General features: G+C 41.9%; 3 protein-coding genes across 7 annotated transcripts in view; 1 reads left to right on the forward strand and 2 right to left on the reverse strand.

Annotated features, from left to right (window-relative positions):
• Positions 1 to 11,049: 11,049 nt before the first annotated feature.
• FAM132A (family with sequence similarity 132, member A) lies at positions 11,050 to 37,782 on the reverse strand. Of its 2 annotated transcripts, none has more exons than XM_010577394.1 (10): positions 37,554 to 37,782; positions 36,692 to 36,952; positions 35,684 to 36,561; positions 25,928 to 26,047; positions 24,645 to 24,756; positions 24,154 to 24,383; positions 19,467 to 19,575; positions 18,124 to 18,214; positions 13,766 to 13,844; positions 11,050 to 13,157 (listed from the first exon to the last, which is right to left on the reverse strand). In XM_010577394.1, the coding sequence occupies exons 3-10, from the start codon at positions 35,852 to 35,854 to the stop codon at positions 13,059 to 13,061; spliced, it is 1,011 nt and encodes a 336-aa protein (XP_010575696.1). In that variant the 5' UTR covers positions 35,855 to 36,561; positions 36,692 to 36,952; positions 37,554 to 37,782; the 3' UTR covers positions 11,050 to 13,058. The 2 variants fall into 2 exon arrangements, with proteins under 2 accessions (XP_010575696.1, XP_010575697.1); XM_010577395.1 differs by having other exon boundaries at positions 24,202 to 24,383; positions 35,684 to 36,564.
• Positions 37,783 to 40,811: 3,029 nt separating this feature from the next.
• Positions 40,812 to 50,361, reverse strand: UBE2J2 (ubiquitin-conjugating enzyme E2, J2). Of its 4 annotated transcripts, XR_774999.1 has the most exons (8): positions 50,168 to 50,361; positions 48,231 to 48,361; positions 47,967 to 48,007; positions 47,019 to 47,121; positions 46,767 to 46,905; positions 46,192 to 46,272; positions 42,297 to 44,254; positions 40,812 to 41,753 (listed from the first exon to the last, which is right to left on the reverse strand). XR_774999.1 is itself a non-coding variant. In XM_010577391.1 (7 exons), exons 2-7 carry the CDS (start codon positions 48,359 to 48,361, stop codon positions 43,970 to 43,972), a joined length of 780 nt encoding a protein of 259 aa, XP_010575693.1. In that variant the 5' UTR covers positions 50,168 to 50,361; the 3' UTR covers positions 40,812 to 43,969. The 4 variants fall into 4 exon arrangements, 3 of the variants coding, with proteins under 3 accessions (XP_010575693.1, XP_010575694.1, XP_010575695.1); XM_010577391.1 differs by having other exon boundaries at positions 40,812 to 44,254; XM_010577392.1 differs by lacking the exon at positions 50,168 to 50,361 and adding an exon at positions 49,907 to 50,156 and having other exon boundaries at positions 40,812 to 44,254.
• Positions 50,362 to 69,317: 18,956 nt separating this feature from the next.
• Positions 69,318 to 71,340, forward strand: part of SCNN1D (sodium channel, non-voltage-gated 1, delta subunit) — a 9,985-nt gene continuing 7,962 nt past the window's right edge. Inside the window, exons 1-2 of the mRNA XM_010577540.1 lie at positions 69,318 to 69,634; positions 70,483 to 70,735. Of these exons, the coding sequence (XP_010575842.1) occupies positions 69,318 to 69,634; positions 70,483 to 70,735 (570 nt within the window). The remainder of the gene's footprint in view (positions 69,635 to 70,482; positions 70,736 to 71,340) is intronic.

Raw genomic sequence — 71,340 nt, forward strand, 5'->3', positions numbered from 1 at the left:
TACACTCAAATCCAGATCCAGTCTCTGTCCCAGCCTTCCTTTTTACTCCAAGAAGCCTTAGTTCCCAAGGCAGTTGAGATATTAAAGTATATAACAGGAAGCACTCAGCACTTTGAGGATCAGGGGTTTGTCTAGAATAAAAAAAATTTAAAATAAACCCAATCCTTCCCTATAGGATGCAAGGCACGTTTGGATGAAAATGTTACATGGAAGTATAGAAGCCAGACACGATGTTATCTTTTTCCACACAGTTTGTATGTAGATACAGTGATAAGAGACAACAGTCACTCACAGCTTTCCGAGGAGTGATTTCCTGGTTTCTTGGTGAAATAACATCGTGCCTCTGATGTCTGAATGTAATATATTCTAACTAAACCTGGCAGCAATGTGAAGGTCTCAGATATATCCAAGTTCCCACAGATTTTATGAAAAAAAGCATCCAGGTAAAAGCAGGCAATCTATGAATATCCTCAGAAAAAGTAACCAGCCATCTAGAAAGAAGTTAAACGGTCCGCCTGAAATCATCAAACAAACAGAGCTGACCTCAGGCATCCTACCTCCCACAATTACTAATTGGATGAGACTGAATTTTTATGCAGGGAAGCAGGGGAGGCAGTTACTGAAACTCCTAGTCAAAACTGGAGCCCACACAGCATGGAACAAAGCCACATACCCAAAAAAAGCCGTTCTAACATAGTTCGACCAAGGCCGTAGCAAAAACCCCAGCATGAAAATAGCTATGCCAGGTCGGAACGAGCTCTCTGTGACCCCCACGAGTGACCAAAAGCAGATGTCGAGAACAAGGCCAGCGTATAGCAACTTCCACTCAGCTCACAACAGGAGGGACAGGACACAACGGCTCCTTTTTGTCACTTAATTAACCAAAAATGCGAACCGGTGGCTCCTCAGCAGTATGGAGCCCGCGACACGAGACAAGGGAGGCTCAATGTGAGCAGCGCAGGCTCCGTGCCACGCGTTGCTGTTTCGTTAGGGTCGTTAAACTGTTTCGTTAGGGTCATTAAACTGTGGCAGCGGTCGCTGGGCAAGGCTGCTAGCAGTACGAGGACACGGGAAGCGGGAACCTGGCTGCAGCTGGAAACAGTCATTTTTTCCATTCCCCCACGCCTCCTTTTTTTTGGTCCCGATACAACTACGCTGTGTCTTTAGCGAATGCTCCCGCTGAGTTTTCGGAGTCAAAACAGCACATTCCTTATGACCCCAAATGCCTGTGTGATTCCACTGGGCATGAGAGGAGAGGGGGAAGGAAGAGCAAGCCTTGAGGTTAGCTAGGCCAGCTGGAAGGAGGAAGGTGGTCTCAGTGGTCCAGTGGAGACAGAGCTAGTTTGGAAACTGCCCCTTCTGGAGATGAGCATCGCAGCGGTTCCAAGCCCTCAGGGCTGGAAACAGGATCCTCAGCCCAGCTTCTGCTGCACGCAGCAGCCCCGTAGCGGCCGAGTCTTATTGTACAGCAGGAGAGAGGGGCGAGGAAAGGCGGCGGATCCGCAGGCATCCCTGGGGAATGAGGAGCCTCGACTGTCCGTGACCAGCCAGCGTGATGGTTTGGAGCGCTGCCGCTGATCGGCGGGGCGAAGAGCGGGGACGGACTTCGGATGGCACCTTGTTTTCTCCTAGCTAGAGTTCGTCAGGCTTTAAACAGTAATTCTTAACTCTTACTATTTGTACTCCGAGCAACGCAAGCTAACATTAAAACACAGACATTTGGATAGCTTTAACGGCATTAATGATGGCTTGGAAAATGAGGCAGGTGGAAGCATGGGAGGAGGACTGGGTTCTTGGGCAGGTAGCAAGAATTTCAAGAGAAGACCTAGCGGGCACGCGTGTACGCACCTATACCTGACCGTGCCATCACCAGCAACGTAAAAGCCAGTTCCCACAAACCTGCCGAGGCTGTGAAAAACTTTCCGCTTCCTTCCCTTCTTGTCCAGCCCTGAGACAGTCACTGCGGCTGGTGAAGGGGAGCGTTACCTGGCACAGTTGCAAATAGTGTTCCTCTCCCCCTCATCCACTTTCTGCCTCCCCTCTTATCAGATCCTCTTCACTGTGAGTTTTAAGCTAATGGCTTCCCCAGGTATAGCCCAGAATGGTATTATCAGGGAAGATCCCTATCACTCTCTAATATACCCTCAGGCTCCAGCTCCTATTTGTTTAAAACAGGGGGGAAAGCAAGAAGAATGTAACCCATTGAGCCCTAGCAAGGCAAGGGGCAATGGCTGGAGATCCAGTACTGAGATGTCTAGCACCACTGTCTGATATCCTCTCCCTCTTTCCCTGGCATTTTTCTTTAAAGGAAAGAGTAAATACGTAAGTCCAGACCAATTCCACAGATACCAGATCTGCAGGAGTCAGACCAAACTAGTTTTCTCCCTTGCCCACTGCTCTTGGCTACCCAGTATGATCCGGCTGCTGCCAATGGCTTCATGGCAGTGATCTTTTTTGAAAAGGGGGCATTTTTCCTGGTACAGAGATCCATGGGGACAGGAATTAATGCCTTCTGAGAACTCTGTACGGCCCCTGTCCACTTGTGGTGTGAAGAAGTCTATTAGAACACCTGACAGGTACACAGCCTCACAAGATCATCGCTGCGATGACAAGATGTGCAGGGACGCGGAGGCGCTTGCTAACTGATACGTGTATGTTATTGCAAGATGAATAGCCTCCAGATAAGTAACCTGATACATTTTATTATTACAAAATGGGATTTTTACGTGCAGAATTTGGATGTCACACATACTTCAGTTTCTTTTCCTGACCATGAAAGTTATGTGGTTAATTGATAAAAAAGAAGTTACTTTTAACACAGCAGAGAATATTAACCCCCTCCTTGCCCCAGGCACTCAAAAGCTCTGACAAACTGAAGTGGAAAATAAACTCTTCTCCAATCACTTAGCAGGTCTGCAATGGGAGGAAATAAGGAGCTCTGCACACCCCTCAGATTGCATTAGTCAGACACCGCAGCATTTTTTAAATAGTCTGTCATTAATCATGACAACACAAGAGAGTGAGAACGAGATCAAAGAGGTAGAAGTCTGAAATTCCAGTTTCAGATTCCCTGCAGTTAAAGGTAATGACAAGGTTAGGAACCAGCAACAAGTGATCACTAAGTGTTTTAATCTAGCTGGGCATCCACTGCTGTAGGAACCAGAACTTCTGTATGGCCCCCTAATTTTACCGGTTTAGCCCAGGTGAAGATCTAATTGCATGGATTTATCCAAACCACAGAAAACAACATAGCAAAACTGGAACCTTCAAAGGGATGATATTTCCAGTAGCTCCTGCCTGTGGTTGAAACTGGAAATATCATCTTCTGAGGTCAGCATTTCCTCACCTCTGACTGCAGAATACCTCTGGCAATGCAAAGGCAGCAGCATAAGCATGTGTGTGTGTTACCCAGAAAGGTTTCAGAGAAGACACTTCCCCCAGTCCCAAGGAAATTTCCATTTAGTTCTCATCAGGAGGTTTCAGGAAGGCTGACGACTCTTCCCCTGAGTGGAAGACAGACATGATCCTTCAGTGCAGAAGCCCTGAATTCCTTTAATACCCCATCCTTCTTCTCAGCAATAGGAAGAAATTAATGCTCTCACAACCTGGGGCAAAGTTAACAGGAGTTATTCACGCCTGTAAAATGCTAGCACTCTTCACAAAGACAACGTTCTTAGTGGTCAGCAGAGATACCAGGTGATCCCTAAGGTCAACTTAAGAGAGGTCTAGAACTGAAGCACTTGTTAACCTTGTGTGAGCCTACCACTGGCTGCTGTAACCCACCAAAGACCCTTTCCTGAACAGCTGAACTGGGTAAGACACAGCAAGAATGAGGGAACTTGCCCCAGGTCAACACGCAGGTCAATGGGAGTGCTGGAAACAGAACCCAGGTTTTCCATTCTCTTGCTCCAAGACATATTTGCTCCCTCAGGCAAGTATGTGTCTTCTCAGGATACAACAGCCATAGTCTCAAACAGTTCTAACGAGCATCCAGGCTTCAACCCTAAGGCCAACAACACAGCTACCCATGTGAGCTGCCTTGCTCCTCACTGTCCAGCCTCTTGTAAAAACATCCCCACAATCTCTATCACTTCATAAAACTTTAAAACCAAAACCTGGTTGGAGATATTTATACTGTTTGAGATCATTTCCCCCAGACTGACTGTCATTCCTGTATTATAGATTACTGGCAACTCCCAGCACCCTTTGCTGGGAAAAAGAGGGTTTGATAATCACAACAGCCCTTGAGAACTTCGCTTGAAACAAAAACAAAACAAAAACAAACAAACCAACCCCAACTTCATCATTCCGTAAAGTTTTATTAGATTCCAAGTGTAACACGCACACAGAGCAAATATTGAGTACTCTGTCATAACAGACACCTGAGATAACTTTAAGGACAGTTTTCAGCCACTTCAAATTAGCTCAGCTTTTTTTCTTGCAAATAGAGCTACACTGAAGAGTATTCTCCCACCTACTGAAACTTGGTTTCCTGTCCATGCAAGCATCCCAGCTAATTAGTATTGCAGCTAGTAGTGCCAATAACTTTGTACCTAACTTTAAACCTAGTTTGTGCTTAAGGAAACAAGCTGCCTTTGTCTACCTGCAGGAGCTGCAGGTTAGTAAGCCCAATGGAGGGATGCTCTGCTCCCGCTCTTAGCAGCGTATCTCAGTTAAGAGATCCCCTACATTTTGCCTAAAGAAAAAGACTAGGAAAGGTTGTCAGGCATTTATAAATAAGCCACAAGTGGCTGCGTGAGAGACAACAGGAATACCCAGAATGCAGCCTTGCTCCTTTTCTACCCTGAGTTCTGAGCACTTTGTTTTTCTGCCCCCCCGCCCCATTGACGCAGCACTGATCCAGCTCCCCACGCCAGCCTGTCCTTAACACCTCTTCTCACCTTCGGGAAAACAAGCTCTGAAAAAGCTTATGGTGAAGAGGAGCATTCCTTAAATAGGGCAAGACAACAAACTCTTATCCAATTTCCTCCTGCCAGATAGAGCTCCAAATGCCATTGTATCTTCACCCCATCAACTAGGGCCACTTTCGCGAGAAAGCATCATGGTTGAGCCTCCTTTCCAGAGAGCTGTGAAAACTGTATCTGTTCTTCCAGTGCTCTGCAAGCTAGCCACAGCTAGAGGGAGAGCAAACAGCAGGCAGAAAAAGAAATAAACACTGAAACCAGTGAAAAGACAAACATGCAAACAATGTTTATGCCAAACAAACAGCGAACACCACACTTTCTTTGCCAAAAAAACCCAAGCTGCAGTAAAGAACCAAAGCACAGAGTGGATGTAACAAAAAGAGGCAAGCGCCTCAAATGAGATTTAAGATCCTAACTTTAAAATCCACAAAGCCTGTAGGAAGATTTTATGGAAACGCACAGTGCTGTTTTCCATGTGATGCTGTTTCTCTCTTGTTTTTCATCAGAGTACATCAAGTCTTTCTCAAAAGTCCTAACAGTAGAGAAAACATTTCCGAGCACGCTAGCACTGCATGTGGGGACACCTGAGCTGTCTTGAAACTCAGCACAAGAAGGGGACATTCTGCAGAGACAGCCACACAAAAGCAACTATCTAAATCTAGAGCCTGCACTGGTCAATCCTCACCAAGCTGTCGCTGCAATGCCGAGCTATGCACTCCCATTCAATCCTGCACCATTTTCGAGCTGGTGTTTCCCTCTTTATCTCCATACGGATCGATTAACTGATCGTACAACCACGAAAAAAGCACAACAGACATCTTGCAACTGTTTTTTTCCATCCCCACCCCCTCCAAGCAGATTTATTTGTCTAGGCAATTACAGAACCATGGATCTGTGCAGAGAAGTTTAACTATATGTACGAGAAAGCCGTTTATTTCATGGTTATGGTATGGTTGTAATGCATGTCTGCTTCAGCCCTGGTGTGGGCCGAATGGGGATATAGCTGTCTCGGGCTGTAAGAGCCTAAGACCACCCAGCGGGTCTAAATTGTCCCCGGAATATTTCTGTAAACCCTTCCTCTGTCACCAGGGAGAGCAGGTTGGGGTGTCTTCAGACAACGGGCATCTGCCAGCATCTGCAGGGAACCGAGACAGAGCACTCGGCAAGCTGTGGGGCTTTATGGGCAGTTTGGGGTGGTTTAGAGTGAAGGCACAGGGCAGCCAGGTGGGCTATGGTCACTGTTCCCTATTAATTCCAGTCCTTTCCTCAAATAAGGGTGCCAAGCTCCCCGCCAGCACACATCCCAACCCCCCAGCCCTGTACTCCTGCCCACCTTTCGCCTTCTCATCTAGACGTTCAAAGCCCATCGGCATACAGGGCAGCAGGCCTGCCCACAGCCTACCTACGGCAAGGCAAGTGTCTCTACACCAATCTCACTTTAAAGAAAAATCAGTCCCCTTAAAGCACAGCACGGGAACACCCTGCCCACAATTAGCACCGAGCCCCTGGCACGAAGGAGTCTAGGGAGAAGCAGGGCCAGGATGTAGCCCAGGGTCTTGTGTCTTGAGTGGACTCCTCCTAACGGAGTCTATGCTGGAGACAAACCCAGCTCAGGTGCCTCAACACTGGGGTTCAGATTTGGAATTTCAGTCTAAGACATAATAAAAGGCCGCGTGTTTGATCCCTGCACACCAAGCCCCTGGAGGATGCAACAAAGCCAGCCCCAACCCAAACCGAAGTTACACTAATAGTTAGGGCAGTTATTCTGGAATATCATGGTGTCAGCAACAAAAGCACACGATCGTTACCCTAGCTGGCAGCCCATCTTTCCCATCTTGTATTTCAGGATAAAGGGAGCTAAAACATTTCCACTGTTAAGAATGTGAGATCATAAAGCATAGTCTAGCAGCTCTTCTAGACATTTCAAACTTTCCAAAGAGCCATAAGGAAGGTGGCATTTCCAGTTCTTATGGCCAACCTGTCTATTCTCAGGACTACTTGGGAGCCCAGAGGCTATTTTAAATCAGAACTGCTTGCCACAGAGGAAATAAAAACACTATACCCTTTGTAAGCCTGGAGATAGAGGTCATCTAAGTAGTAACAAAGAAATACCTTCCCCCCCCCAAACATCAAACAAACAGTAGAATGACATGACTAACCAGGAGATCCAACTCCTCCACTCCACAGGGATCCAATACCTGATCATCAACACTATTATTATAAATGCCTATCTATCCCTTCACCACTGGTTATTTATTAGGGGAATACTGAGCCCTAGAAGCTCTGCAGGAAATTCGCTATCCTGCAGGAAATTTGGTACACCTGAATCCCTAATGGCATGGCCTTTTAGTCTTCATTGATACCAGCCTAACCTGAGCATTAAATAAAGTTGCTGAGTGAGAATCAACTCTGTAATCAATGAGAGTTTGATACTTTCTTTCCATATGAGATATGGACTTATATAGATATGAGTCAGGATGCAAAGCAATAAAGACTCAAGGTCTTCTGGGTACTTACTTCTATTTTTACAGGGTCACCAGCTCCCTGACTTTCCGTGGAACCTTAACAGATCCAGCTCTTTGGAGGCTGCTGTTAGGGCTTTCTCCATCGCAGTAGTTACAGTGCCAAAGTATGTGGTATTAATTTCTAAATATCATATAGTATTATTGCCTATATAGGGCTAATTCCACTCTGCTTTTTTTACTACAGTCACCGATTCAGAATGGTTTTCAAATTACCCTTGAGTTTTCTTTGAAGACTAAGCATTTAACTAACATTCTGTTGCTCACTTCTATTTGCAGGCTTCTGTCAGAGAAGAGGATTGGAACGGGGCTCTCTTTCTGTTTGATTTCATCATGGTCCTCAGGGCTGATTTATAACCTGCGCCTATTTATAACAAGAGTTTTATACGACAAACTAATCATCTTGCTTGACGGTTAATAGCCCGCCATTCAAGGGGAGTTTACATGTGCTGGGCTCTCTTCTATCGAGTGAGGAAAGGCAGGCAATCTGCTGCTAATCCAACATAAATACCCCTGGAGTCAGTCTGGAGTGTGGCATCGAAATCATTTACAAAACGTGAAATTTGAATAGAACTTAAAACCTCATAACCTGTCAGTTCCTAGCCAGGGAAAATATTCACAGAGTGCCTGCAACTGGATTCTCAGTGCCTGGAAGATTGCTTTTATTTGTCTGAAGCAGTTAGCAGAGAGAGCAAGGGTGCAGACTGGACAACCCTGGCATTCTGGAGGTAGTTTTGCTCAGCTCCTAACTCATACACAGCCTGCCCAAGGGCTACTTCAAAGCGTTATGTGAATTAAACAGAAAAAATTCACTGCAGATTCCACATGTGAAGGGCTGATCCAGCACTGCACTGTGCCCTTCTGAGCCAGCTAGCATGGTGGTAAACGGGAGAGTAGCGAAAAGGAGCAGGATCAGGCCACCCAGCCACCTTTTGTCAATATAGCTCATAGGACAAAATTTACAGTGGCCGTGCCAGCAGAAACATACCTGAAGGGCAATTCTGGAATTAAGCTCTGAACTGGAGCAAATACCTATACTCTGGGATGAATCACCAGCATTTTCACCACATTTCCCCCCAGCCTCAGTGAGCTCTCCATCAGGCTCATAAACCACAGTTATCAGCATATTTTGTGAGGGCACCCAACACAGAAGGAGCTAAAAAACCACATTAGCAACACTACCTAGCCTAGGCCTTTGAGACAAGGGCAGAGGCATGTTCCAGAAGCACAAAGCTATAATATTTACCATCTTGTTAAGCAAGTAACTTCAGCTTGAAGCTGAAAACTTATAGCTGGACTGTGTTTAGAATAAGGAATTATGAGTGAAGATAATCACTTGTATAGACATTGAAATTAGCAGTCAGTGCTCATCCTAGGATGATTGTTCCTGAAATATAAGCTAAGCAGCAAAACAGTCTGTTTACATCGCAGCCTGTGTAAGAGGGAAGTGTAGCAACCAGAGCAATGCAGTATACAACGAGAATATTGAGCTCAGAGAGTCAGGTGGGACTTGAGCATCAAGTTTAGTGTCAGTATGTTAAAAACAAGAAGGTCTTAGGTCAGAAAAATTTGTGAGAGCTCTCAAAACCCTGAAGAGTGGGAACACATCTCCCTCATTTGAGAGAGATCTGCACAGAGCATTTATCCTAATAAAACCATGCTGATTTGCCTTAGTTTTCTCTGAATCTGAACTGTATACACAGCAAAAAGCTTGATGGAGATTGTTGCAAAGATTGAGTGAGGATTTTGCAGAGGAAGGAGCTGGGAGGAAGATGAGTGAGCAAAGGGCTTGGTGAAGACAGCAAAGTTTTAGTAAATATTAACTGATCCGTGTGCGGTGTCACAATAACCTTTTTGAAAGTGTTCTTGAACTATATGTAATACCTGGATAAAGTGATGGCTGCAAGTCCAAGTTATTAATGTTTGCAGCTTTTTGAAGGTGATTCTGTGGCAAACATTTCTGTGAAGAACTCAAAGATGAGGTTAAGAAACTTGTTTCACTAAGAAGAGATGCACTTTTCCTCACCTCCAGTTTCCCTGAAACCCTAAACTTCTTAGAAATTTTAAAGAAAAAAAAATGCAGCAACTTTGTGTTTCCCATTCTGCTAGGACCTCAGTAGTGAGGTGCCCCCATCATATCCTCCTGCCTCAGCTTGTACAGACAGTGCACTGAGCATGCCAGAAAGACCCAGAAAAAAACCCAAAAAATGGCCGTTTAATTCGTGCCTCTTTTAGACTTCTCCCCTTGCGTGCCACAAATAGCCGTTGCCACTGGGTGGGATTAACACACTTGGCCTTTAAACCATAGGCTCAAGCACATGGGTTTTATTTTGTTATAAACAACTTCTTCATACTGAACTCAGTCCTCCTGAGTTCTTAAATTTTCTTGGACTGTAAATTTTACGACTACAGAGGAGCATTGAAACTTTGCTTCGCACACCATTAATCTCCTCACTCTCCAAACAGCACAGAAGCCTTGCAGAGTATTTGTCTCAGCCACCAGCCCAGCCAGGAGGCTTGTGTCCATATTAGTCATGAGTTTTGTACACTTGCACCTCAACACTGGAGGCCCAGTCTCAGCTTGCTTCTTGGCTGTTTCAACCCATTCTGCCCCATTTTACTGCTGGACGGACAATCTCATGCTTGCACTGACTGCTGGCTGAAGCCCCAGGGTACAAGAGAACTGCAGCCTAGTAGCATTCAGAGCTAAAAGACTATTTAAAAAAAAAAAAAAATTTTTGGCTAAAAGACCTTGGTGATGCACAGGAAATCTCCTTAAGGGACAACCCTCTATCCTGAGGATAAAACCCCACAAGCTTTCCAGTGGTGACAGCGAACTCAGGACAAATCAAGAGACACAATGTCCATTTCCTCTGCTAATTTGGCTGCTTTCCCCAACGCCGAGTCTGACACAAGCTTTCTCTGCTGGCTAGAGCAGAAAGGCAATGCGGCTTCCAGACAGACACCAGAGATAGAGGTTTACTTCTCTCCCTGACGCTGTCCACGGGCAAATCACTCCTTCTGCCAAGGGAGATTTAAGTCTTCGCTGTTTAGGCTGCGTGCTCCTCAGGGCTGCCTGACTACGCATTTAGACAGCTTCCAGCACACGGGGGAAACAGCTGTCAGGACAGCACTCGTATAAATAAGGGAGAACAGGTATAAAGGCAGAACAATTCATCTCCCACTAAGAAGATCATGAGAATAAAACACAGCAAAGAAGGGAAAAAAGTCACAAATCCCAAAACAAAGTCTGACAAACATTTTTAGTTCTACAACAAAATAAATATTTAAACTCTGATTTACCAAGAACAGTGAGGCTTGGTTCAAAAAACCTACAGATATAACAACATATGCTGAATGTCACAACACTTTGATTATGTTGCTGTAAGTCATGCATGAAACAGCCCAATTTATTACAAATATTCACACAGTACAAAGTACAGTATAGTAATACATGCTGGGATATAGGCCACTTGCCCTGACTACACTTACTCCATCAAAACCCAGTGTAAACAGCCAATCTTTATTGATAGGGTTTAGTGATATTCATGTGTGTTATATGCTTTCTGAAGCCCCAGAAATTACTACTGTTGCTACTTGCTGTGCCTTTCAAGAGCTGTGGACTCCTCTCTGCCAGTGGAGCAGCCAGTTTATGCTTAAAAGTTACATTCTCCCCAAAGGGTACTACAAGAAAATCCATAGGAATTCTGGCATGTATTGTGGAGCAAGAATGAATGTATAAACATTGATAGCTGCTATATTTTAGACAGACACAAAGGTCCAGTTAGAACATTGACTAGAAAGTGGAATTTACCTGTGTTTACTTGTATAACAGCACTACTTGATTATTCCCTGTACCCTCTCCTTCCTCCTCCAATAGGTATCACTTTAATATGTTCTTCACAAAGGAAAAAATACCATTTAGTACCCTTAAAGTTTTGTCTTAAGGTATTTATAATGGAGATGAAAAAAAAACAGTTTCAGCCATGCTTGTTTTACAGCTGATTTTTCCACAGCTCTTGAAATAAGACATCTTTGCATACCACCAACCTCAACAGCAGTGTTACTGGAGCTTGTCGAAACAGCATGTATTGATCAGACCCAGCAACGGATGACATTTTTTTCATGCCTTCTGCTGTCCCCAGCAGTCTCTGTTTTCATTGCACGAAGATAGTGTAGTTGATCAAAAATTGCAACCCTATACAAACGATATCTTCTGTTCACCGCAAACATTCAAGAACAAGTATCTGGACTTCATTTTGGGCCTTGCTACCATCTATTCATGACACTGTTATACAACCACTTCCTTAGCTAAGTTGAATCAATAAAAGGGCCAAGTGTCTGTTGAAAGGGAAGGATACAGAGGCACATTAAATGAGTGAGGGGTTTTTTTTTTAATCACAAGGATGTTACCACATCTTGGGTAACACCTTAACCCCGTGAAATGTCAACACCCTTTTAGTTTGTTAAAACAAGTTTATAGCCTGGAGCTATATGCAAAGCTGCTTTGGGGGCTCAATCTCGTATGCTTACATTTGCAAACAGATTTGTAGAAATCCAGAAAACGTTCACTGGACGGTCTTTGACAGCACTTTCAAGCTCCAGGTAGAGCTCAGAGAGACTCCCTATGACCCTGGCTGCCTGATGGAAGTAAGCCTTGCCCCATGTTTTATCTCACTGTGTCACTGCAGTTCAACAAGCACCAAATAGGTGACATATCTGATCCGAGGCTGCTATCCTCACTGTCTTTGCCAGGCTTTTGACAACCAGTGTAATGCATTTGACCCATTTACAAATGATTATACAGCACCTGAGGGGATGCTGTTTATGTGATGCAGTCCAAACCCACATGTATATCTTACTAAAACATAAGAACACAAGTAAGGGAGTTCATGCTAGAACTGGTGCCGTTGGCCTTACCTTTTCATAAAAACAAAACTGCACAAGCAGCGAGGTATTCAGCTTCATCAATAAGATCAAGGAAATACTTAGATATAAAGAACCACAATTAAAGAGTTCAGACCTTGGATTCCCATCTGTGAAGCAGGCATTGTCTGAGAATTCAACATACTTCTTGTCAAATATATCCAATTTTGAACATGAGAGAGGGCCTATACCATTTACAATTGTATGAAAAAAGCAGTTTTGCTGGCAAATCCTTGTCTCCTTCCTCCACAACACATAGAATATAGTCACTATTTTACTTTCCCTCTCATTCCTTCATTTACAAACTCAAACACCCCACAATCAATCCCAAAAGACATGCTGATTACAAGTGCTATTGTGAAATAAAGTTATAATGTAACAAATTCCAAATCTCAGTGTATTGTTCAGTGAGCATCTGGTGAAGCACAAATTAAATATTACAGTTTGTTTCTGAATTATAAAAGTATACTTTTTATGACGAATGAACTGCTGTGGACCTTGAAAAGCAGTAGCCTCTGAAAGCAAGCTGAAGTATCTGTGAAAGGAAAAGCTCTTTGCTTGTTTAAGAAGATGCCAACAGTTACAGGAAGCCATCTTCAAGAGTCAAAGTAAAGGTTTCTTCAGGCAAATATACACTGCAAGGCTCTAATTCATATCCTTCCCTGCTACACTGCTGCAGATGATGTTACGCGCCCATTAACATGCCCATGAAATCTGATCCATTCTGAATGGTGATGGGAGCTCCAGCACTGTTGTCCACAAATATGGAGGTGTACTGGCCAGCCTGCACAGAGAAGAAGAGAGAAAGGAAAATATCTGACACTTCATCCCAGCGTAAAAGGAAGAAAAAAAAGCATTTCCCTACCATGAACTAAGCACAGAAGCCTCCTGCCATTTTCTCTGCCTCCTGGGAACAGGATCTGACCAAACATTTTTACTGCAGCCCTACAGCTTTGACTCGGTGGAAGAAATTTTCTGTAGTGAAACTGTGTTACAGGTTTATCACTTAACTAGATCCTTACCGCACTAGCATCTTTTTGGGTGACTAGTTAAGTAACCACCTGTGCTTCAGATTCCGTTCTATGAAATGGGAAACACAATTGCCATCTTGACAATGCAAGGCAAGGTTTGAGAAAGAAAAATATTGACTGTCATTTCTTACAGGGAAGGTTACTTCTGTGGCTTAAGATCAGAACAAGTCTGGCTTTTGTTCCTGTTCCTGCCACAGATCCTCTCTAGTCACTCCAGGTAAGGCATTTAACTTCACTAACCTTAGAAAGAAGGTTAATAAAAACTTCCCCACCTCCTGGTGAGAATTCAGCCTTGCCAGTAAATAACTCTGCAGCCTGCCAAGCCAACTAGTACAGTGATTCCCAGTCTGCATGGGCTTACCTGCAGCTGCAGTAAGCCATGTACATAGATAGTGAAGATTTTGCTGTTACTTTCCAGACCAGCAATGACTTCCAAAGACCTAAACAGTAGCAAAAGAAAAATAAACAGGTTAAACAGCTGAGGCAGTCACAACAGTTGTTGTGGAATGACAATAGCCTCGTGATCTCCCTGGAAATAGGACCTGGTGGTTCTAGTGCCCATCTGTACTAAACAGGTGGCCTGTTGACTTGATCCTGGCAGTTATCAGCTGCCTTGAAAAGAGAACAGTAGAACCTTGTCCTCACTGTAGCGTCTAATGGAAGACTTACAGAGCATACAGGATTGTGAACGCAAAACTCAGCTGGAGACAGGAACTGGGATCCACCTTCTCTCACAGAAGCCTTTCTCAAGGTCCTGTAGTCTGTATCCCTCACCCTTGAACAGGTGCTAAACATGTCCTTTAGATTTATCTACACACCAGTTATCCCAGTTTGTTGACCACCACAATAGTTTATACTCTTGTTATTCTGCAAAGAGCTAGCTATATGCATTCTGTCAATAACAGTTCATTCATTTTCAAGGCATGAAAGGCTTATTTCACCTTAACAATATATGTAGTCAGCCTATGCAATAAAGTACATATTCTGCAGCTGAAAGCTGTTTGGGGAGGACATTTGGATCAGGGATCACAAAAAACAAACAAACAAACAAATAAATTTTTAAAAATTGTGCTTCAGTTAAAATTCAAGGAAGAGCTCCCAATCACCCCTTGAGTACTGTTCTTTCCTAATATCATGTTTTAATAGGCATCATATTCCTTGCAGTAGCAAGGCGTAGGACAGCTGCTCTCTTTGGCATCCTCTGTTTACAAAACTCTAACTCAGCTCCTTTGTACACGATTCAGGGTGGAAGGAGGTGCCTGAGACATCAACAATCAGAACCACCCATGTAAGCTCAGTTCCAACGCAATACGAAAGCACAGAGTTCCATGCCTGGCTGGTTCTTCCGAAATCTGCCTAACCAGTGGTAGCAGATCTAGTTGTTTTCCCAAGAAAACCAACCCCTTTCCTCCCTTTTTTCCATGAAGTGGTGGTAACGAAACCTAGCAAGTGCAAACGTGCTGTTTCCAGCCCCCTTGCAAGGAAATAATATGCATAAAAGGTAGGGCCAATTTGGCCCAGAGAGAGCAAGCCACTTGGCACCACCTTGATTGAAGAGCTCAGTCTGTGTGTGTCATATCCTGCCAAAAGCCTAACTTGGGTGGGAACTTCCCACCGTTAATCTCTTCTACTCCAACTGTCTCCTTGCCTCTGAGTTTCCATCTCTCTCAGCCGAAAGCCCTCAGGGTTCTTTCAGCTCCCTCAAATGAATGACTGTGTACGCTGACATCCCCAGGAAATTCCACAAGCACGGGTAGCTGCTCAGCCTGTGCCAGCAGAATGTCTGTCCAGACAGGTTCCCATCCCTCCACCCAGCTTTCCTTCCATGCCACAGACCAGCCATGCTCTCACCCACCATACGAGAGAGAGGTGTCTCTCACAGAGTGCTGATTCTGCTTTACTCCCACTGCTGTCCAACTTGCTCAACTCAGGACAGCCTTGCAGGATAACCAGTCATAAATTGCGACCCTGGACAACTGATGAAAACTCCGAGTCAGACATCAGAGAGCTTTATGTAAACTTCTGTCTAAGAAAAAAAAGTTTTTACTGTTACCGTTCTTTGGAGAATGTAGTTATAAATTCTTCAGGTGGCAAGCTAATCTCAGAACATCCCAATAAACCTGCCTGGGCTGTATGTGACAAAGAGGTTGTTCACACATCCCAGCCAGAACCAGAACAGTTTTCTAGGAGCTTTCAGCTAAAAAGACCTGCAATGAGGAAGGCACAGTAGTTTCCATGGTCCACAGGGAAGCTTCCTATTCAGATAACTCTTGTGCTTGCATTCACCAGAACAAGGAAGCAAGACTAAAATCACGTTGAAAGCAATCAGAGACTGACATGCATTCTTTAGTAATATTACTGTAAGGTCGACTGAATGGACAGCAAAGGAAAGAGAGAGACACAGACAGACACTGTCCTTGGAGACAGAAGTGAGCATTCCAGAAGAAAAACACTTTGTTCTCTCTCGGAGGCCTTAATCAAATCAGTTGGGAGCTTGTGGAATCATTAGGAAGAAAAACTCACCACTGTCAGGTTCATTTATTTTGCAAAATGGTTTAAATGGAATTTGGATTTTCTGTATGATTCTGTAACTGAAGACAATGTAGAGTGCAGATCAGGAGGGGAGAACACCTTTTCACTCTTAGAGATCTGCAGGATCAATTTCACTTTTAAATCCTTTTAGGTGGCTTCATAAATCTCACCCACTCATTCACTCTAATCTTTGTTGAAATATCATCAGGTCAACACCACCAACTGGCAATATTTTTCCACATCCCAACGGGCAATATCTTTCCACATCCCAAAAGCATGTAGAAAAACATTCTGTGGAACTTGCAGTCACTGTTCATGGGGAATCCAAGGGCTAGAGGCATGAGTCCTGTTTTGATGAAATTGCTAAGATAAGAGGATATTGTTGTAGGTGGGAAAAAAAAAAAAGCGCTAATGCTGAAGAAAGAAAAACCCGATTACTTGAATCTGACTGGTCTTTGCTGTGCAGACTAAAGGACAGGAATAGGGATCTGCACTGTGCAAAGGCAATTTGTGAGAGCTACTCGTAAAGAGGACAGTAACTTTCTGTCCCACTCATACCTGTTCCATCCCTGTGATTAAAGGCCTGGGCTGTCCCAAAATCGCTCATTGTCAACACACATCCCAGATTTCAAGATTGGGCTGAGGTCCATTCTTAGCATGATCTAAAGGAATTCTCACAAGTGCCAGAAATGAAATGTCCCATTAAGTTCTGCAGCTTACCAGAATACAAGGTGTCCCTTCAAGGAGCAAGAAGCTACACCTCCCCCCTTCTTCTGCTGACATTGTGACTGCAGCCAGTCTGTCACTGCCTCACTTTAAGTGCTGCAATCACAAAAGACTGTTATAAAACAGTCTACAAGGCCAAGGAGGTGCCAGTTGCTCCAGTCAGCAAGCTCCCTGACTTCCCATCAGGTCAGTGGGCACACAGCTCCCTCTTACCCTAATTACTAATGTGTACTCAGATACCAATGAAGTCTTTTCCACAGGCCAATGAGACCTAAGAGAGGTTTATTTATTACATGAGGCTTCATGTCAAATTCACCTGCCAATAAAGCCTCTGAATTGAAATGCCTCTGGAGAGGTCAGTCCTATTTGCAGCACTCTGACTCATGGAGCAGGGAAGGTGAGGGCTGAAGCATCCAGTCCAGCAGGAAATTTATGGTTTTCTGGGTTTTAAGTTGCACCTGTGAAGTCGTTTTATGGATATATTTCAGTGGTGCTATTGCAAGGGTGTTGCTACAGCTGAACTGGAATTGATGCAGACAGGGCAGAGCAAATCTGCACAGCCCTGTACAGGTATTTTTGAAGGGCCAAGCCACAAGCACAGACCAAGACCACTCTGTGCAAGCAGCGTTGCCCTCTGCTGGGTGCAATTCAGCCCAGCCCAGGGGCTTCCCAGCCTCTTCCTCCAAGCAAAGCTTGCCAAACTCCCAAGCAAGCTGTCCTTCTCTGAGATACAGGGCACCTATATGCTGCAGCTGAAAGGATGACAGAAGCACAGCAAACGAGCAGCCAACTGTATGCTGATGCCGTGGCCCATTGCATAAGGAGCAACACCCAAGGTTGCCATGGCCTAACAAAAGTGTTTCTTCAGCAGAGTTTGGCTAATGGATCCCAGAAGAGGAAAATTCAGCATGGTTAGCCAAGCAAGCTCCACAAGGCAGCTGAGAGAAGGTATCATATACCTGTATACAAGCCCTGCACTTTCTGCCTCAGAACTCATTCACCTCTATTTTCCACCTATTTGTTCTCGTTATTACTCCAACACTTCCACAGCAACATGAGTGAGATGCTGTGATCCATTCAGGATGCAGCTGAAATTATAAAAATTGAGCTAGCAACCTCTGGCACAAAACTAAAGTGTTTCTCTCGTTCTGTATGTTTGTGATTAAGCTGAGCATTCAGCACATTTAGCTACATTCAGTTTCAGCCAACTTCATTCACAATTCTCTCAACATATGCAATATTTAGCTCTTTAGAGTAATTAGCACTGAAAGGTTAAAAATCAGAAAAAAAAAAAACCCAACACATAAAACCTAAGGGCCAGATGGAATCACTCTCTTCAGAAAAGTTCTATGAGCATTTATCATATAAAATTCACTGTTGGTGAACCTGATTTCTACAGTTGGTTGAAACATGGGTCCATCTGAGAAAAATAATTGCCAAGACAGCATTGCAGTAACTCACGTGTATCGGTGGCACAGAGATTCAATGCAGATCAACACTCGGACGTTATCTCTGGCTCGGAGTTGGACTTTACTCTTCAACTCACTGTGGTCTGGGGAAAGCAGTGGAAGAAATATAAGCACTTTCATGACATAGCAGACCACCGGCTGCTGGTGTTTGGATTAACAGAGACACCAGTAACCTTGTGACTTCTGTATTGGGTTTGTACGGCAAGGTTTTGGTAGCGGGAGCCTACAGGGGTGGCTTCTGTGAGAAGCTGCTAGAAGCTTCCCCCATGTCCGACAGAGCCAATGGCAGCCGGCTCCAAGATGGACCTGCCACTGGCCAAGTCCGAGCCCATCAGTGACGGTGGTAGCACCTCTGGGATAACAGATTTAAGAAGGGGAAAAAAACCTGCACAACTGCAGCCAAAGAGAGGAGCAGTTCATGAAGAACTGCAGCCCGTGGGAAGGACTCATTTTGGAGAAGTTCGTGGAGAACTGTCTCCCGTGGGAGGGACCCCATGCTGGAGCAGGGGAAGAGTGTGAGGGGTCCTTCCCTTTAGGAGGAAGGAGCAGCAGAGACAAGGTGTGATGAACTGACTCCAACCCCCATTCCCCATCCCCCTGTGCCACTGAGGGGAGGAGGCAGAGAAAATTGAAGTAAAGTTAAGCCTGGGAAGAAGGGAGTGGTCGGGGGAAGGTGTTTTAAGATTTAGGTTTTATTTCTCATTATCCTACTCTGATTTGATTGGCAATAAATTAAATTAATTTTTCCCCAAGTCGAGTCTGTTTTGCCCATGACGGTAACTGGTGAGAGTGATCTCTCCCTGTCCTTATCTTGACCCACGAGTGTTTTGTTATATTTTCTCTCCCCTGTCCAGCTGAGATAAGGGAGCGATAGAGCAGCTTTGGTAGGCACCTGGCATCCAGCCAGGGTCCATCCACCAGAACTTCTTAGGAAAGCACCCTTCTGGTGTTGGATTTTAAAATACTTCATCACTGAATGATTAAAACCATTGAATAAATGCACTGGCGACAAAACACAGTCAAAACTGACTTGATGCAGTGCTACATCATCACGTGCATTTCTTCTAAAGTCTTTTATGGAAGCCATAACTTCCACACGTGAATACATTTGGTCCCTAAACTCATCCTCCATAAGGAGTGTTGATTTGTTTGGTTTGCATGCAGCAGCCTGCTACAGCTATCAGTCTGTGAAAGTACCCAGCTCTAAGGACAGGGCTTACTGCAAAGGGCTGCCATTACACATGCTTCAAATCAAACAGGACCCAGAGAGTTCGCCGGGACTCCTTCCTGCACCTCTCGAGCAGTACAGAAAAGGTTTCTGGGGACAACACTCACCAATGTGGACATTGGCTGAAAACTGGTAGATGCCAGACACAGGTGCTGTGAAACGTCCTGTTGCCAGATTTAATCCTGTCCCCCGGAGAAAAGCTCCTTTGGCCAGAGGCTGTAAGATAAGAAAAGCAGACCCTGAACAAGTCCCCAGCACTCTCAACAATTACTTCTGCCCAGAACAAAGAACAAGCCTATGTGCATGAGAACAAAGCTGAAAAAATTTGCAAGGCTACTGCCTTATCTCCCCGGAACACACCTTCCAGATGGGCTCTCTCTCAGCATTTGATGCCCACTAAAGGCAAAATGATCAGTATGAGACATGAAGATGCCCTTTTTGTTCACTGCCAAACTCTTCTAACTCATCTTGACTCAGACTGTGCTTACTGCATCCCTATGCTCTGCTGGTCCTAGTGGCCTCTAGCCTCCACTGATCTTCTGATACACAAGATCTCCCTTTATTTGAGTCAAGAGGTCCCTGCCACTCCCAAAGACTTCCTAGATGAGGCAAAGCAGTGTCCCCAGGCTTAAAAACCTGGAACCTTATACACTGTTTTTGTGATACAAGTGCAGAAGAAACACTCATATGGGTCTCCAGAGGTTTTCTACCCACTTTAGGTCTAAGTCAGACAGCTTTGATGCTGTTAAAGAACAACTGCTTGGATTCTTACAGATTCCATATTTAGTTTCATTTTGTTCTAGCCTTGGATTCTACAGAATCGGCAAAAACTTACTAAAATAGCATGCAGCTTCTCCTCATGGCAAGGAAGCAGTCTTAAATCGAACTCGCAGCAGATTATCTGACTCAGACTAAAATAAACTCTGCGAGAAATGTTTATTGTTTATTTTGGCCTGCCTCATATGAATTTGGCTAGAGCTGGGAAGAAGCAGGAGTGGCTTCAATGGGCCAAGAAAGCACATTAGTCAGACTCTGCTTCCACCGCAAGGGCATTCTGTGCAACGTGAGCGCCTTGCCATGAATGCTGTCCTGAGAGATTTGCATTGGTCTTATGGGAGAAGAGCTGTTCAAATCTGGCTCTGTAAAGGCATGCACACTGTATGCACACTATATCCCTAAAACATGCACAAATGCATAATTGAGTGATCTCAACAACGCAACATTTGAGTATGCTTTCCGGTACTAGATAGTGAAAGGAGCCTGAGACACAGTGAACAAATTTGTAGCAGTGTTGCCACAGGTGCTATTACACTAAAAAAAAAAAAACAACCAAAAAACAGTAGAGGAACACCTTTGCTCAAGTACCAGAAGGAAGTTAATTGCCTCCCCATTCTGGTTCATCACAGCCAGAAATTGACAGCTTTCACAATCCTGGGTAGGAATAATTCATTCAGCTTTCTCTTTAAAAGGAAGTAAGGTTGCAAATGTTTGGGTCTGGTGGTGTTTGTTTAGAGAGTTACTATGTGGCAGGAGGAGTGAAATGACTAACCTGCCTTTATGCAGCAAATCCCAGGCAAGGCTCACAAAACTGTAATTCCCAGTCCTTATTTACCAAGATAGAGCTGTAGTCTTAAATTTCACAGAACTTTACTAGAAATGTTTTATGTATGCATATGGTGGTGAAAATACATCCACGTGCAACAGCAGTGGCATTTCTCATAAGATTACATATGTATAATGGAAAAACAGTAATAATGAACTGGAGAACAACTATGTTTCATACAATGATTTCTAGGTCTACATTTATCAATGCGCACTGATGTGTGCCTATGTGCACATATATACACACAAAAGGAGCTCTATTTTCTTTATGTATACACACATGGACAATATAATGGCTAACCTAACAACAAAGACTACAGAAGGATTGATTCCGTTCTTATGCTATCACTACGCCATCATTTTCGGTAATGCTATTTTTGATTTACCTCACTGAAAGAGCATTCAAGCCCTGTATGTGCAAAACTGTACTGCATAGTTAATTCATTCCTTTCTTGTTACAGCTATTAGCAGAATCAGCAACATAATTCCAAAACCACTGGCTGAGCATGGAAGGCAATTTTAGGCACCAGTAAATTATCACTGATAAAACATTCCTGTTTCTTCATGCCCTCTGTGGCTTTGTCATTCTTTTGCTCATAGAAATAGACAATGCAGGGAGAGGTTCTCTGGGCAAAATATTCCATTAAACCCCATGCCAATTAGAGCTCCCTGCTGCATTTGCTGCCTCACAGCAGCATACTCACCTAGCTGCTTCAAACACTGCAGGGATTTATATCTGAGAAACTAACTACTTGGACACAGCTATTTCAGTAGGCAGACAAAAAGCAAACAAGCAAGTTGGTGTCCAGCCGTTCTGTACAAACCAAGGTCAGCCTGTCTTCCTTAGTTCATCTCCTATCCCCACATCTCCCTCATACACGCCAGTTTACTTCCAGATGGAAAATAGGAAACATGTACAGAGAGTTGAGATGTGAACTGCCAGTTTAGCTTTTCAGTCATAAACACTACAGAAAGCAATGCATTGACATCTATTATTAAAGAAAAGGATAACCCAGCCTGCACAGCAACAACACACAGGGGATGCACCAATCTCCTGAAGCAGCAATAAAATTCAACTGCCAAAGGTAGCCATTTAGCTTGACCTCAAGGCACTAGAGACACCAGGACTCCTTCTGGGATCTTTCACCATGAAAAGCACATAGGCCACCTTAGCCTTAAGTGATCTGATTCCAGTGACGTTCCTGGGCCCCAGATAAATCCCACTTCCATGGCCTGTCAGAGGCTGCAGTTACTTCAATTCTTGCTGTGTAACGTACCTTTCTGAAAGCTTTTGCAAGAGGCAATCGTCAGAAACCTCAAAGCGTGAGATGCAGGAGGAAGCGGTGTGGGGAAAGGAGTATCACATGTTTCATTCCAGATACTAAGGAAATTATGAGACCAAGAGGAAGAGGAGGAGGGAATGTTCTCGGAGGAAATTTAGCATGGAAGGATGAGAAAACCATCATGCTCTCTCAATACTCAAGGTCAGAGTGACTTAGACACCATACTCAAATGACAGGCCGTTTCTCAGCACAGGTTCTTTCCACTATCTCAGAATGCTTTGGGTGAGGTCCAAATCCAGGAATTAGAGTCAGTCCCTATCATCTCACTCAGAAGTATCAAACTGTTGGCTTCTTCACGCTACTAAACTGACAAAATGGAGGGAGGGGAATTCTCTCTCTCCCCCCCCTTGGACTGTTTAAAGACAACGTTTTCATCTTTGCAAGAGCATCCACTGTCACTCTCCCTGCTAAATTCCCCTATATCAGAGCACAAGCTAAAACCAGACACTTCTTGTCCCAAAGCTGAAATGAAAGGCTGGCATCCAGAGGCCTGCCAGCCCTCCCACATCAGCTTCAGGGCCAGAAGCAATTAGAAAGAAGCTAGGCATATGATAACAAAGCATGGGAAGCATCAGCCTACGCACTGATTACTGAGATGTCTTTATTCACATTTTCCCTCCTAATTAATGAGGCAGCAGATCTCTCTAGCCCTGCCTGCACTTCAAGTACAATCTTGCCTCTGTGCCAGCACCCACAGTGCTGTCAAACCAGGCTTCCACAACTGTATTTGGGAAAGGTCCAGGAAAATACCCTGTTTAGAACATAACCACTGCCTCTAGTCCTGCAGTTGTGAAAAGTCCTAGCAGCAAAACTACTCCATAGGAAAGGATCTGCTGGACAGGATTCTTCAGAAATGGGAAGAAAGCTCAGCACCTTGCTACACGGACAGTGTTAGCAAACCCTGCTGACGGAAAGCCATATTCCCTGTTCGCACTCCTCAAACTCTTCTTGTCACAACACAAAAGCAACCATGTATCTGAAGGCCTTGTGCTTTGTGACTCCAAAGTCTAAAACAAGTCTCCTCAATTACAGGTAACTGCTTGGTTTTAGCTCTTACTTTGCCTAACATTTACACTTCAAATTCAGATCCTATTTGCAACTGGTTCAGGGACGGTTAGTAGAAGTTTTAATATCAAATTCAACAGCTTGCTTGTAACCATGCTTATAATGCCCTACAACATCCCATGATGGTGCGCTTGTCATTATAACATGACTACAATGAAATTATATAGGTAACTTTCATTAGTCTTCTATAAAACATATGATTATGTAAAGAATTTGAGCATCAGGACTGGCCCATCTAACAAAATGACAGCTCTTATTTGGGCTCACAAATCTATAAGCAATGGCTTCTGTCTGCCTCTGACATTTTTCTACATCTGAAGGTTACTCTGGAATTAAACAGGGCGTGCACTGAAAAAAAAGAACAGAACCTTCAGACTAACGCCGAACATGGACAAGTCTTTCTCCATCATTAAATGAAATTAAAAGACTGACTGTTGTTTGGACCTGCGAGACAGCCCTCTCTTGCACAGACCTGTTAGAACTTCAGTAAGAACTGTAATGAGATTCAGCTGGGATGCAAGAGAAGAAGAAAGTCTGCCTCTTGGGTTTGTCAGGAAGGAGAAGACTCAAAGCTAAATGTCCATCTTACTGCAGTGGAGCTTCAGTGCTGAAATCACCATATGAGATCCTACTTCTGTCAATCACAAAAAAGGTAGTGCTATATTCATAGCATCCAAGCCTGAGACGAGCTTCGGGGATTAGTCTGCCCTTTCAGGAAACACCTTTATCTGCAGAGCCACCTAACAGCTTTGCAGACTAGGGGAACTATAGCTGATCTACGCACAATGGCTGTTGTGGAGTTGCACAGGTTCAGTCTGTAATCCCTTCTCACCGACTGGAAGTTCTGAAGTTCTACCAGGGTCTTCTTATCTACAATGACTTGTCCTTTTAGCTTGCAATGGAATGCCTCCTCCACACGTCTGTGATGCGAAACTTCCTCCAAGGAGAGCAGGAGTGGAGGCAGCTGGCTAGGATGGGCTGAAATAGCCAGGGATGCTCGACGTTCAATGGCTTCTGAGAAGAAAAGAAAAAGTATAGGAAAATAAAGGCTTAGTTTAAGAGCCTGGTCTATGAAGCCATTAGTTGTGCGATAAGACTTCTGCACTTAATTCTTCAACTTGAACTAAACGGCACTGGGGAAACATTTTTTCAAATTTTTGATTGCCAGATAGGGGAATGCTTTAAGGTAAATGTTTGCAAAACCAGTTCTTTATTTGCCACAGTGCTTACCAAAAGAAGCAGATCACAAAAGCACAAAGCTCTTACAGTCTTTACCTTTTAATATCTCCTTAAACTCCTGCAGAAGGACTTCCCGGGTGACTTCAGCACCAGGTGCTCCTGGAGGTCCCTGGGGACCAGGAGGTCCTGGGGGGCCAACAAGGCCACGCTAAGGAAGTAACCAAAGAAAAACACGTGAATTAGAACCAGGCAATTGCACTGGCAGACTAAAAATTCTCTCAGCCATGAGCTAGTTCTACAGGGCCGTCAGCCACGTGAGCGGCCCCCTCCGCTATCGGTTCAGCTACAGGCCTGATGCAGTAAATCTTAAACTGACTCTCCAGCCAGCTGTGAATTCCAGCACTTGGAATTTACTCATGCCTTTATGTGGGAGGATAAACTTTGCTCAGGTAAACACTAACTGGTTCTTCAAGTACATATACACAGTGTGAAGCACAACAGGCACAAGACTAAGTTTGCTGCTTCTGTATCTTCTCATATCACCAAAGTATCATACTAGCCTTTAAGCTTCTTATTCTGCCTATTCACTAACCAGAATAGCCATCTAGCCACACTTTACATTATTAATATATATTGCTCAGACATAATGATCACACACATGAATGTTTGGTGCAACAGTAGAACTCTCGGAAAAAAAAATGCAACAGTTCATTCAAAATACGTGTAAAGGTTAGCTACGCACACATTAGAGCTTTAAACTAATAGGATGAACATGCAACAGTGTTATCAATGCTATTTTGATGTGTATTGTTCCCAGGGAGTTCCTGTTGCCTCAACTAAACTGCAGTAAACCTGCATGGAAGCACTCCTGTCTATCAGCTCACTGAGAAATAAAAGGAAATCATTAAAAGCATTCAAGACTGTCTAAGCAGCAGATTATAAGTGCACACATGATCAAGCATCACTCAGCAGATGATCAGTAATTCATTAATTCAAAATGAATGACTTGTCCACACCTTGATTAATATATCCTTTGAGATACTTGGACTTTATCTAGTGGAAGAAAAAAAAAATGTTAATTTTATTTCTACTGAGCAGAAAAAAAACCCAAAAAGGCTCGGTCCAAGAAACAGCTGGTGTAAACAAAAATGAATGTTGACAGTGGAATTCACATACCTTATCTTACAAAGCATATAGCACTTATTGTCTCAAATGTCTCCAAATTACTTTGAGAAATTAAACACAAACAAATGAAAACGCAGCACACTCTAGGGTGGGAAGGCAAAAGCCGGAGCATTCAAAACACCTTGCGTATCAGCAGTAGGAAGGGAAGCCACTGTGCACATTTATTAGCTGATGGCAATCTAGCAGTAACCTACTAATTTCTTGTCTTTCCCTTTGCATCTCCTTTTGGAAGTATTGCCATCATCTGGGCGGTGAACAAAGGAGATCCAGGTCCGCCGTGGATCTGTGATTCGAGGATCTGGAGATTCTAGGATCTAAAGAGAAACAAGAACAAAGACTGATATCACTGTTATCTCTTTGGCCACTGCATGGATTCAGAGAATGCAAAGTTTCCAGACCAGACTGTTTTGTGCTGCCTAAACCGCATCCTTGATCCAAACGTACTGTATTTGGGAGGACATTGAAGGTGGGATAAAATGGGATTCAAGCAATTCAGTTTGGATTATCCAGTACCATGCCACTTTTTTTCATCATTTACAGGACCATTGCAAATGCAGGCTAGTACTTCGGTCTGAGTTCTGACACAGTGTATGAAAGACACCAGCCTTTCAGAGAGTCCCATTAGAGTGGGATTTTTATTTTGTAAGTTACAGGCTAACCTGCCATCAGAAATGTCCCAAAAGCCACAAGATGATGCCCTTAATTTCAAAATGCCTTCTCATAACTTAATATGCTATCACCTGCAGGGCCTCCCAGCTCCCTTTGCTTAAGAAATCAGTAAAGCCAAGAGCTGGGAGCCAGTGTACCTCAGAGACCTTTCTCAAGCTGCTGAGCCTCTCAGCCCTCCGACAGCCCTAATATGTGCCACAGAAAATCTGCCCAGATGCCAGCGATTTTTCACCACTGCCATCTGACATTTATCAGTTGGATCAATCAAGCAATACAGGGAGATTAAAACGTACAGAAAACCTTGAAATGCTCCATAACTTTCAAATCACATGCTGTAGAGTGACAAATGTGCACACAGAAAAAAAAGCCAATACACAACAAAAAACAAAGTCCACGTCTGATCACAGAAAAGAGTCCATTGGCAAATTTAACTACCTTGCCCATTCCTATGTTCTGCAAGTATATTGTAGCCTTAGAGAAATTATCTAGAGAAGCTTTAACATTGCAGTGGCTCATTCTGGATCCCTTCTAAACAAAGTTTGGATAGAAGAGAGGATCTGTCTTTACGAATTTGAGTCCACTTCCTATTGGACTCCCTCGTTCCCACTACTCACCTCCCAGAAACAAACAGAAGTAAGGGATCAAATAGCCATACCTGTTGGTTTTTCTCCTAGGCTAGGAATGAACTTCTAACTTCAAATTTAAAAAAGGCACCAGAAATCATTGGTTAGCAATACTCTGCCATGCTTGTCAAGAGCAATTAACTGTTGACTATGGAGGTTCCAATCTGTTGACACATCCACCTCCCAAATGTCTATCACAGTGAGGATAAAAGCACCAGTCCTCCCAAAGTTTCATGAACCACGCTTAAGTATTCAGAGCCATTAATGGAAAAGCCAGGGAGGAAAAACTGCAATGAACACTTACAATCTTCAAAACAAACAAACAAAACCCCCACCCTATGCCTATTGTAAACTTTTGGAATTCATTCAATAAACCTGTTTTCTCCTGGTGAGACAGAACAGGTACAGATCAGAATTCCAGCAGGAAAGCAACACAAGGCAGTAGTGGGTTGAATGACATTTGAAACGATTCCTCGACCATTACAAGTTTAGGTAAATCAATATTGATCTATCACCATTCAGGAGGAAGAAAACAAGACGGGTGTGGAAAAAGCATAGAAGCAAAGTCAGTCAACAGTGCATTTTTCAGATCTAAAAGTGTTTGCCCCTGGGTATTAAGCTCCTACTAGTCTGACAGCACTAGACAGTTCTGCCATAACTCAGACACTATAGCTTTACACTCAGTGGCCTTAACTGTAACAGTGACCTTCCAAGGTGCTTCCAATGCAGCCAAGTGAGCAAACGCATCTACATTTGCTCATTATGTGCCTCACTTGGCTCCCTAAAGCACTTGCCACTTCTCAGAGAACCATATTGAGTTTTAATAACATTTCTAATACCACTCATAAGCATAGATTCCCTTTCATCAAATAGTCTGCAGAAGCACGTAGAAAACAATTAACCTTTAGAATGCAGGTAGAGCTGAGGTCCCAATAACTGCAATATATGTCACTGTCTGAGAGCAACAGGAGTTGGACAGAGGATGGCAAATTTTAGCTAGAAATATCAGGGTAAGCCCATTTTGAGGAGAAAAGAACACAGTCTGTGTGATCTGCTATGAAAAATCCATGCAGCATAAATTGTTTCAAAATGAAATCTTAGAAGTCTGCTGGGGTTCCAGCTTGAGGTTATACAGAACGTCAGTGCTTCTAAACTGGTGCAGAGCCTGGAAAGCTCTCTCTCTAGCACGCACCCAGGCACATGGGTGTAGTACAAGGCGCTTGTCCATAGATTTCTGAGCTGATGTGATCACAACTATGTATTTCAAACAGCTTGGGTCAACAAATGATTTACAAACTGGCAGAATACGAGCAGGTCCCCAGAGAACAGATGTGTTGTGAGCTGAGCAAGGGTATTTGTTAAACATACATCTCAAACTCTGTGAAGCCAACTCTATCTTCTCTATTCAGCAAATAATCTTAGGTGATTTACTGCTCAGACACAACCCACAGAAAGATCTACTCCTATTGAATTGCTCTATTCAGGCGGTCCACTTATCCTCCCCTCCAGACAGATGGCTGCAGAGTAGCTGGCGTCTGTGCTGTAAGCCAAAGCAAGGATATCCCGAGACATTTTGCCATATCGTTCATGCATTCTACCGTAATTAATCGGAGCCAGGGTTATGGTTATGCACACTCCCCTGATGCTCAAATTTAGCAAACAAGAGCAAGGCAAACTATTCATATCATCTAGTTCATTATTTCTGTACCAAAATCAGTCTTGAACAGACTTTTAATGTTTATAATCACATTTACATTCAGTCATAAATTGCATGTTTAGTCAAGGGGTTCTAGTAGGTTGTTTTAGCTAAATTATTATTTGTCTTGTTTACTTACTGCACCTAGGACTTAAATAGCTTTCTGAAATTCCATTGGAAAGTAATGTAAATGGAACACTATAGGAAATTCCAGGTATTGTGAGATTAGCCACTTCGCTAAACCATTATCATCTTCCTACAGACTGCTTGACTGCAGGTTTTTGCGAAGCATAAGAAAAGAAGTCAAAGACAGGCCAAGAAGGTCCTTTGGTGCAAACCTCTCCATCTATTGTAACATGTAAACATCAAGTCCAGAGGCAAATGTTCACAGTTTGCAAAAGTCCTTAGAACAGCACACGAAGTGCAGCTTATTTCTGCAACAAACGTGAAACATGTTTATCCAAGTTTCATGGAGATTTAATGGTTTCTGATGGGAGAAGCTAGTTCTTTCTGAGCCCACCTCATCTGAAAACAGATGGGAGCAGCATCACCACCCATGAGGTCACACCTGCAGAGGACTGTGTTTATGAGCATTTAAGGTTACAAAGCTCATAAATATAAAGCAGGTAAAAGCCTACCCATGCTTTGCCCAAAGGAAGCAGATGTCTTTTTGTCCCAGTGACTGACAGGTCTGTGGTAAAGCTGCAGTGCAGTTCACACAACAGGAGGAAACAACTTATCAATAGAAGCACCCAACTCAGGCAGGATGGAGTGTTCCCTCAGTGCTGTAATGGAAGCCAGCAAAAGAACAGCTGGGTTGCAGAGAAAAGGAAAATAAAATCAGTTCATCCTTCAAAAAGGGCTGGCTCATGTGGCAGGAACTCAGAAGTGCAGTCTTCAGGACACAGCAAACGCAAGACCAGAGTCTTAGGAACTGGGATGCAGCATTTGTTGTAGGTGTGGAAGAGACTATTCAAATATTCCTGGTTTCCACCAGGCTGCAAGACAGGCATAAACTCCCCTCCACTGCAAAAATGAGGAAACAGGCCAGCTAGGAGCAGAAGCCAGCAATCATGGGCAGACTCTGACCATTAACTGTGAAGACTGTGAAGACAAACAGATGTCCTCAGCCTTTCTGGAGCTCCAGCTGTGAAGAAACAGGCCAGAGCAGACTTCTTGTCAGGGAGAAAAAAGAAATCCAGATGGCACATCCCAGAAAAATAAATTAAAAACTCCCAAAGTTTAAAAAAAAAAATAAATAAAACCCCCCATACCTCTCCAGTGGCTTGCTTAAATTACAAATCCCTCTACAAGACAGTCATGGCACTCCCCAATTTCTCCAGCACAAGAATGATTGACAGTTAAAATGAATGTTCCATCCTTGTGGTATTATTATTTAATTACTATGGCATGCATGAGCAATCCCAGCAATAAGCATGCAAGCCTCTATTTTTCTTGGCAGCAGCAGCCTCCAGCAGCCAGAGAGACCTTGCAGCCAACTCAGGTATCAGTCAGGACTGAGAACAGCCTTGGAAACACAGCAAAGGGGACTTGCTCTGCAAACAGCACCCCAGGAGGGACAAGGCTAACCTACAGGAGTCGGGAGGAATCCTCATGTTAACTACAGTGAAATCAGGCTTACTCCTTAATGCTTGAAACAGTACCTCCAAAATCAACAGAAGCCTTGCCAGCGATTTTTAATGAACTTTCAATCAGGCCGTTTAACATCACTTTGGAATCTGAATACAATGGCACCTATCACTTCAGAACCAGTTTATGACTCTGATGAGAAATTAGCCCGCTCTCTCCCTAACTTCCCTCACAATCAAAGACAAGTTGAGCTGTAATTTAGACTGCTGTACACAAGCAGAACCTGCGGTCCTTTCTGGCTCTGACTCCCAGAACAGCACGCACTGCCCAGAGACACACACAGTCTCTGGCCGAGATTCAGCCAGCATAGAAGAAACTACTAGCAGAAATCTACAGTCAAGTAGCAGAGTTTAGATCCTGAGAAATTTCTGAACTGTATTTGAACTTTCCTGAAATTCAAGGATACTGGGATCCAGTCTGCATCTCTGCTAAAAACCAAAGTGAAATGGACAAAAGTAGTTTCAGAGTCTGGATGAATAAGAGGAAAAAGTCAACACTACCTGTAAGCAAGGCTGTACACCTACAAGCATCTTGAAGTGTTCTCAAGCACATCTAAGCATTTCTCAGGGTGGGACAGGATAGAAAGAAGACATGAAAAGTTTACAATTTTTTGAGAGGACAGCGTCCTTTCCACCTGCAGGTAGTCGGAGATGTGTGTCCAAGAACATACACCTAAGCATTCCAGTCCACAGTCTTTATGCCTGAAGTTACTGCCCTGCAAGTTTTGCTCAGTTATCTATGTATTTGTCCATCTGTGATGGAATTGTATTTAAGAATTCTTTGCTCTAATTGTTAAGCAGTTGCCAGGCACAAAATGGACCTGACTAAGCATTTCAATCATATTAATCCACAAATTTCTATGTTGTTGCACCTGATTTACATCAGCAAGAGTATTGTCAGCTTCAATATGAAATAAGGAGCAAATTATTTATTTCAGTAGTATATTTTACTTGGAACAGGTTAAAAAGCAACAGACTACTTTTTGTTTTCATGAAAAATCCTATGTCAGCTGCTAATAACTTATGGTTATACACACTGTTGGTTATTAATGAGATGTAAAACCAAGGCCCTGACCACTTGTGGTTTTTACAGATCTCTGAAGAATTCTCCCTACAGCAGAAGTGTTAGGTTTGGTATCTTAGCCAAATCTGAAATGGAATTTGTACCTAAACTCCCACTATGTTTTGTGACTGAAAAATTATACTTCAGTCTTCTAAATGGCCATGAGAAAAAGACATGATGTTTGTTAGCTGTACTGCAATGTTAATCAGTGCCACCCCTGGGTGTACCAGCAGAGTTCTGTCTTTAGGGACGGCACAAAAAAGTAAGGAACTGAACAGCACCAATAGAACAGGTGTAGCACAGTCCATTTGGCGCACAAAACCACATCTGATGTGGGACTACTTACTTTAAAAATGAGCTTTAAGAAATCTTACAAACAGCTCTGAGAAATGAGAGCAAGCACTGAATTATTTGATATGCAGAGTCAGATGTATGAATCCAACATTATTTTACATGGGCCACGAGGAACTGCAAGGAGGCATGTTATTTGTTATAGCCCTTCTTGTTCATAATATGCCAGAGCAAGACTGACAATGATGACAGGTACAAAACATGAAAGATAACATCTTCTGCTACAGATAGGTCACAGTCCAGTCTCTCCCATAGTTTTAACACTTGTCAGGCCCAAAAATACTTTTCTCAATTACACATGCAATCGTACACTCCAGGCTGACTGAAATCTCTTTACAGAGGAGGAATGCAATTTGCGCGATGCCATTGAACCAGCTGCTGTTTTCAATTGGAAGCAAAAGGCCCCAAAGAAATAATTCAGAGAGATTTAAGTCATAAACCAGGTAGACCTAGCCCTAGATATTTGACAGAGACAGAAGGATCACAAAGGATATAAAATTTCAAGGACTCCTTGGCTACGTAGTGTGTAACTAAATTGAAAACATTACACTATTACTTGCAGAAATTCCACTGAAGGTAAAATCCTGTTGACCTCAAATCATCCCTAAAATTTCACTGGCATGCTGAGTCAATAATTTTCCCCAGGTTAGGATGCTGCCTTTGACTTGCTTAGCTGAACTACCCCTAAAAGCAGTTCACAGAACAGCTGGAGTTGGGAGGGACATCCACAGATTGCCTAGTTCAACACCCCCTGCTCTAAGCAGGTGAACTGGAGCAGGTTACTCTGGACCATGTGCAGTCAGGTTTTGACTGTCTCCAGGGATGGAGACTCCACAGCCTTCCTGTCCAGCCTTTTCCAGTGTTTGACTATCCTCACAGTAAAGAAGGGTTTTTTCTTATGTTTAAGTGGAATTTCCTGTATTTCAACTTGTACCCACTGCCTCTTGTCCTTTCACTGGGCACTAAGAGTCTGACTCCATCTTTATTCCCTCTGCTCAGGTATCCAATGGTAACTCCTGATTAGCGTCAACCCTATATAATCACTGGACAATCTACTGCTGCTGAACCCCTGTTAGTATAGTATCACAACTTGCAAGACAAGATCTGTGCCTGGAAAGGGGAAGGCAAGCCTCGCAATTGGCAGCTGCAGGTAGTCAGCCACACACAGTCAAAGTGAGAAGGTCCAGTAGATGAAAACCTCTGTATCCATCCGTCATGTTCTGCTCTCTCTCAGTCCGTCTGTGTCAGAGAAGAAAACTCTTGTGTGCTTGGCAAGCACATCACATTGACAGCAACTCAGCAAAGATAAGACTGAAGAAAAACTTAAAAAAAAAAAAAATCAACAAAACCCAACACACTATTTCCTTGGAAATATCAGGTTTATCAGGAGATTTGAAACTTCTGCTTCCCTGTTTTATGTAGAGGTTTCACCATGACTCATGCACTGTGAATGTTAAAGGGGAGCTTTCTCTGCTCCTATTTGAAAAGAATTCCCAAGAGAAATTTGTCCCTAATTGTTTTGCTTAATTAGAAGGAAAACACATCTACCTTTTCAACAGTATGAATAAAAATCACTACTCTCAGCTAATATTTCATTCCCTGTTCCTTCTGCTTTGATAAACCTACCAGCTGGCCACAGAGTCTTCCAAGGTAAACACAGCCTTAATCTTTACTGCACAAGGCCACAAAAATTCCATCTTTCCTGTTATGTGCTGTAGAGAAATGAAATGGGACACTGCTGTTGTTCCACTTTCCTGTGCAGGGCATCCTTTCCTGAAACAAAACTGCTCACAGAAGTACCTTCAAGGGTCAAAGAGATCAGTCTTCCACAGAGAACGGCTTTCAACCTTCCTTTAGCTTGATAGGTTAGGTAAGGATAGTTTCACTATTACTTTACTTCTTCCCTTAGTGAATACAAATTCTGATGCTTTGCTGCAAATAGCAACTGTCATTTACCCCAGAAATGGTGGCAGTTCTTAAGCACTGTATTTATAGCATGTGTAAAGTAATGCCTTCGCTTGGGCAGGTGCTATATAGATATAAAATACAACACAGTCACCCATGACATTTAGAAGCAATACTTAAGTAGAGCCTGGACTTCAACCTCAAATAGATTCCAAGGAGAAAAGTTCACACTGCAAAATTTGGGAGTGGATATCAAGCAGAGCTCATAAGCATTTACATCAAAGATTTGGTTTCGTCCTATCCTTATTAAACAGAACCTGCCTTCACTGAACTTGCCAGCTCTTACGGCAGCCAAACCTTTGCCATGGATATTTTAAAGCAAAGTATTTCAACACAGAAACTGTAGCTTCCAAACAATGTCTGTTTTAATGAATGCCCACTAGCCTCCGAATGAGTACTGTGTTTCTTCTAGCAATAATGTATGTATGACTATATCAGAATTAACCAGGACCAGTTTCTGCTTGCTTTTGCAATCAGAATATATTCTGCTTGCGGTCCAATACATTTCACATCAAGCCAAATTCATTCCAGAATAGACTGAAATTTAGTTGCACCAGATATGTATCTGGCCCCTTTTGCAAAAGCAGAATGAAGCAGTTCTAGAGAGTAGAAGTGATTGATTATAAGCACCTCAAGAATTTAGCATGCATACAACCTGTCCTGACAGAGCCCTGCAATACACAACAAAAAATTAGCTGAAGAAACGCTGCTTACAGTCCCCTAATGATAATTTTAAGTGCAGCAGCCAGCTTTTTTATATAGAGGACTGTTTCCCAGACTTGCCCAACCTTAACCAATTACTCTCACAATAGAATTGAATAGGATATTTAGAATGTCAGCCCAATTGTTCTAACTTGCCCCCTCTGCCATGTCCCAATTTTTGACAGGTTTGTTACTCTATTGCTATAGTGACTGCCATCCCTAATGGTTGTGATCAAAGTCATGTTTTAGAGGTCGCCTCCATTTGAAACAAGGGACATTTTTGTGTGAGCAGGGGAGAGAGAGAGAGAAGGGGCTGTGTGATAGGGGAGGCTCCCTTCTTTCTCAGTGTTGTAGTCTCCCTTCCATTTCATCCTGCTCCTAATCCGAGGACCTGCTTTTAATTCCCTAAGCCCCTCTCCTACTCCCAAGCATTCTATGCAAATGTTCATCTTAAAGGATTCTGGGGGCTCTGATCAATTGACTGGAAATTTTTTGCAGTTTTCACCCTGCGGCGATTCTCCCAAACACGTAACTGGAAGGATCCTACCCTGCAAAATTCGCTCACTAAGCCTAGCAAGCCATCAGCTACAGCCATTGAGGTATCATACACACAGTCTTACACTTGCCACTTATGCACAATTAGCACCATCCTGAATCCTTTCCTACAAAAGCCACAATCACCTTAAACAGATCATCTGACTACACCAAAAATTTCTCATCAGTAATTTTCAATCACCACAGCCTCTCTGGTGGAAAGGGCAGTGCAGAGAAAGCTCAGGCATGCTCAGATGTTTATACTGTTGTATTTGCCTAAGAAAGTTTTGAAATAACATTTCAGAGAGTAAAGAGTTTGCCTGCAAGAGATTCATTAATATCCCAGTATCATTATTGTACTGATAGCCCACTTGCTTTTTTTTTTTAATCAGTTGTTTCTGAACAGGATAGTGTTCATACACTAGAATTCCAAAACGTCTTTACACTTAATCATCTACTATGGCACTGGAACTTCAGTCATGCATATTCTAAAATAAATTATAATAATAAATTGCAGTACTCCAGTGTTTGCTTCAGTAAGCTAGAAAATCAATCATGCAAAGGCAAAAGGGAGAACATTTCTTTTTAAAATCTAATAGAATTTGGCAAGATTGCGTCAATCATTGGAAAAAGGAACCAGCATCACCTTACTGCCAGAAATAAGTTCTACCAAGCACTGACAACACATAAACACCTACCTTGGGATGCCCATGCAGTTCTTCGCTGTTTGAAAGGGTAGCATTGAAAGGCTCTGTATACTGATTAGGTTCTTTCTTCATCTTTCTCTCTCTCTTTGCTGCCGTAACTCTGAAGAGGCAAAACTGCTGACAAAGTAAAGTTGCCACAAATACCCAGGTGCACCCCTTCATTTTGAAAAGGGAGGGGCCAAGTCAGGAAGGGCACTCTCCAAACACAAAAACCTTCACCACCAATAACAGGAACAGATACAGACTTCTCTCAAAAAAAAAAAATAAAAAGAACTATTAAAGGTGATCCTCCAGGCTATGCAATGTCAAATGTGCAGCATGCACGGATGCGCTGGTTGCTGGAGAGATCTCTGTTCAAGCAGGACACATGGAAATGGTATAGATAAACTTGTTTGAAAATCTGGATTCACTCGAAGAAAGAGGTAAGTCCATTCAGCCTCTTGAAGCTTACATAAATACAAGAGGCCCTGGAAAGTCCTGCCACCCACCTTGAAGTGTCGCTCCCCCCCCACCCCCAATAAGTCTTCAGACTCGTTTAAAATGCACTCAACTATGAAACCTAGAGAAGTCAAATTGCTCAGGGCAACAGTTGCTCAGGCCAGAGCTGACAACACAAACTCATCAGGGGGGTTGTGAGGTTGTTCCTCTTCAACAGGAGATTTCACTTTCTGTCATATGAAGCATTGTGTTCAGTTCAAAGCAGGCTTGAATATGTTCCATCCATTCTCTCTTGAATGATACTTCCCTTTCCTCAGTGACAAGTCCTCATCCTTTCCATTCAAGATGCTGGGGAACTGTAATCCAAGGTTGCTACAGCCGCTGCTCTCCTGAAGAGGCTGAAAGCATCACAGCTCAGCCAAGTGCTCAGCCTTCTAAGGAGAAAATAAATTTCTCATATCATAAAAGTTAAAACAGGGAGAAGCAAAGAATCTGAGGATGTACCTAGGTCCATTAGGAACAGATAAATTTTTCCCAAGTCTAGCTTCTCTCCCTCTTTACCTGAGTTTATCTTCACTTCTCTTTAATGAGACCATGAGCAGCAGGTCCCGATGCCACAAGCAGCTGTCAGGATGTAGAATCTCGTGTCTTTTTCATCCTCATCTCCCCTCACACTAGGCAAGATTTCAGGTACCTCTGTCCATAGATCGCGTCTGATTTTTCTTGCTGCTCCTTTCCCCAGCTGCACACTGGCAAAACCCTCCTCAGCTTTTGCTTTACCTCAGCAAATAAGTACTTCTTTCCTGAATGAGTTTCCATCAACTTCAAGAAAGGGGAAAAAAAAAGAAAAAAAGGAGGAGGGATCACATTCTAATGAGCTGTCAAGCCTATTCTCTTCACATTCCTATTAGACTCACTGATAAGTGGAGCTGGCCCGTGTGCCAGGCAGATTTAAATCAATGCCCATTCCCTGCTCCCTCCCCTCAGCCCTATTCTGTACCTCCCCTTCATTATCTCAGAGAATTCACCATTTTTCTGGGAAGTTTGTAAAACTGTACATGAGTGTGTGGTAGAGCTAAAAATATGTGGCTTGGAATATGCACTCAGCATCGCACCACACATTGATGCATCAGAACTCTTGCTTTACACTCTATTTAGCTGTGTTCCGTACAACATTTTCCCCTAGCTCTCATTAGAGGCTGGCTCAGTGGGGGCTTTCTGATTTCTTTACAGGAGGGCAGGCTGTTTATTAAAAATAACAGAAAACCAAAGGCTACACATCTCCTACAAGCATTTCACAAGGGAGATCTTGAAGTACTTGGACAGTCTGCAAATCTTTGTCAGTTCCCCACCACCTAGAACAAATATTCCTATTCTTTCTACAAATATGGTTTGTGATGCAAAAATTTCTCGGAGTCTGTACCATGAGAAAGTCCAAGAATGATAAAAGGTTGAAGACCACATAATTTGAAGTCCCTTATGCAGTCAGCAAGCAACAGATCTGCTTTCTTTTAACAATCCCTTTACCATGCCTTCTGTAATCCAAGTAATAATGCCAGCACAGTTCTTCACTGGACTTTAAAGGCAGCCAAGGTGGATCAGGAGCAACAGCTCTTTTATCTATAGCTCAGGGAAACTGAGGCATGAACAATCCTAGCACAAAATCAAGAAATAGAATACAGATTTTTTTAATATATATTTTTTTAACAGCATCTTTTGAGAGAAATGGAGTTTGGGAAAGAGAAGAGAGTAAGAAGGGAAGTTACACAGAAGCTAAATAGTTAACAGCATATCACCCCTCCCCCAACTAGCTCACATTCCATCAAAACTACGTGGCAGACTTTATTTGTTAATAATATTTAACTTTCTTTGGCGCCTTCTCATACTTAAGCCTCTTTTTTTTCAGGTTAGTTGTAGACAAGCCATGAATTTGTAAAAGTGCACTTGATGACACATTAATAGGACAATCTGTCATATTGCAGCTAAACAGCTTGACAGATCCACACACCACGGCAAGAAATGACATTCAAGGCTGGAACGGGGCAACCGCTTTTTTGGGCTGCTGATGCAGGCTGCATCTGTCTGCCTGCAACATCTCCCTTCCCATCCCAAGGGCCAAATCCCAAGACTATATCCTCAGATTTGGGGGAAACAAATCCTTACTATGTTTGCAAGCACAAGGCAAAGTTACTTGATGGTCCAGTAGGACAAACTGACTGTAGCTAACTCCTGACTGCATACTTTTCCTTGTGTTGGGCTGAAACAAGTGTCAGCACAGTTGCTACCTCTCTTCCAACCTTCAATTCAGCATCTGTATTATCTATAGCAAATTGCACACCTTGCTGCTGCTGTTCTCACATCCGAGTCGCAGCAGTTCCAAAGCACATGAGTCTTGCCAATGCATGAACAACATTCAAAACCCATTTGCAAAAAAATAGGAATAAGCCAATGTTGCACTTCATAGCACAGCAAAGATCTCAAAGTGACTGAAAAGACAGTTTCTTCTCTGAGCTTAGCACCATTGCAGCAATAACGGGAACAGGTAAGACCGTAACAATATCAATTCTGCATGAGGAAAACTTTTAAGTAGGGAAGATATTATAAGAAGCCACATTTACATTTCAAAACAGTGTGTAAGAACCCAAACACAGTGTTTGCAAACACTGTAAGAAGTGTGTGTAAAGCTAGAGAGGAAACTGAAGAGGCTGGCAAGAAATAGGCAGTTTGATCTTTCAATCTCTACTTATGCAATTCACCTTTTACTCAAGATAGATCTTACCTAACTATGTTAAGAATAATATCCAAAGGACAAAAGGTCAAAAGCTAGGATTTTCCCAGAGTCCCCCACTGTAGATATATCGAACAATTCCTAAGCCTTGGTATAGATGGTGATTTTTTTAAGCCAATGCAGTAGAAGGCACATTACCCTTCACTGACATACACACACCCACCCCTGCTTCATAGCAGATAAAGGTCTAGAGTACTCCCATGATAGATCCCTTAGGTTTAAATGTGAAGTTTCCCGGGGGGGCGACCGCTCAGGATTGCGACCCACGCGGGATCGCGACGCCATCTCGTGGCACATCCACGGAAAGACCGAGACGCTGGGTGAAAGAGGGAATCGCTTGCTGTGATTCCTGAGGCGTCTCTTGCCGTGGGCTCTTTGGAGGGACCCAGGTGTGAAGTAACGCTGTCAGGGCAAAGCTTTATTCTACCATGTAGGCGATTTTTCCACTGAAAACATTATTTTTCTGGTTTAAGAAGTAAGAGCTGGCCTTGGCGAGGCAGCGGAAAAAGTATCCTCTTGTACACTATTTGTCTTCCCGTGACCAGGTTGCAGTATAAGCCACCAATGGCAACAAATTATTAGCAAAAATTATTCAGAGACATTAAAAATACCTTCTGAAGCACAGGGCTTAAGGTAACAATTCTAATGACAAATTATGAGCTTGCTCTTCTGAAGAAAAGACAGCTCATCGCTTGCTGACTGCTTACACATTTAAGGCAAGTTGGAGAATCCATCAGATGGGCAAGAAGCATCTTAATTCTTTGGCCTTCTGTATATGGGAGCATTTCCCATTTAATACTCAGCTAGATACACACTATCAACACCCACGATCAGGTTCAAAGCCAAATACTCGTGCAAATACAATAGAAGGTGGGTTTTTACCCCCCCTACAGAATTTGTCTAGGGTAGGGGAAGAACAACATCCTCGCAGCAAGAATCCTCTGTAACTACATGGATCTGAAATGCAGCAACACAGCTATCCTCATCTGACTCATTCCTTACTAACACAAGCACTAAAAAAACCCTGAAGCAGGGCAACTGACAAAATGAAAAGCACTAAGTCTAAACAATGGAGTTCAAACAAACTCCAGGCACAAGAACTGTTCTAAGTAAAAAAGGCAAATACCAGCATTATTAAGGAAAACGCATCATTTCATAAAACAAATTAGGACACAGCTCAGCCCTGGCTGATGTCAGTCAAGCAAAAAAAAAAATCTCACTTCCATCAAGTTATGAAGAAATTGCTATTACAAACAACTATGTTTTGGAACCACACACACAACTGGAATGCCAGTCCAAAAATCAAATTCTAAAAGTCAAAAGCAAAGGCAGCCTCCGAATAACATTCACTGGTTTACACAGAACTGAAGCTATCTCTAACTAGAGACATAGATAACTGAAGCTGTGTAGGTATCACAGAACTAGCTATCCAGATGTTAAGGGAACAGCGGTAGAACCAAGTCAATCTGTACTCAAACAGCAACTGCCGAGTTAGTAGCAAGGTTCCAGTATTTTTTTTTCTTCAGAGACTTCATCACTGTTGGCAAAAACAGTGAAACAGCATCTTACAGTGGCTCCTACGTGTCTCAGAGTAGGTGCTGAAAACAGGTACTACTGCACTACAATGGCAGTTGTGACATTTATGTCATTATAGAACAAATACCTCTCTGTAGAGAAACTGCATTATCAAACAAAAGATCTAGAAGTTACTACCTGTAGGTCACCCTGGAGGTGTTTTACCACAGATGTAAGGGATATCAAACTAAAGGGGGGGGGGGTAAAAAAAAAATCTGGAGGTGGGAGAGATGCAGTTTTGCCATAGTTTTTGTTTTCTAGTCCATATATATCCAGTTAGATTTCTTCCCAGTGATTCCCAAAAACAGTCCCACGACGTGTAAATTTTATCATGAATGTTTATTATGAACAAACAACTTTACAATGCAGTCATTTCTACTCCTCAGTACATGCTTGAAGTAAGATAACTTCCACAACCTCGAAATCTTAGGGGGAGAAAAGTTATGACTACATACAAATCCAGGATTTTAAAAATCAAGAGATCTTTAAAGGTGACCACTGAGACATCTTCCTATTCAAGCTGCAAAAACTCCCCACCACCTGCGTATAACAATCTTACAGAAATCTATGAAATTGCAGCATGAAAGTGAAGGGCCAGACATTTGTTCGAATATGTACTGAGGGACAGCTTTTAGTTTTATTACATTAAGTAATGCACTGCTTCAGGGCATGATAATATTTTTGCATGGCAAAGAATGGTTTACTCCATCTAATGACTTTGGTAACAAAAAGATCAGATACTGCATACTATTATAAATTCTTTTAAAAAACACAAAACAGTAAAACCTACACAAAAGGGAATAAATCTTCCGTTACCAAAGGCAAGGAGCAAGGAGATGTATCAAAATCTTGTAAGCCATAGGTGCGAGGGTTCAGTCAGCTATTGCTCCTAGCTTTCAACAAATGGCACCTGAAATGACTGTCAGGTCTTTCTCTGAATCCAAGGTACTGAAGAGAAACTGCAATTGGAAGTTTTGTTTTTTAAATACAACCAATCCTCAGAAAAAATGCAGCATGTCCAGGGTTTAACCAAAGTTTTTTTGTTTCCAATTGTGGCACATACTTAGAACAAGAGACCCACCTTCAAATGCTTGGGCGTAGCTTAAGGCCAACTTCTTGTCACATAATAAAATGCCTTTTATTCAACATCTCCAGATTTTACTAGTTCTTTTACCTTGGTTAGGTACATTCCACAAAGGATGCAAACACACCATGCCCAAGGTCTCCTTGCCTTTGTCTTCATTTACGTGGACAAATGAACTTCCATAAGATAAGAAGATAAACATAGACAACCAATTATAAGCTTCTGTCGGTAGGCGATGTCAATGGTAATAAAAGGCATTGCGAGAACACAAAAATGTTTGAATGATACTAAGATCTATGAGGCAGAACAGCCTCAGCTACAGGTCCATATGCTTTGAGAAAAAAAAAATCAGCCTGACAAGCAATCTTGAAAAATCCTATCACTGCAGGAAAGACACGACACTCCCCCTTCCTTTCCAGAACAACCCCAGACCAACAGAACATAATTGTTTCTAGATAGATACAACTGGTGCTTCTCTTTTTACAAGAGCTGATTAAGCACATACAAGAGGTAAATTAAAAAATAGTTATAAATAAGATTTGGTAAAACCACAAAATAAAAAAAAAAACCCAAAGATTTATAAATACATTTTAAAATCCAGCCTTTTCCAAATTCCATCCACACACACCTCATCTCCTCCTTCCCTTCCTTACCTCAGTAAGGACTGCTTTAAGATTTCTTTAGTATAGAGCTGTTCTGCTAGTTTTGGTAATTCCTACCTATTGCAGAGAATTGGTCACATTTATTGATGCTCTAAGCTGCATGGCTCATGGGTTAACAGTAGATTTTCGCTTACAATTCAAGATAACAAGGAGAAGCAGAGAGAGAAGAAATCTGAAAGGTAAAATAAAACAGTTTTGAAAACATTCTTAAATACATGAGGTAATATTTATTTGGGCTCTTCAAAATACTTAAAGTAAGACTATGCAGTGAGATGCAGAGCTTTTTACCCTATCACCTTTGACAGTTTGTTGTACCATTAACAGTGAGTGCATTCTTCCCCAGATGACTAGGCATCACTGTCAATTATGAAAGGCACATTAAGTTTGCCTCTGATGAAACAAAGCATTTGGATACAATTAAGCAGGGGGGGACGGGGACCAAGCAAACTGAGTTAAAAAAGTAATGGCAGACAGACTTTTGAACTACCCTAGGAGCTTTAGTGTTTATCCACAGTCCTGTAATCCCATGAACAAACATCGGTATTTCAGTCATCAATTGTCTGTAGGGGAAGTGATGAACTTACACCTAAAAGCAAAAAGCTTCTAGGATCTCAAGACAAATTAGAAGGGTTTGGAGTTCAGTTTTTGGGGGTGTGTTCCTTTTTTTAAGAGTTTATGCAAATCATCAAGTAAGCAAGCAGAACTAATTTTAAGGGTTTACTTCAGCTAGTGACACTTCAGATGAATTCAGTTGACTCTGAAGAAGCTGGTTTGTTATTCAGAATCATTTGTCTTTTTATCTTCACAAGGGCTAGGTTACTTCATTTACCAAAGCCCAAGAAATCCAGAGAAGATTTTCTGAATACACAAGCAACTCTCCATCGGTGTGTGCAATTTTATTATTTTTTCAACAGTGGCACCTTGTGATCAAAATTAAGTATTACAACTTTCAAATAGAACATCTCCCAGAATGGAAATCTGTAAGTGAACAAATCTAAAACAATACTGGATATGGGTATCCCCACTAAAGATTGATTCATATGCTTCTTCTTGCTAATCATTCCTAAAGGCTGACAGCTGCACTTCTTGTAGCCCAAATAAAACCTTCAATGACATTGTGACAATTTAGACAACACATTTAACACACATGGTGTTATTTTCCCACTCATCTAATCACTATTGACTAGATATGCAATGATGTTTTCTATTTTAAAAAAGAAACCAGCAATCTTCTGTAGCATCAATGTTCACATTAACCAAACCCTTATCAAGTCCACATGAAATCTCTACTTGAATCATCTCAGCACCTGTACAGACTCTTCCCTAATGAAAATAAAATATGATATGCATAAATTGTGAAATTTTAAAAATTGTTCAATGAAGTAAAAAGCCTTATTTGCTTAAGATTTTCAAATTTCAAATAACAGATGGAGAACTGCTATAAAAATCAAAGCACTAGAAATGTTAGCGTCTCATCAATAATGCTTTGACTTGTTTATGAGCCACTACTAGATAGTAGCAAGGACAAGAGGATCTGCGAGCAGAACTTCTTTTAGTTTTCTGACTAATCAAAGCTACTCCATTTCCCAAACATAACCCATGAGCCAACCAATGTTCTACCTGCAACTTGGTAAAACAAATATTTATCCCAGTGTCAGAGTCAGATGCCCAAAGAGTCCCACTCATTCTGCAACTACCACTAATTTGGTCTTGGTTTTCTTTTATTATCCTCATTCTTGCGCTATGCTTCTCAGTACATACTTGACTGTGTAGGCAAAGGCTGCAAAACCAACTATAACAAACAAGTTCGCCAAAGCTCCGCCTAAAAGTCCATGGTTACGATTGGCCTGTTGGAGACCTGGATGATTGGCAGGTGCCAATGGTACATGCCCATTAAGAAGGGGTATTCCATTCTGACCGTAGTGTGCTTCCCCATCAGGGACAACATCTGGTAAAGGGAGGGATGGAGGTCTGTTATTGAGCTCTTCTTGTGCTTTCTGTTTTTGCTTAATCTCCTGGAGAAAGAAAAAAGAAAACTGAATAGCTGGAAGTGAAAGTGGTGAAGCTATTGAGTGTTTTGAAAAGATTTCAGAACCCAAGTTCTTACATAACTTTTAGGAAAAGGATATGGTACACTTCTTCACGTTAAAGGTCTTTTAAACCAAATTAACTGCATTACATATATTTGTACAGTCTCCCCAACTTCTTCCCAAGTGGCCTACTACAGTAGTTGACACTAACAATCATTCGGCCAAGTTTATTTTTAGTTCACATGTACATTTTCCGAGAAGCCTTTTTTCAGAAATGAGAAATTCTTGCATGTCCAGCTTGTTTTGAATGCAAGACATTGAAAAAAAAAAAAAAAGAAAGCAATGATAGAAGCTTAGAAAGATTAGAACTACAAGTATTACATGTTAAAAATCTGCCTGTACTTGGAATGCAACAGCAGTTATCTATTACTGTATTCAGAGTTTCCCGACAATTTAGGTATTGGCAAAACAGTACTGCAGAAAGTATTTCCGATTCTCTGGCATTCCTGTAACTGGTAAGAAAATGCAATTAAAACCTTCAGTTCAGAATTATCTGCGTGAGGAAGAAAGGAAATGGAAATAAAACTTTTCTTTTCCTAAAGGCTGTCCCAAAAGGAGACAAAGAGAGAGAATGGTTTTTAAACTAGAGCTTTGTGAGTACCTTTAAGAATAATAATAGATGAATCAAAACTGAAGTTCCATAAGCACTCACTGCTCTGCCCAAAGAGGCCATTTCTGTCTGTGGACAATGTTTACTTCACTAGCTGGGCTCATACATTTATGACCTCAGGTTATCTCTAACAAAAACAAACATCTCTCAAGCTTAAGAAAACAGCTGGAAAAAGGCTCTCCTGTATCTTTTCCCTACTCTCCTACAGCATATATTCTTTGTGCAATAATTAAGACTTGCAGTTTGGTGGAATTTGTACAACCCAAAGCAGTTTGCCTGACAAATTCTATGCCTAGAATTCCAAACTACAATGAGCATCAGCACCATAATATTGTAACTCCAGAGTCACAAAAAAGAGTCCATAACAGAAAACTGTTCCCATTCATATGGTATGCAAAATATTAACTCCCAAAGTCTAAACAGCAGGCTGAAAGAACTGAGTTTCTTCAGTAAGAAGTTACAGGGAAGGAACCATCTTGAGACAGGAGTGAAGAAAGGAGCATCCTTCATTTGTAATAGGCGAGAACTTTTAGAGCCAAGTATCATCAGTGGAAATTGGCTAGAGAATCCCAGAGGTCTGAATGAAGTGAGATACTTTTTTTTTTTTTCTTTTCTTTCTTTCTTAAACTTGTACCATCTATATACTGTTGTCTGGCTGAAGGGTAACGATTTTCAGAACCTTATAAAAAGCAAATTTCTATATCCTTCAGCTGTTACCTAGACATGACAACATAAACTGTGTATCAACACACCTAAGGTTAGTGTTGTGCAAAGATACATACCCTAAAAACATATAACCCATTCTCAGAAGTTAAGCAGAAAGAATATAAGTTTCTAATCTTAAAGGAGAATTAAGAAAAAAAAAAAATAGCCTAGGATATTGATGGACCAAGTCCAGATACACAAAGATTAGTCCTACACAAACTCAAGAAAACACAGTATACAATTCTAAAATATTGGGACCGCAACCATGTCTGCTGCATGTGCAGCTCAGTCAAGGCTATGATACCAATCCTAAATACACACATTTGATTCTCTATACAATGGATCTTTGTGCAGCAGAAAAACAATTCCATTTCACAATTCAAGTTTTTAATTCTTACACACAGCAAAAGTGCCTTTTGAAAGCATTCCAAGATTGACAAAAGTAGCTACTGTCTGGGAAAAGTCCTAAACAATTAGTTTACAGATCTATACAGAGAAGTTGAAGAACTACAGAAAACAAATTTATTGCACAGATTAATTCCCTTACCTCCACTACTTCAGGGAAGAGCTCACAGAAGACTTTATCTTTTAAATTAAATGCTAAGCTTTGTGCAGCTAGCTGTCTTTTCTGCGGAGAAATAAAAGTTATCAGCAGTTGCATATAAATGAAGTTAATATACTTTAATTCAACATCTGATTATTTCCCAAAAGAATGATGCAAACCACTAGCCAACTAGTTTCTAACATTTAAAACTTCATACTTGTGAATATTATTCACTACAACAGACATTTCTAGACTTAAGTTATGTTCTCAATTCTTCATCTTATGAGATTAGTGTTCTGTACTAGTGTGCCTGCTTGGCAGACACTTCAAGAGGAAGGAAGGAGAAAGTCCTAACCATACAGTTTACTAAAAGGGATTTTAAGTTCTGTAAGAAATCCCCTCCCCATCCCCACACCGCCTCAAATTGACTTGATTCATCTGCCCATCATCTGTAGTAGGCAACAACATATTCTTTTCTGAGATATCAAAATGCCAGCTGCTGCTGCTGTTTTAACTTTGAGGTCACATTCAACATTCCCTAAGCTGACAAAAGGTGTATCTCACAGTCTGGAGCTTACTGTGAACTCTGACGTCTCTATGCTGCCCAGTGTGGGGCCCTTTTCCACCATAAAACTAAGAAGGCCTGTCAAGATCGTCGAGACTGACCAAGCTGGATTCCATGTATCCGGGTGGAAATCAGTGATTGAAAGACACAACCTTCAAAAGGATAAAACAAGCAGCGTGTTTTATTTTTGCCATTAAAATTATTACATATTATAGATATTACTAAAATGGTGTTAATTGCTTAAGTGTTAGAAGAAAATCCTTACCTTGTATTACACTTAAACCTTCCATTAGGTGTAATCATATAAATACTAGGAGGTTTAAAAGGAAATTCTCTGGGGAATATTAGTTTCCCATGATAATAGCCACCTGCATTACATAAAGAGATGAATTACTTATTTTGCATGAAGATGAAGTCCTAAGCTGCTACTCGAAATGGGCCAAATAAAACCCTTCACTTGTCTCCTTCTCCCCCTCACACTAAAGAGATCAAGCACATGATCTCGTGCCTCTAAAACACAAGAATAATCCAATCCTGCAGTAGATTTACTTTGGAGGCAATTCTCTCACATGCATATTACAAACAGTATGTTCTGTTGTCAAGTCTGTAATACATTTAAGGAAAACCAGCCAAAGTGTATTTAATACAATACAAATGGGTTAGTTTTCCAGAAACGCAGCTAACTGCAAATACAATCCTATGAAGAATCCAATTTCAAAAAGATTTTGAGAGGCTCCAGAAGACATTGCAAAATATGTGACTACAACAAATTAATAAGGCTTTTACATTCCTCACTTTCTCCAGAGAAATTCGTAAAGAGAATATATGTCTCAGTTCACTGAGAACATTCATATGTTAACAAAATGGGATGTTCTGAAATATATCTTTGACTGTCACAGACTATCTAAAGTGAGGTATCTGCTCTAAGACCTTTAGCAGTTACTTAGTAGGAAGTTACCTGCCTTCAGTTTAACCTAAATGTGGTTTTGTTAGAATCCTTGATAACAGAAAAATTACTAATAGACAGCAGTACCACTACCTCTTTTTCAACAAGCTATCACACAAGTCACAGACAGCTTTGAAACTGCGCTAACAGTTTTTAGAGCTATTTACAGTACTTATATTTTGCCCATTCAAACAGGCATGTAATTACTCAGGCATACCAATCATAACATAAAGCACATGCACGCTTTTGCTACATGCTAACTTTTACCTTCATAGGGAGTCATTTCAGGTCCCCGTACAACATAGTGCCTAAGACAAAGAAGGAAATTTAAACAAAATGAAAGCCATCACACAATCAGCTATCAATTTCTCTAGAAAAATGAAGATGAACATCACTTCAGCAAAAATTTCATACTCCACCTCCCAAAACCAAGATTCCCATACAATCTGTAGGACTGAGGGAGTCAGACTTGATGACCTGGAAAATCTTATTCTCTCCACAAGTAAGCGAACAGTTAATTCTAATTCTTACCATTCAAGGATATTAGATGGGAGGGGCTCTGCACAGATATAAGGCACTGGATCTTTCTTAATTCGAAGGTAGTCTTGTTTAAGTCTCTGTGTTGCTGTCGTTGGTGCTCTCTTATTACTGTTGTTGCTCATCTAGTTTTTAAAAAATATATATAAATACAATCTCAATACAATCTTAATAGACACAGAGCTACTATGTTCCAGATTTTTGCAAAAATCTACTTTACAGAATTTTTTTTAAAATATAAATTAAATTACCATACCTTTTAAGTGGCAAGAACCATGCAAAAATCTTAACTAACACAGACTCCTAAAAGACTCTGTATATTGTTAAAATGGGAAAACAATCCTTCCAGAACACTGCTGTTTAAATATCACAGTGAATTGCCACCATGAAAATATGCTGCGCTGTAGAACTCACTTGAACTCTTAATAAGCAGTCCTGCGTTTAGGCTGCACACACATCATTATGACACTATTTTAAAAGGCTTATTCTTTTTGAGTAATTAATTTCCCTATTCAGTTTGAATATCTATTATGTAAATTTGCCCACAATTTAAATTCATTCCGTGTTTCTACACATCCAGTTATTTGAAATAAGTACCAAACAAAAAACCACAATAACCTTATTACTGACTTTCAGGTGAAGGATTTTAACTTTAATCTGCTGCCTGCTTAAGAGTCAGTTGAATTTACAGAAGGAAACCTCTGAGCCAGATTATTCTCTTCCAGATAAACAAAGACCTCATCCAAAATGAGACAAGTCAGTGCAAAGAAAGGAAATTCCAAGCTGCTTACGAGACAAAGAAAGCATCAGCCCCTACAATGTACCTACAGAACATGTACCAATTAACAACTGCAATTTTACTCCCTTTCCCCCCGATAAATTTAGCAAGTTACTTAGCTTTATACATGGAAATTCAAGCAAGAACAAAAAGGAAAGATTTTACAAACAGCTTGTATAAAGAGATAAGACAATGCTTGCAATATGACAGCAGCATTTGACACATACATTCCTATGACCCTTCCTATTCCTTTACTTCGAACAGATAGCCAAGTACAATAAAGAAATAATATTTAAACCATAAGCAACAAGTGTATGTGGTCAAATATTCAAACCCTCCTCAAAATACAGGCGTTTAACCTGGTTTTTTTCAGAATTACTGTAAATCGTTTGAATCATACAGCATTTTTTCTTGAAGGAAGCCACACGTGTTTTTAAGTCACACCTCTTGAAATCATAAAATTAAGAATTCTTCTCCAAAGAAGTCAGCTTTGACTTCAAAACATAGATTAAATCACAGCCTTTTAATTTAACACAATTACTTGTTCTGAAGTCCTGCAATAGCGCCGCTCACTGCGGACTGCAAAAACACGCTGAATTATTTTACAGCACTAAGTATAGTTATTGGGATTTTAACACCCCCTCAAAGCCTTATCCGAAGGGACATTCATATCTTAAACGCGGAAAATAAACGGCAACATTAACAGAACGTTGCCCGCAAACCCCTTTTCCCATCTCGACAATCCAATTTACCAGAAGCCAGCAAGAAAGCAACCGGCCAGTGTTTAGACAGCCATGATGCGCCCAAGCCCTGCTCCCAGCCCGGCAGGGTGGATCAGGGAACTAAGACAAGGGCACCACAGGTCCCCGGCCCCCCAGGCCCCCACACCTGCCTTGTGGAACGACAGCCAGCGCCTCTTTCTGCGGGTAACCGTGACCCCGGCCCTGCCGGCGGCCGCTCCGTGCCTGAGGAGACGGGCAGCGAGCGAAGAAGGAGCAAGAGGCGACAACCGGGGAGCTCACGGCCTACAGCGAACCGGCTGCCCGCCACAGGTCCCCGTCAGGCCGGGGAAGGGAGGGAGGCAGCCGGTCCAGCCCTCCCTGCTCCTTCAGCTCCCTCATGGGCTCGCCCCGCCGGCCCAGGCCCCGCTCACCTCTCCCTGCTAGAGCAGGCCCCTCCACCGCCGAGGACGGCCCCACCTGCCCGCAGCCGGAGGCTCAAGCGAGGGAGGGAAGGAGGGAGAAAGAGAAGGGAGCGCCGCGAAGAAGAAAGCGGGCAGGGCCGCGACCCCCGCGCCTCCCCGCTGCGGCGCGACCGCGGCTCCTAGCCAAGATGGCGGCGCGGGGAGGCGGGGCCAAAGCAGTGCTGGCGTCTCCTTCCGGGAAGGAGCCGCCCCACTTCCGGGCCGCCGGTGCCTTACGCACAGCTCAGCTGACTTCCGCTTCCGGCTTCCCCTTCTCATCCGCGATGGCGGCCCGAGGGAGCTGGGGAAGGGGATGGTCCAGCCCGGTGCTCTCGGGACACGGTGGCCTGAAGCTGGCGCGTTTCCCGGGCTGCAGCAGGCCGCGCCGTTAGGAGGGCGTCGGGGAGCGGTGGCGTTGTCAAGGCAGAAGGTCAACCGCGAGGAAAAAAAAGTAGCGATGACGAAAGTCCGGTGTGCTTCGACGTCGCCGCTCGATTATTACGGCTTTGCATAAGATTGTATTTGGGAGGGACCCCGGGATTGTCTTGGTTTTGCCTTTCCTGGAAAAAGAATGGGTTGTACGCGGTTTTTTGCTGTAAGTCTCCTGAATCTTTTCTTCAAATTCCCAGTGTTCATAAAATGGATAAATCCAAACTCATTTTCAGTCATTCAGTACACGGACAATATTTTTTGCTCCAGGATTCCACCAGTAGGCCCATAAAAGTACAGCAAATCGTTTTGTACCATATTCGTGCATTTGTTGCTTCAGCAATGTTTAAGAAGAGTAAAGCAAGTTACTCCCTTATAGTTAGGAGGCCAAATGTGACAGGAAGACATAGTGTCTATTCACTCTTAATTTAAGATAGCGTATCCAGACCATCTTAGGAGAAAACATTGCAAAATCTTGCTCCATTGAAGTGAAGACAGCGTTCTCCTCTGTCTCACATCCTTAGCTGACTGTCTGGCACAACTGAACACAGCCCTTAAGGGATTACGTGAGATGCCTATGCTTGAAAGATTGTGGAGTGTTTTGTAACACACACAGTTCCACCTGGCCTTTACATCCTTCTTGGCACAATAAGCATGTTGAATAAGGTACACTAAAATCATATTTCTATGCCACTTTGTGCAAGACGGGATTTAGCAGACATCAGTCATGATGGTCTTTTTCTAAAGATTGCACCTCAGCCTTTATTGGCATGGTTATGCTAATCTCCTCTCTGGTGATTTGAGTCCAACTCGAGACTGAGTTTCAGATACATTGAATCTGAATGCTTGCATTTCCTGTTGTAGTTGTTCACACAAAAAATCACCAACCAATTAAATACTCCTCTTCAAAAGACTAAGTAGTAACCTATTTGCGGTTAACATTTAATGTTTTGGCATTTCGGTTGTCACCTATATACTGAATTGTATCCCAATTGAGAGGAATTTTTTGCTCGCTCCCTTCTGATGCTTTTCTTGCAGAGCTTTTGAAATTTGCAACTCAGATAATGTTTGTGAAAGGGAGTTCATGCGGTCTGATTATCCAAGATTTAATTTAAAAAACATAAGGAAGAGATTGGCTCCTGGTTTATACATCTGCGTTTAGCACTCTAGGTGTAGAGCATAACCACTGTACTGTATTCGTTAACTATTAGCATACGTATTAGTTTAAGGGAAAGTGTACCTCTGTTGCTGGGCTAATAATCTCACTTTATTGCCTCAGGTGAAACGAAAAGGCAGAAAAGAAAATGATTGAGTTGCCCAGAGAGTTTGCAACTCCCATAGACGGGACTGCGTGACTGCAATAAAGGCCAGAATTTTTCTTACCGTTCCAAGAGATGCAGGCATCTTCCACATGAATAGTTCCTGCAATGACCGCAGTTCTCCTCCATGCTTGAGCACTTCTGCACCGGCACCCAACAGAGGGCAGTGGCAGCTCACATACTTTTTAAACTCTTCATTCTGTCTGTTGCCAGAGTAGCATAGGCTGTTGTCCAGACTTGCACTCCTTGTCATGGGTTTGTGGAGATTAATCAACAGCAAGAAGGGGAAAAAAAACCCGGCTTTGATGTCAGTACCTATGGGCAAAAACCAAATTTGAAACCACCTATACGTTTTCAACTTCTCGGTTTCTACAAACCGAGGATTGCAAAATATTGTGTCCTCATAGAATATCTTACTCAAGCACGTCTGTTCGTTTTTAGTGGGAGTATATAGTTTTCATTTATGTCCCAAGCACTGAGGCAGGGTTGTTGATGCAAAGTGACTGTTGTATTAGACCCCAGAGAGGGCTACAGTGGTGCAACAAACTGAAATGATGTTTGGGCTTACAGAATCCCACTGAGAGATGTAACAATTTTTGTTACTTAAGCTTCAAATATGGACTTTTCCAGATGTAGGAAAATGATAGAGATTTTAGGGAAAAAATGCCAATCTGAAATCAAGAAGAGAGAAACTCACCAAACAAAAATATTTTCAGTTTGCTGAGGGGTGTAAACAATTTTATGGTAGTTTCATTTCAAATGTCTAATATTTTCCATGATTACCTCTGACTTCAATCACAATAGCAGGATCTTTCATACACAAAGTGTTCACATGTTCCACCTGTGGTCACGTCAGAACTTTTTGAGTTAGTGAAGTTTATCAAACTGTATCCTTTTCTTTGAACTGCATTGATTTTGGTGCCATGAAATGCTTCAGGGAAAAAATGGTTTGCTTCAAAATAGAAGCAATAGTTTATCTGTTCTGTTTTAATCTCTTACACTCACTCATCCTTATCTAATCTGAGCTCACAGTTTACAAATGCTTGAAGGTTTTGCAGAACAGAAGGAGCTCTTTATTATAAATCATTACTTCAAGATGTAAAGCACTGTATAAATACAAGGTATTATTAGAATGCTGTATTAGCCTACATGTGTTTCACCTAATAAATTCCCCGTGGCAATTTACGTAGTATAATACATACCTAGTTTTATACCCGTGGACTTGAGGACAATTACCTTTTTTTCCTCTGCCACACCATTTTGTCTTCTTTTGTGTTTACGCTAGAATTCCTACTAAGTCATCTAAGTCTAGAAATGTGAGAAACATGTGAACCTGGAGACTGTAATAAAGGCCCCAGAATGCTGAAGGGATTCCAGAGCTCATATTTACACCTCTGACATTCTCTCTGATGTTCCCCAACCCCAAAGTATTTCATGCATAAGTGTGTTGTAATTAACATTCCATTCATCTCTCTGGTATGTTATTCTCAACACTAATGATAGCGTAGAATGAGACTTCTCTCTCAGAGTAGTTTCTTTCTTCTCAGTTGTTTTCCAACATGCAAATGAATCACACTATAGAATTTCCTCTCTCCGTAACATATCTTTGGTGTACTGCGATCATGTCTTGAAGGCTTATTTTAAACCTGGGCTTGGGAAGTCACTAGAATTTCCAGATATGTGCTCTTAAATCATTAAGTGCACCAAGTAAATAAGTACATACTGCTAAATTAACTTGGAAGGTGATTAACTCCAGGACAGAGACAAGTGAGACAGTTCACTATCTCGTAAAGGTTGGAGTTGGTTTTTAATTTGATATGGGCCCCTCAGCAGGATCATGTGGGTAGTTACAGGACATGAAAACATCTTTATGTGCTTGTGAACACCGACCTTTTGTATTATTCTTTAAAAATACATAGCTGTCTGACTTTCACACTGCAGAAAATTTTCCTTTAATTGTAATAGTAAGAAGAGCATTGCAAATTTTCAGGACAGATACAAATAACAGGAATCAGATTTTGTTCTATTTGTGGGTGCCTTTGGGTAAGTCCTTTGCTTCAGTTTCACCATCAAATGAAAGTAGTACTTCATGCACTACTCCACACATGCAGTCAAATGAGTATTTTGAGGCTGACCTTGGTGGATGAAGAAATAATTTGAGAAAGAAAACGTACCCCAAGGAATGTAGTGAGGGTTAATTAATGTTCACAAGTACTCAAATGTAATCTTGTCCAGTAAATGTGGCAATGCTGTGGCTGCTGAGCGTCTCTCTTTAGATTGCCCAGAAGGACAGAGAACACTTGGAAGAACAGCCATGCCTCAAGGCTGCTCAGAACTGAGGATGCCGATGAAATAGAAAGTTCTTGCATCCCAGAAAGACATTTGACACATCCTTGGGGAGGCAATTTCCCCAAGTCCTGTTACCAACAGCCACGTTACAGTGGGATCAGGAGAGGACCTCCTCTCAGATGTACTCAATGGGCAGGTTTTTTTCCTTAGTTACCTCATGGCTTGACCATTGAACCCATTGCTGCTTCAGATAACCAAGATAGGTCTCTCAGCTTAAGTAGTGAAAAAAGCAGGAATCTCTGCTTCTGCCCTGAACACAGAGAATTACCCCCTAGGCACTTTACTAGTTTTTCAGCCTCTATAGCCTATGGAATTGGAAGATCAGTCAGTTATAATGGGCTCTCTTAGTTCACACGTCCATATAGTGTGTTCCCTGACACGTATCACAGTGAGACTACAGATCTCTATTCATTTTGTTTGCTGTCTAAAGCCACTGCTAACTGGCACCATGTAAGTATTTTGGATGTACAAAAGCAGAGTTTGCTAACTGTGAAGAGTTTACTGCCTACAAGCACAAGATGCATTAAAGAAACCATTGCCCAGTGAATAAAGGCAGGAGTGTTGTGTGGTCTCTCATGCCTGACTACCGACTACTACTGACTTGATGATCTTAAGAGTCTTTTCCAGCCTAAATGATTCTATGATTCTACCTCCAAGAACAGGGGACCTCAGGGAACTGAACCTGGCGGGCAAATCCTGCCTGGCAGCTTGCTGCATTAACAAAGATAGAACCAAGATTCAGAGCAAGCAAAAGCCACAGAGATCAGTAAAGAAGGAGGCTTAGGAGTGTTACACCCAAGTAGGAGAGATGTGGGTGGAGATTATCAAGCACAGTAAAGGCAAGGGTGGAGTTGGACAGAGGGGCAAGGAGCTTGGGTGGAATGCAGAAGGAGAGAAAAAGTGGGGGAAAAAATACTCAGGGGCCTCAGAACAAAGGGGACTGTGGCAACCTTGATCTGAATGGGCTGCAAGAAGTAAGTCAGGCACGGGGCTGAACCTTTGCAAAGCCTTGGGGAAGGAAAGAATGAACCTTTAGGATGTTGTTAAGGAAGAAGCAGCAGTTGAACAATCCTCTTGAAGAATTCATCCCATGAGTAACAGGTGATTTAGCTCAGGAAGCCACAGAGACATCTTGTCTTATTGAGCAAGGGAGCACCATTTATTAGCATGGCTATTGTCAGTGTTTGCCAAAGACAAGGCATGGTTGCAAGGAGCTCAGTGATGCTGGTGAAGCCATTTTTCATTTATGCTAGATAAAATGTGTGTTCCAGACACTGTGATCTGAAAAGCTTTAGTTAGGATTTTGGGTTTGTACTGTGTTTAAGCATTAATAAATATTGCTGAACTGTATTTACTCCTAACTTTTTAATGTGTACTTCCTCATTTTGGGGGAAAGCAAAACTTTTATGAGTTTTTTGGGTTTGTTTGTTTTGGGTTTTTTTTTTTGGGGGGGGGGCGCTTTCAACAAAAGAAATTTGGAATTCTGAGCCTTATTAAAGGCAGAAGGATATTTGCTGTTCAGTTTATAGTGAATCTCCATCACTGATATCTGAATGTGCTGCAGTTGTAACTACCTGTGTGCAGATGAGAATGGCAACACTGAGAAACTAAATCATTGTCCCAGGGTCATGTTTGTAACAAAGCACTAACTGATCACGTTTTCCACTGTCTGGGCTTGCATTCAAAGCAAGAGATATCTTTGACCAATAATCCCTCAGAGATCTTTTTATAAGAGTACAGGATATTAATGCTAATGTCTTGGCCGGATTTAGTTCAAGTAATTATATCCTGCCTTCCTGAATTCCCTTCCAATTTCAAGTGCATATGAGATGCATCACTTCCAGATCTAAACTATGAGCAATGGCATTTGCATAAAAACATCTTGCTGCTTCCCCATCTAAAAGTAGTTCCATGTCATTGATGGATGAAACAATGTAGGGAGGTTTTGTTTTGGTTTTCTCATAAAGTGCTGCTAAGGTGGCTCTCCTTTAACTTTTGGCCAAAAGGCAATTTAGAGGGGTTGTATGTTTATTTGTTTTTCTTATTTTTGGTTCTTTGTCCTTCTGAGGGGTTTTATTGCTTTAACTACCATACTGGCTTTTACTGAGTAACTTCCCTTCAGTGAATGTTTTGTCACCATAGTGCATGTTTGTTTCATAGTAGTACAGAAGTATGGTATATTATTACCTAGTAGAACTATATTATTTTGTAGAATTCCCCAAACCCTTTTATGCCCTAAGAAACTGATCCTCTTTTTTTTTTTCCAGTGGAAACCGATAACTCATTCATAAATAGCTTCAACAAGGATGATTACCTTGAGTTTCAGAGAAGGGCTATGGTGGTTTCTGAGTCTCACTGATTCACTGTTGATCATGAGGAAATCATTCAATTGTTTTGAAGCTCCATTTTTCTTCTTCTGTAAAGAAAGAATAATATTATTTATCTAGCTTTACTGGAAGCATGCACGCTTAATCACTTGGTGAGTGTCACCTATTTTGAGCTCTCTGGACTAAAGTTTCCACATCAACAAGTGCCAAACATGAATCATAATCTTTGTTTCCATAATCACTGCTATCATGATAATGATCAATGTTGTTCATTTATAGCCCAGATTAATATTTCCAGCCATCCTACTTTTTGTGATTTACTTCATTTTCTACTGTCTGAATTGGAGAGGCAGCAGGCAATCGGACAGCCTTAGGTGACCCAAATAAAATGACAGGCAATTTAACCTAAGCACTGATAAATTCCTGATAAACTTGCTGAAACCAGAGCTTTTTTCCCTTTGATTTCCTCTCCTGCCTGGCTAAGGTCGGGCGTGACCTCCTTTATGATGATTGACAAGGAGATAGTATTACTTAGAAAATAATTCTGGCATGTTTCTGAGTCAGAAAGAGGAAAGGTCAGTCCTCTTCCCTATTTATTCCACCGGTACTAGGTAAGGAGCTCCATCACCAGGATCCAGTTCCCATTTACCTCTTCATCCTGTGTTTCCCAAGCAATAATTGGTACACAGCCATCAGTGGACATAAGTGGCCTTCTAATGACATCACCCTAAGATGCAAAGACAAATAGCATGACATAACAATTTCTCCTTACTGTTCATCACTTTCACGCAGAGCCTTTCACTGTTTCCGCATGCTCTTCTTTAGTATTTGACATTTGTATGATTACATTGCTCTTTATATCCAAAGCACGGCATGCCTAGTATTAGAACGTTATTAAGCTATTACCTTGTAAGATGGATGTATGCCTTCAAAAGTCATTATAATGGCTGTGGTTTCATTACTGCTGAACTTCCTTTAAAGCCAGGTAATCTCTACACAGATCTCTACAGATAATCATTCTTCACAGAGACCATTTGCAATTTCAGAGCAAGTTTTTGTGACAAAATATTTTTTCTTACTTGTTTAAAATATTAATTTAGTCCTACAGGAAGATCCTGGCTGAGCTGACCAGTGGTTTGTTTTCCTTTGATTAGACACAAAATGAGCCTCATTGAATGGGCTGCTTTGCTAAATTTCTTTGACAAATACACCTCTGCCTTGACCTAGAGGAACTGTCTCCAGTGCTGACAGGAGGAATTGAGCCTTTCAATGATAAAATGTTTCCTTTATAGAGTTTACTAAGCAACACAGAGCACCTGCTAAACTTAACCTGAGCTGTAAATCCTTGCTTTCCCACTCCACCTTCTGATCTGTTTTTTCTCCTTTATGTCCATAAAGAGAAATGGGCATGCACTGAATGCCACCAGAATGGTTGGAGCAGACAGAGCGTAGAAGCACATGCAATCTTTTACAGCCAGATTCTGATCAGTTCAGGTGTAGATAAACAGTTCGCTTAGTGATGCAAGCTTTTTGAGATGCTACAGCCTTGCAGGAAGACACATCTTTGAAGAGGAGGAGGGAAGCCTTTTGGAACCATTGGTACAAATAATGCTTAGAATTTACATCTGCCAGCATGGTCTCTGGGCAACTTAATAATAAATATATGCCAGACATCACCAGAAATAAGAGCAAGGCAGCATGATTTCCTGTGGCACTCAGAATAACAGAATAATGTTCCATCTCACAATTTACACTGAATATTCATGACTGTGTCCTAGAGAGTCTTCTCCTGAGGGGTCCTCAGGGCATATTCTGAAGTCTGTGACAGATGAAAGGTAATCTGCTTTTGTTCATCCCAACAGCACAAAAACCCCAATCTAACCCTCTTTGTAGCTCTACTATTGTGTTTAATCTTTAGTACCCAGATATGTGTAGTATATAGTATTCTTTGACAAAGAACTAACCTAGCTGCAGTGGCAAAGCAGGGCATGGGGAAGCAGGGAATATCTTGAACAGAGTTTCACAGGTAATTGCTGCTGATCTATGAAGTCAGAGCCAACATTCAGGTTTTTAACGGAATAGAGTATGAAGTTGATATTTACTGCCAAAACCTGCTGGAAGACTCCAGTCAAAAGTGCCAGGGTTAATGAGGAAAACCAGGGTATTTTATGTTAAGATGCTTTTCAAAATTAAATAATACAAAATGCATTACTTGCATTGTAGGCCTAACTGTCAATCCTTGTGTGACGAGTGAATGCATTCTCTCAGAGAGGAGAGAGAATTTCAGAAAAAATAGCAGGTAAAGGATACATGCCCTCATGATGTACATTCACTTCTGGAGGCACATTAAATGGCCTGCACGGCAAATGCAAATTACAGCTGTTCTTGATCTGTAGAACTCTTTATGACAAATAGGTCTAGAAGTGAAAATAATCTCAAGATCTTATCCTCTCATGCTAATGAAGTGAGAAGAAAGTTTGTTATGTTAAGCAATGAGCATTGCAAGGAGCTCCTTTGATGAGGATGAAAGCTAAAGGGGGAAATATATGGGATCTGATGTAGGCAGCACCCCTTGCACAGCTCTGGAAAGTATCTGCAGGATAGTTAAATGCACAAAGAATTCTGTCACCTGTTTGTCTAATACAGGAGTAAGTACTGATCATGTTAAAATATCAGATGAGATCTAGGAATATCTCTTAAAAACATATTTTTAAATACTGTAGAATGACTACAACCCATCCTGTTGCAATTAATAAGCAGTATCGAAGCAATAGTCATCATCATGCTTACATGGCAGCTTACATCACCAAAGCTTTATACAAACAACAATTAACCCTCTCAACAATGCTGCAGAGTGTCATTATGTCTGTTTCAGAGATGAAGCAACAGAGAGGCAGAAAGATTTGCCCAAGATTACACGGCAAGAGAAGAGAAAAGTTCAAGAGTTTAAGGCTTTCAAGTTGGTATTTCTTTGTTCATGTTGTGGCAGACTCTACCCTCGTCTGTGGGTGGAGTTTTGTATTTATTGCCATTGCTTTTGCAGTTCCAGTGGATAGGGAAAATTTACTATCTTCTTGTGACATTTGTTTTTCATTTTGGTTGGGTTTTTTTTTTGTTTGGGTTTTGCTTTTTTTTTTTACACGTGCTAGAGACTGGACAACATTTCCTTGGCAGGCAGGGACCCTCCAGCAAACAGGATGTAGACTTTGAACAAATGGTTGTGAAGAGTTTGTAGACGTCTGCCTTTACTTGGGTTTTATATGGTACTGATGGGGTAAATTCAGTGAGAAAACATCGCTAGGCCAGGTTAGCTCCTTTTAGTTACAAACCATTCCTGATCTAACATTTGGGGGTTGCTTGGGGACTTTTGTGGAGGGTTTCTGTCAGTGCTGAGCAGACAGATCAGACCAGGAATATTTGTGCTCTTCAGGTGGACTATTCACTCCACATTACTCACGGTGAGGTACGGGTTGTGGAAGTCACGTGGCAGCATTTCTACTCTTTGGTTGGCTAGTAAAGCTTTCCTGGGCATGAAAAAAATGAAAAAGAAGTAATTAATAGCAAATCTTGGGGCTTACTGGCTAAGTACGGTGCTTTCCATGTGAATAAGCACACCCCAAACATCAGACCCAGAGCACAGGGACGTTCATGGGTTTCCCAGATAATCTTCTGCAAGTTTGAAGGAATCAAAAATAAGTCATCTATGCAATCCTTACATCGGCATAGCATTTTGGATTACCTTTGGCATTATTTAAAGGTTACAAAATTATCTCTTTTTTAAAGCCAGGTCTTCTTTTCAGCCACAATACTTCCCCGAGTGTTTACGTGCACTCAGAGGATTATTACTACGCTTTTTAAAGTTTTCAGCACCGGTAGCCTTTATAGAGCTGTTTGTATGTTTGTCATTGGGGCATCGGGGCTATGACTTTGCAATTACTGACTCAGGCTTGAATAGAGCTGTTCTATGAGAAGGTGAAGGAATCCTTCAGAGGTTGCTGATGGAAAAGGTAGTACTGCACTTGAATTTAAGCCAAAAAGCATCCATCTAAAGAGGTATGACAGCTGACATAGTCACTTATGTAATAGTTAGTTTCAGTTACTGATTTGCTAATGACTGTTTTGCCCTTGCGCAGTTTGTTCCCAGTTTCTTCATTCCCCTCCTTCCTAGCTGCCATACTGTAGTACCTCTTCCTCTTGTTGACATCTGTTCTAGTTCCCAATACGAAAGCCTGAAGTTACTGGGTTGATTAACCCCAGTGAATTGCTACCAAGCATTGCATTGCAATCTCTCTCCGGGGTACAGAGACGAGTAGGGATTGCCAGGGGAGACCTGCTTGCCTATTGCCAGAAGACAGGAGCCAGAAGTACTATCTACCACTTTCTCCAGGAGCTTGGACAACTGCTTGGGGAGATTTTGGCTTCATTTATGATGGAGTAATGGTAACTGTGATTCCAGGATGGTTGCATCTTGCATGTCCACAGAACTGATGTTCTCCAACCTCTGCCAGCCCTAATTGCATCAGCATTCCCACAGATACTGCCTCTGAGCTGGAGTAGGATTAAAAAAAAAAGAAAATCCACTAGCAAGCAGAATTTCACCAGCCTGTGAATCTTTGAAATTGGCTGAGGGTTTGTCAGGTCTGAACAGGTGAAACAGCATCTATGAAGGCCTGTGACTAAAGAAACAAGAACAGAGAACAGGAAGAGAAACAAAAAAGCAGGTGTTATCCCAGAGGGATGACAGGAGCAGCTACAGACTTCTTACTCAGAAAGGTGAGTGAGTGGAAATGAATGCTTGGTCATACTGGAAGCAAGCAGGGTTTTGCTACTGAGGCTGCATTTTTAACCCTATGCGCCTCTGGTGGAGGCTTAATGAAAAGCAGGGGTTACGTGGGGCCTCTTCATAACAAGGGGTGTAATTAAGGAATATTTAAATGGCTGATGACTAGCAGAATATGCATGTGCTCATTGCTGTGATTTCTGGGGTTTGTAAGGATCTGCCAGCTAGCTTTAGCCTTGCTAACTCAGACACTGCTGGTGATAAAACCGGAGCATTAGGGAGCTCAGCACAAGTTAAAGAGTGTTTACCTACTTCCTTGAGCAGGTTTGGCAGCCTTTGCAACACATGAACCTGCTCTGGCTAGATGCAAACCAGTGCAAAAGGGACGGCGAGGTACACCAATACTATCCTATTTCTGCAGGCATAGCTCACTCTGGTTTCAAGATATAGATGCCCTCAGCCATGGCTCAAAGCATCGCACAATCAAAGCAATGAATGTTGGGATTCCCAGAAGAAATTTTGGTGAACCGAGCTTCAACACAGAGATTCCAGGAGACGAGGAAAACACCTGAAAATCAGAGTCAGTTCAGGAACATTTAGGGCAGGATCAAAAGGAGACATTAAGCAATGTTTGGAAGCTCTCTAGAGCAGGGACTGCCTTTGTTCTGCCTCTTGCATAGGACAAGCTGCCAGCACTGCCATAATGTGCCTGAGTACCGCTCCTTTCTCCAGTAGGACAGCAGAGAAACAACTGTGTTCTGCTTTGAAAAGATGACAAAGTGGTTCTGGCTAGTAAGAACTGGGGAAAAAACACAGGAGGCAGAGCCTGATGCATGCCGCTTCAAGTCCATACACAGCACAGCCAACCAATAAATGCAAAGAGGAAACACTGGGAGTTTCCTTTTTCTATAGTTGCCCGCAGAAGTTTGTCTGCCTTTGAGTGGGAGGAGGAATAGACTGGCTCATCCAGTGGCCATGAAGAAAGCACCGTGAGTGAGTTTCCACAAAACCAGAGGAGACAAGTCACGCTGATTTCGGAGAGGGGAAAACTGGGTTGGTGCGCTGTGTCCTGTGTAATGAGAGAAAATGTGGGAAGATGGTTTGACAGAGTAACCTGGAGCATTCCAGGAGAATAAACGCCATTCATGCAGGAACGAGTGACGTGAGTAAAGCAAGATTTGCTAAAAATCAAGATTAAACTGTAGATCTACAAAGCCTGCTGAAGGCAGGAGGGTACAGGATCTGCTCCGTATCACTTCCACTGCTGGAGGAAGTGGATGCCAAAGGCTGCTTTTCGCAGCTCACAGACTGAAGAACAATATAGAGAAAAAAGTGGGGAATCTCCAGAAGACACAGGCGAGTTGAGGAATAATAGAAAGTAATGAAACACTTAAGTGTGAGAGGGCGATAATATGAAACAAATGCAACAAGGGAGAAAGTTAATAACTAAAAGACAGTTTGTGCGGTTAGTGGACAGCAAATTACAGTGAAGTTTACAGTGTGGTATGGCAGCAGGGAAAGCTGCTAGAAGTGGGGGGATTTTGATGTGTCATTTCAGTTTGTTAATTTGTTTTAGGCCTCTCGGTGCAAGCAATTTTCAACCCAGGGGGAAAGTCTTCATGAATGACTAGCTAAAGCGTTCTCTCTTGTTCCTGCGTAAGCCAAAAAGCGTGTGATTTACGTGACTAGGAAAAGCACTCTTATCTGTCTGATCAGACTCAGCTCACTGCAATTCAGTGTTCTCACAAGAAGTCCAGACACTGGCACCTCTTGTTTTGTCCATTTAAAATGATATTGGACAAAATATTAATATTTGAGCTCTAGAGGACTAGCCAGTCACAGCAAGAGGGACTGGCTAGAGATTATCACTAAGCTTCTCCAGTTTAATCTCTGACTCTTTCACTCAAGCCTGTAACAACAGCAGATGTAATAAGGGACAGGCACACTGTTCAACATGCTGAACGTTGTCTGTGCTGTTCATCTGCTTAGTGTCTAATAATAGCCAAAGTCAGTGTTACGAGAGAGATTTGCTCTAGAGAGAGTGAAACTTTTTTCATGTGCACCAGCTGTAAGGAAATATTCAAGGATAAAAAGAAATTATTGCCTGGTAGTAGATTTCCCTAAGTGCCTGACTCCATTCCACAAGGAACATTAATTCACTGAGTGACTCTTTTGCCCATGGGAAGCAGCTAAAGTCTCTTCTCTCTGCCTGCAGGATGCTCCTTGTACCTCACTTTTGTTACTCTGAGCTGCTGCTGATACTGAGACAGGCACATATTCAAAAGCATGTTTGTACAGTCTGATTTTCATTTCTGTTTCAGCAGTCTATCAAATAGGTGAGAATTGTATTATCACCTATGATGAGCATGCACAATAATGAAGGCTAGTGTAGGGTCAAGAGTGGAGTTTGGACAGTTCCTTTAATATGTGACAGCAATGTAAAAGCTTAAAAGCAAAACGACAAAATTGTTTTGTTTACCTGTACTGTTTTCATCAACTAAATGGGATGTTATTCCATTAACCTCAACTGGGGAACAAATTGCAATTCAGGGAAAGGGGCTTGAAAACTTACAGTGTGGGAGGCATCCTTCTGTGTAAAGCATAACATGTCCAAAGAGTGTATTCAACCATTGACATTTGCTGCTGCTACACGGGGCATACAATATACTTACTCCTTCCCTCCATTACAGTACTACAAGCACTAATAAACATTCTCTGCCCCACTGAAAATAATTATAGAATAGCCTTTTTGCAACCCTGAAGGACTTTCTCGTGAACGTTATCTCCACAATCTGTTTCTGTATTTTGAAAGAAACGCCAACTTACTTTTTAACCAGCGAAAGAGTTCTCTTCCCCTCTCCTCCCAGTTCGGGATACGGGATGACAAACGAGCAAGTGCAAACAGAAATGGCATCTTGCTTGAGGGACAGCGTTGTCTGCATATCCAGTTCTTCTCCATTTCCTGCAGGAAAAATTCATGGCTGCCTCAGAAGGTATTGTTCTGATGTGTTGCCAGAGAATCTCTACACAGAGGCCTGCAGCCATAATGAAGCAACAGAATTTGTCTTGTGTATGTTCATTGTGCAATAATTTCATTGTCAAGGATTTATTGTTGCCATTTTCTATTGCACAATATAAAATGAAGAGAGAGAGAAGGGTGGGGGACAAATAAATGGACGTGACAGAATTAAGTTTTCAGTGTTCTGAGTTTTTTAACAAGAATTTGACTACTTCATCAATCACTGACAAGGGGCTCTGCTGTAGCTGTTCATTCAAGAGCCAATTGGATTTTTTTTTTAATCAGAAGTTTAATTTTTACACCCCAAAATACTGTCTTTTTTTAAAATTTAAAACATTTTCCAAATACTTTTTGTGACATTTCCTTTTAATACCAAAGACAAAGAGGGGTAAAACACGTTAATAGCAGCTGTTTAGCAGGATTCGCGTCTTTTAGAATAATCATTTTAAAATTTGAGATAAACATTCTACATGTTTTGTTTTTCTAAAACAAAATCCAGCACAAAGCAATTGTTAAAAATGTAAACAGGACTGAAATTAGTCAAAATCAGAAGAGTATGTTTCCCCTGATCTTCATCCTTTCTCCCTTCTTTGTGAATTCAATTTCACAAGAAATTTCAATTGTCTTTGCGAATGAAAGTATTTTGCAACTTCCAATGTCATAGAAAATCCAGTTCCAGCCAATTTTAAAAGGCAGGCAGAAGCTCTGCTGGTCCAATTTGGAGCTCTAAATATTATCCATATCCAGAGTATTAATATTTTCATCTAACAAGCTTCTTGTAAAACCATTGCAGAGCTGTTTTCCAACTGGGCAGATGTCAGTACTAATTATGCAAGCAATCTGAGGTGATTGTGTTTTAGTAGTCCCAGAATTCTGAATCTACTTCTGCATTACTTATGCAGACTTTTGCAAGTCTTAACTAAGCAATATTACAAAACCAGGGTGCTCCAATTTAAATTGAGTATCATGGTTGATTAGTCTATTCGAGTCTCAACATCTGAAAAATTAAATTCTTAATGGGTATGGGATAGCCCACTACAGATGAGCAATATTCTTGGAGAAGCAGGAAGAAATCCACTGCCACGTGTGCCTTAGACTGAGTAGCTGATCGTTTCAGATTACACTGAGGTATGTAATTCCTCAAGCACACCTGTGGAAACCTTAATGGCTTCAATTACTAGTGATCATGCAAGCCTCCGGAAACCATGAAAAGAAGGCAGAAAGCTAGTTCCTTGGTGGCAAAGTTCAGAGCGGAGTCTACCTTACGGGGTCCATGGTTACTTCCCTTGGTATCTGTAGAAATTATGGCTAAAAAGCTATTCTAGCCATTGCAAAAAAAAATAAATAAAATAGAAACAAACACACCACCACCACTCAAACCAACTTTAACTCAAGTGTAACCTTAATGTTAACTTGTTTGTCCAGTTCATTCATTTCCTATTATTCCCTGGATCATGCTTTGAATAATTTTCATGATCTGTTTCTTAAGTCCTGCCCCTTTTGATGTCATCAATCTGATCCATATAGGCTGGACAGCTCCTGATGTATCTTCAGTTAGAAAAGAAAATCTGACAGCTTTGGACCAAGACTTGTCTTCTGTTCAGGATAAAGCTGAAGGCTGAGTTTAGTGGCTACTCTAAACACTCAAAGATAGAGTTTCTGCCAAGGTACAGTGGGGTGTTTTGCAATTTGGTCTTAGTTGCTTTACTGTGTATTTCTGTATATATGTATGATTGATATGTAGATATAGATACCTATACACATGGTTAAATATTTGACTACATGACATTTGTGTGTAAGTGTTTAGTATGTGTTGAGCATTGAGTTGCTGTGATAATAGATGAACGTATACTTGTTTGCCACTGCTGTTTAACTTCCACTGACTTTCTTATAACCTGCAGCCTCTCTCCAGGCACTTACCACAGACAAGACAGGCAACTGGTCACTGTTGCTGTTACATGTTTTGTTAAGTCCCTGACTGCAATTGCTATGTTAAATAAATTAGTGGTAGGCTGATTTGGGAAACCAGTGGAGAGCGGATGTTCTGTTGCCTGTACACGTGTGTTTTGAAAGGTTCCCTCTGGGGTTTTTTTTCCATTATCATAGGCTTTTTCATTCTAGTTATTCTAAGAATGCAGATTCAAAGGGTATGAACTAACTAGCCATAGCCTTAAAAGCCCAGTCAGAATGTATGAAAACTGTGGATTGTCTCTGAAAACCATGGTTTGAATATTTACAGATGTTTTTTTAGATTTGAAATTATACATAGAAAAATTGTGTTTGATAGATTTGATTTAGCATTCATTTTTGGTAACTCTTAACTTTTTTCTACTTGTTCTCATTAGAGCAAAGCTGACTAGTGAGATTAATACAACAGTAACAAACTAAATTTTCCTGTTTTAATCTCACACAATTTTCATTTTTATCTTAAAATACCATAAATATTTAAGGACTAATTCAATGTATTTCTTAACATACACTGCAGGCTTATTTTCATTTATTCTTATCTCAATAAAATGAGAAAGAAAGAACCGAATAAGATAAAGGTTGAACATACAATTTAGCATATGAGTTTAATCTGCAAAATGTGTAACAGTAGGGGGTAGCAAGACTACCATGGTTTCGTTTCTGGAGTTTGCCACAGGTAGTCCTCTTTGACGGAAGAAGCATTCAACTGTAAGCCTTCAGCTGTAAGGCTGGCTGATAAAATTTGTAACCAGTGGTTCAGAGTACTATGGCTCTGTGTAGTCTGCATGGGAGTAACAGTTTGACTATATAGGCACTGCAGAAAATCAGTGGTACCTTGTAGCAAAAGTGGAATTGCTCATTTCCCCCTTCAGTTTTTTATCACACCTGTTTTCTTTCAATTGTTCATGCCCCTTTTTTAATATTTCACTTTTCTATTTCACTTCCTGTACTTGTTCAGCGGCAAGTATATCTAAGAAATTTGAAAAATCATTTCTCGTGCTTAATTATAAAAGTATAAAGGAGACGCATATGCCTTTGAGTTAATTTTGTATTATTGTTAAACAGTATCTTACAACATACAAACATGGTATGTGTTGTGGGCTTTGGGGAAAATGACTTGTGATAAACTGGGTTTGCTTGTCAGATAATACGCTTTCGTGGGCTATGTTAAAGCTAATCTGGTATACAGCTTTTGGAGTGCTCTTCACTGTTTAAGGGTTATTCCTAATCTTTCTGAAGAGGAATCTCACTGAAGAGACTGTCTTAGCAGTTTGTAACTCTAAAATATCATTTCATATGAAGTGTCCTAGTCCAGGGATGTTTGAAATAAAGCCTTGATTTAAAATGGGGAGGTCTAGTTGAGGATGAAGGCACCGCAGGTCAGGGCAGTAGTGTGTATCAGCTGAGCTATGGTACCTCACTGGCACCTCAGACTGAGCCACCACCAAACACTTCAAGACCCAAAACTCAGTAAAAGGCCTGAGCTTTCATTTCGTTATCACATAGCCCACCTGCAACAATTCTTCAGTTATTTGTGGGCTCCTCGTCTTGTCTTCAAATTCTGTTACTGTGTTTATAAGATTTTTATTTGGAGTTAAGGTTGGACCAAAGTGGTGTACTCAGTAAACTTCTCTTAATAGCATAATAGGTAGGGTGATTCACAGGGTGCTGTAATGTTGGAAACTCACATATTACAGGACTTGATGTCATGTTCAGTAAGTGGAAGTATGTCAGCATTAGTCCGATGTCCCAAACAGGTACTAAAACCTAGGAAGATGTCCTAGGTCTGTGCTGGCTAAAATGTATGAGCATAAATAATGTTTACACTTTCATCAGTATAAAGTCTGAAAGTATCTAGAGCAGCACAGTAGATGTTTTACTTACTGTGACAAAGGAGATATGGATTTTGGTTTCCAGTTAAGCCACTCTTCTTGGGTGATTTTCAGTTTCTGGGCTTCCTTTTCACTTCTGTAAAATAGAGAGAGGGAGAAGATTTTTAGATTCCTGGAAGAAACTATTTATGTAAGAGATAGGTGGGAAAAATTTTAATAGCAGTACTTAATATTTCTGTGGCTTTCAGAAACAACCCAAGAGCATTCTGTTTTAAGTAGTATCTGCAGTGCTTTATCCATACCCTGATTTGGTTAATCCCCTCTGTGGTTTCAACTGAGGTGGTGTTTTTCTCCACTTCCTTTCCTAAATACCTAATTCTGCTCATCTGAACTATGAAATACCTACCATATTTCATCTTGGAAGTGGGTCTATTTAAGGGATGGAAGAAATTAATCCTGCTTACCTCTGTTCTGCAGAATGAGAGATTATATAGCAAAAATTAAAGCCAGATCCTAATTTGTCCCTTTCCTGCACTTGAAAGTTGGATTTATCCCGATTCCTTGATATAAGGATGAAGCCATATCGCTAGTGCTGAGACAGTCTTGTTTCAGGCCTATAGGCCATGTTTCACTAGCGATATACTCATAATAATTAATTAGTTACAGATCTGTATTAGTTACAGATCTGTATTAATGCACAGTGACACCAAGTTTCAGAATTAAACATTGGTCTTAGTGTTCCTAGAAGGAAGAAAACTACACACCCCTTTGGCCGCAGACTTCTCAGCAGCTTGTGTATTAGTCACTTTACCTTTGCATATCCACACTAACACAGAAGTCATAGTGTAACTGTGCTAGAATGCCTCGAGTTACTTCAGCAGCAGCGTGCAGAACATTTGACCTCTCTGCTACTTCCTGGTGTCCACACTCTGGAAAGACAGATGAGTCTCAGTTCACAGTTATTTTCAGCTTTTGCCAATAACAAATTCATTGGTGCCCTGTTCGAAAGAGTCCACAGATTGGCCATGGTCTTTCTAACAAGCTAATAAGATTTTTTTTTTTTTTTCTTTTTTATTGAACAGAAACAGACTTAGAGGATGGAGCAGGAAGCGGCAAGAGAAGAAGAGAAGAAAGAAGGCTTGATTGAGTTTTATGATTCCTTCAAGGACATGTTTGAGTTCTTCTGTAAGAACACAACAATCCATGGCACCATCCGCCTTGTATGCTCAGACAGCAATAGGATGAAAACAGCTTTTTGGACTCTGCTTTTACTTGCCAGCTTCGGCATGTTATACTGGCAATTTGCGCTTATGTTCAGCCAGTACTGGGCCTACCCTGTTGTCCTGACCATGTCAATGCATTCAGAGCCCAAGATGTTTCCAGCAATTACCATCTGCAATCTGGACCCGTACAGGTAACCTGTGCTGTCACCTTGGCTGTAGTCATGTTTTTACAGTCACAAAGGTTCAGGAAGGGTCAGCAACCTTATGACTGAGGAAGCTGAAGGTAGAGGGAGGTCCCTCTGCCTCACAGAGGTGGAAAGGGACTATTGTTATTTCCAAACTGGTTTTAAGATAAGATCTTGTTAGGAATTGTGCAACGGGCATGTAGCAGTTTATTTCCTGCACTGAGTCAGGATAGAGGAAACTCTACCTTGTGACTCGGTTCAAGCTGCTAACTGATTTTGTGCTCCGATAGAAACAGTCTTTCCCTGAAAAACACGGCTACTGTGCGTATTCATTCCTAACTAAACTACTAATCTCTGGAACGGCGCATGCTAGAGCTGGTTCTGCTTGGGTTTTTCGTACGGCACGATGGCTTTAAGGAAACGATAGAACTTCTGTGAAAGTCTGTGGCTCTGCTTGTCAAACAAGGCTCCCACAGTAGTGGCAAGTTATCGAGACATTTCAAATTACATAGTAAAGGAATTACGTAATCTCCTCAGAATAATTATCTAATTGACTGACAGGAAGTCCAGTTTGTGCAGCTCATGCTGCACAGCTACAGGTTCTGAGGTTTTCAGTGGAAAATACAACAACTGGAAATTCAGCTGCTGGAGCTCCTAATAAATGAATTTACTGAAGTTAGGTATGCTAAGCATAAGCACCATGATTGTTGGCTTTTCTCAACACAGACATCAAGGTCTGCAGAGACCAGGAGAGCAGCCTTTCCATAGATACTGCGAGGGTACATAAAATAAAGAGCTGTTGTCTGATAGAAATGTGGATATTCACAAAGCGCTAATAATTTTGTTCCTTGCAGATTTGAACTGGTTAGTGAACATTTGGTTCAACTGGACCACATGGCAGAGGAATCAATCGCTTTTTTGTACGGCATCAACACATCCGCCAGCTTATTCCACGTGAACGAGAAAAACATCCGCATAAAAGACTTGTCAAGCACAGGCAACCTCAGCAGATCTAGCTTCAAGCTGAGCCAAAACTTCTCACTCATGAGAATGTCTGACCACAGTAACAGGTCAGGGAAGAAGCTTTCCAGCGTGGGCTTCAGGCTGGTAAGTGCGTGTCCTTGTTGAGGCTTTAACCCAGCTTCAGGCACGAGGAACGAGGACCAGCTGCTCCCTGAGGGAAAGGGGCTGAGGGGGACCCTCTAACCTCGGCAAACCCTCTAACCTCGGCAAACCAGCAGGAAAACCTCACACACAGATGGTGGCCGGGTCCAACCAAGGGTCCGGCTCATCAGGCAAGACGAGGGTGATGAGGCAGGTTGAAGTCCAGGCCGTGAAGTTAGCCCACCGGGTCAACAGGGTCCGCAGCCAGGCAGGAGGACAGCAGGGGCCTAGCTGGAAGGCGGCAGCCCCACACCGCAGCCCAAAATGGGGCCGAAGGAGCTGGGCTGAGCTTAAACGAGCGCCTGGGCCCACGGGTGGAAGGTGTGGGTGGAGGACACAGCTGAGGCTGCTTCGGGGCCGTTAAGGCTTAGCAGTGCACTCAGGGCCCTGACGAAGGTCTTGCTCAGGAGGTACATTCCAAAAAAACTGAGTGAAAAAAAATAGATTGTGGCAGTGCTGTGTGAGGACAACTTGGACGATGTTTCAGGAGAGTCCATCCCAGCCTCTAACCATTTGTGCTGATTGCTAGGATTCTTGTGAAGTGAAAA

Source organism: Haliaeetus leucocephalus, unplaced genomic scaffold (assembly GCF_000737465.1).
Source record: "Haliaeetus leucocephalus isolate CR32 unplaced genomic scaffold, Haliaeetus_leucocephalus-4.0 Scaffold556, whole genome shotgun sequence".
Classification (NCBI taxonomy): Eukaryota; Metazoa; Chordata; class Aves; order Accipitriformes; family Accipitridae; genus Haliaeetus; species Haliaeetus leucocephalus.

What these genes read in the sequence shown, in the direction of transcription:
- FAM132A (XM_010577394.1), bottom strand. Translation starts at nt 35,854, where the DNA reads ATGAAGGGGTGCACCTGGGTATTTGTGGCAACTTTACTTTGTCAGCAG. An exon ending in AACTGCATGGGCATCCCAAG is followed by an intron (nt 26,048 to 35,683) that starts GTAGGTGTTTAT and finishes GTTTCTCTTTAG; the next exon opens with ATCCTAGAATCTCCAGATCC. An exon ending in AAGGGAAAGACAAGAAATTA is followed by an intron (nt 24,757 to 25,927) that starts GTAGGTTACTGC and finishes TTACTTCCTTAG; the next exon opens with CGTGGCCTTGTTGGCCCCCC.
- UBE2J2 (XM_010577391.1), bottom strand. Translation starts at nt 48,361, where the DNA reads ATGAGCAACAACAGTAATAAGAGAGCACCAACGACAGCAACACAGAGA. An exon ending in TAGAGACGTCAGAGTTCACA is followed by an intron (nt 46,273 to 46,766) that starts GTAAGCTCCAGA and finishes ATTTCTCCGCAG; the next exon opens with AAAAGACAGCTAGCTGCACA. An exon ending in TCTTCCCTGAAGTAGTGGAG is followed by an intron (nt 44,255 to 46,191) that starts GTAAGGGAATTA and finishes TTCTTTCTCCAG; the next exon opens with GAGATTAAGCAAAAACAGAA.